The sequence below is a fragment of the Geotrypetes seraphini genome, chromosome 6, assembly GCF_902459505.1.
Source record: "Geotrypetes seraphini chromosome 6, aGeoSer1.1, whole genome shotgun sequence".
NCBI classification, from domain to species: domain Eukaryota; kingdom Metazoa; phylum Chordata; class Amphibia; order Gymnophiona; family Dermophiidae; genus Geotrypetes; species Geotrypetes seraphini.
Genome location: NC_047089.1, coordinates 25,663,857 through 25,735,945, shown reverse-complemented (window position 1 = coordinate 25,735,945; position 72,089 = coordinate 25,663,857).

The following is a 72,089-nucleotide window of genomic DNA, read 5'->3' as shown; positions in this document are numbered from 1 at the left end:
TGCATATTCATTGGGGGAAATCCCGAAACCCCGACTGGATTCCAGCCCTCGAGGACTGGAGTTCCCACCCCTGCTCTAGGGACTTGTCTAACTGTTTTTAAATCCAGACATGGCAGGGGTAGGGAACTCCGGTCCTAGAGACCCGTATTCCAGTCGGGTTTTCAGGATTTCCCCAATGAATATGCATGAGATCTATTTGCATGCACTGCTTTCAATGCATATTCATTGGGGGAAATCCCGAAACCCCGACTGGATTCCAGCCCTCGAGGACTGGAGTTCCCACCCCTGCTCTAGGGACTTGTCTAACTGTTTTTAAATCCAGACATGGCAGGGGTAGGGAACTCCGGTCCTAGAGACCCGTATTCCAGTCGGGTTTTCAGGATTTCCCCAATGAATATGCATGAGATCTATTTGCATGCACTGCTTTCAATGCATATTCATTGGGGAAATCCTGAAAACCCGACTGGATTGCGGCCCTCGAGGACCGACATTGGACACCCCTGCCATATGCCTTGCCATCTACTAACCCTTCCTCTCCTTTAGAGATCCAACATACTTGTCCCAAGCTTTCTTGAATTCACATTCACTTTTGGTCTCAACCACCTCCACCAGGAGGCCGTTCCAGGCATTCACCACCCTTTCTGTGACAAAGCATTTTCTGAGGTTACTTCTGAATAGAGAATGATACGGGAGAAATTTGCCTCCGTCCCCGCAGGAACTCAATTATCTCTGACCCATCCCCAGGAGCTTTGTCGCTGTCCCTGCCCCATTCCTTTAACCGCACAAGCCTTGAACACTTACGACTTTAAAGTGTTCGAGGCTTGTGCAGACGAGGACAGAGCTTGAAGGAATGGGGCAGGGACAGGAAAAGAACTCGCTGAGATGGGACGGGAAAATTGAGTCCCTGCGGGGAAGGGGAGACATTTGTCCCCATGTTGTTCTCTAATTCAGAGTCCTAGCCATAGCTTGATGGCTCTCCCTCCCCACTGACTTCCCTAATGCTGCAGTGAGATGCAGCTGTTCTGGCTTTCACTGCTTTTGCAAGCAGTAATTTCCAGCATTTGCCAAAGAAACCAGTTCTCTTAAGCTCATGAAACAGCTTCCTTTAGAGTCATTTTTTATTTGGAGTTTGGTACCAATCAGAAAATGTGCTTCCAATGCAAATTCTGTAGAACTGTAACACATCGACAATGAAAGCTTATCTCCTGCATCTCTCAGAAATCCTTGTTATTAAATTAACTGCGTGCAAATCACATTGATATTCACGTTTCTTGTCAACGAGGCAACCTCGTGGCAGTCTGGTGTGTCCTTAAGAATATGGGAAGTGTTTGCCATTTCCCAGTATTCTGTTGAGCTAATCAAAACTATAAAAGCTGATATTTACGCATCATCCTCCGGTAGCTTAATTCTGAGTGAATTTTTTTTTTTAAATGAGGCAGCTGGTTTGCCACATTTATAATGATTACTCATTAGCACTTGTCAAACACGCAGTCTTGAAGTTGATCAGGAAAGTCTCAACATACAGCTTTAATAATGACAAAAAAAAAACATCTCTTCATTTTTGATCCTTTTACACCACTCTATACGGTAATTTTTTTCTCTTCTGTTTCATTCAGTGTTCTCCATTAAAATTCCAGGGGTCGATATTCAGACCTCTGTGGTGAGCTTGGATAATCAGTGCCGGGCTGTTTCTGGTGTCTGGCATTGAATGTCCAGGTTTCTTTTTTTTTTTGGGGGGGGGGAGGAGGGGGGGTCGCTACTAACGTAGGGCCTCTTTTACTAGGGTTACCAGATTTTCCTTCAGGAAAATCCAGACCCCGTGGCCACGCCCCAGGACTGCCCAGTTCCGCCTCTTTCCTGTCCTGTTATGCCCCCCAGTCCCGCTCCCAGATGGCATCCACGCATGTGCGGCGTGACAGCGCATGTGCGGCGTGATGCCCCTTCCCGACGCAATTATGTCGGGAAGCTTTTTAAAACCCAGACAAAGTGCCGGGTTTTGAAAAGCCGTCGGGGAAATCCGGACATCTGGTAGCCCTATCTTTTACTAAGCTGCGGTAGAGGCTTCTAAATGGTCTGACACCGCGCCAGTGCTCATAGGAATGTCGGAACAATATCGGAGCATTTAGCTTTCCGGGCTGTGGTAGAACCCTCTACCGCGGAGTAGTATAAGGGGGAGAGGTGATTAACTAGCTAAGTCAATATTCAGCACGGGTCAGTTAATAGCAGCCAAAAAGAGTCCTGCTTTTATGCAGCCTGATTTGGCCATAAACTTAACTGGCCAACGAACTGACTGTCTCCCGCTGAATATATGCAGATAGCTGGCCAAACGCTATTTAACCAGCCAGGAGCCATTACTGACTAGTTAAATAGTACTGAATACCAGGTGAGGGGGTTTGCCCAGTTCTTTAGTTGACAGTGCTGTAAAAATATTATACCGCATCAGTTCCTGTAATTCTTCTATCTATGTAATAGCTTTTTTTTAAAAAAATAAAACAAAAAAAAAATAAAACAGGAGCTTACATGTAGTTATGTGTTCACAAGAAAAGACGGGAGAAATATTCAGCCAATGGCAGTAAGCAACTTGCAAGTCACATGATCGAGACATTCAAGTATCTCACGGGCCGCATCGAGGTGGAAGAAGATATCTTCTTTTTCAAGGGTCCCGCGGCAACAAGGGGGCATCCGTGGAAAATCAGGGGCGGGAAACTGCACGGGGACACCAGGAAATTCTTTTTCACTGAAAGGGTGGTTGATCGCTGGAATAGTCTTCCACTTCAGGTGATTGAGGCCAGTAGCGTGCCTGATTTTAAGGCCAAATGGGACAGACACGTGGGATCTATTCACAGAAAAAGGTAGGGGAGGGTCTTTGGGGTGGGCAGACTAGATGGGCCGTGGCCCTTATCTGCCGTCTATTTCTATGTTTCTATGGTCTGTGTCTGTATATGGCCGTTTGACGGAGGATGGGCTGGGGAGGGCTTCAATGGCTGGGAGGGTGTAGATAGGCTGGAGTAGGTTTTAACAGAGATTTCGGCAGTTGGAACCCAAGCACAATACAATGTAAAGTTTTGGATTCTTGCCCAGAAATAGCTAAGAAGAAAAAATAAAAAAAATTTAAATTGAATCAGGTTGGGCAGACTGGATGGACCATTCGGGTCTTTATCTGCCGTCATCTACTATGTTACTATGTTACTCCTAGCTGTGGGCTGCCCTAACCCCAGATATTAAATGAAATGGCATACATGGCTCCTGCCATTGACTATATAAGTATGTCTGCTGATCCAGAAGTTAACTAGGTACTGGAGGGAGGAGTGGCTAGTGGTTAGAGCTACAGCCTCAGCACCTGAGGTTATGGGTTTGAGCCCTTCTAACCCTGGGCAAATCACTTAACCCTCATTGGCCCAGGTATGTTAGATAGATTGTGAGCCTGCTTGGGGCAGATAAGGAAACATGCTTGAGTACCTGAATGTAAAAACCATTTAGAAAACCTCCATTGATAAGCAGTATATAAATAACTAATAAAGTTGGAAACTTCAGACAGGTGCCTAGTTAATTCACCACATAAGGTTAGGACAACTGTTTTGCTGTCTTAATTGTATGCAGTTACTTAGCTGGTTAGTAGACTGAACATCACAGTTAACCAGTCCACTCTAACTCCACCCCCTGGCCTGTCCCTAACCTAGTCAGTTAGTGACGGGAGATATTCAACAGTGCTAACCAATTAGGTGCACTGAATATAGGCAGCTGGCTTGCTCTCCTGCCCAATTTTGAATATTGATCCTCAGCTTTATATAGGATTGCTCCTTGATTTTGTGTGCTCTGAGAGGGTAATTTTATAACAGGGCAGGAAGGTATAGGATTACCATATAGCTCCAAAAAAAGGAGGATGAACTGAGACATCTGATTTTTCCTTCTATTGCTTATTCCTAGGATAAGCAATCTGTTTTACTACAGTACTAAGGCAAGGCAGATATTGGGTTGTATCAATAGAAGTTTCGTCAGCCGAAAGCCTGAAGTCATAATGCCGTCGTACAGGGCCATGGTGAGACCTCATCTGGAGTACTGTGTGCAATTCTGGAGGCCATATTACAGTAAAGATGTGCGCAGAATTGAATCGGTTCAGCGGACGGCCACCAGGATGATCTCGGGGCTCAAGGGTCTCTCGTACGAAGAGAGACTGAACAAATTGCAGCTCTACACTCTCGAGGAACGTAGGGAGAGGGGAGACATGATCGAAACATTTAAGTACCTCACGGGATGTGTCGAAGTGGAAGATGATATTTTCTTTCTCAAGGGACCCTCGATCACAAGAGGGCACCCGCTCAAACTCAGGGGCGGAAAATTTCATGGCGACACCAGAAAGTATTTCTTCACAGAGAGAGTGGTTGATCATTGGAACAAGCTTCCAGTGCAGGTGATCGAGGCAGACAGCGTGCCAGACTTTAAGAATAAATGGGATACCCATGTGAGATCCCTACGAGGGTCAAGATAAGGAAATTGGGTCATTAGGGCATAGACAGGGGGTGGGTAAGCAGAGTGGGAAGACTTGATGGGCTGTAGCCCTTTTCTGCCGTCATCTTCTATGTTTCTATGTTTCTACTTAGGATCTAGCTAGGTACTTGGGACCTGGATTGGCCACTGTTGGAAACAGGATTCTGGGCTTGATGTACCTTCGGTCTGTCCCAGTATGGCAATTCTTATGTTCTTATGTGAGCCAAGTAGAGGACAATCGTGGCATTGTGACATCACTGATGAGTTTGAATGAGGCATTATGGCATCACAATCTCAGCTCTGGAATGTTGCTACTCTTTGGGTTCCTGCCAGGTACTTGGGACCTGGGTTGACCACTGTTGAAAACAGGATACTTGGCTTGATAGACCTTTAGTCTGTCACAGTATGGAGTATAAAAAAGTTTTTAAAAAATATTTTTGTGTGTCTGAAGACTTAATAGTTATCTATTTGAGGTTAGTCCTGCCCTTAGCTAACAGCTGAAAAAGTCCACTTATTCAGTTATTCACTATCACATTTGCCGTATACATTGCAGCATTTATCATTTGAAAAAATAAATGGTCTCGATAGCGTAGTTATCTCTTTCACAAGAAAAGTTGATGAGTCAATCTTGTATTGAAGTAGGGAGAGCTAATATTTTGAGCCAAGCCAAGCAATGCCTGGCTACAGATATAGCAGATGCTCAAGAAGATACATTGAAAGTATTGTATGTTGCTCTGGCAAGATATTCCATGGTGGTAAGAATAGATGTGAAAGTTAATAGCTAAGAAACTGATATTAAAAATCTCAGAACTGAGTTACAGGACTTTAAAAATTCAACTGTAATACCCAAATAAATCACGGAAACCCTAGTAAGAGACAACATGAATTTGAGAAGGAAATTAGAATCTTTGGAAAATTTTTCACGCAACAATAATCTTAGATTGATTAATTTTCCTAGAGTAGTGACGATACCACCTAGAGATAAGTTAAAACGCTACATGATAGAAGTTCTGCAAATATCAGAGGATCTGTTACCACCATTTTCTCAAGTGTATTATCTACCTAGAAGAGAAGGACAATTAAAACCACAAGAGGATGATCAGCAATCACCCAATATTACATCGATTTTGAAACTCTCGGATAGGGAGGTGGCGACAGCGGCAACACTTCTCCTTACAGTAGCCTTAACACCAGATAAAAATTGGTTACTTAGACTTTTCTTTAAAAACAAACAAAAGGAATTTCTTGGATTCAAAATACAAATGTTCCCAGATCTGGCACGAGACACACAAAAACGTAGACGTGAATTTCTCATTATGAAACCGGGTGTTATTGCTCTTGGGGTGACCTTCTTTCTTCGTCACCCATGCAAATGTGTGATACAATAGCAAATGCAAAAATATGTCTTTTTTGACCCTAGCCAACTGACAACCTTCTTATCAGTGGCTCGACTGAAAACTGGGATAACATGAATGCTCATTGAAGTTTGATATACTTCCTCACTGATGGATTTTTCAGATTTCTTATCTTTTTTTTCTATTTGAGTTATTAATTTGCTCACTGATTCTATATCTTGGATCCTAAATTGAGGACTTGAGTTTAAAGTTAAATATCCAATTCCTAATATTTTGTCAGATCATTACTATTTGTAATGTATCTTTTTCTTATTTTTTTTTAACTTTATCTTTCTGTACAAGTGTATACTTGACATGTTAATGAAAATATGATTTAAAAAAAAGAATAGATGTTGATTGTAATGTTTAGCCTGGTCAGGTGGAAGATGCTGTTGAAAGCTTGATAACTGATGTAGAAGAGATTTCATATACAAAGTCGTGTAAAATTGGTAATTTATAACGCAATTAGTGAGCATAGAAGCTTGAAAAATACACTTGCCAAAATTATCTAATGTTTTGCCTTCTCTTCATGGAGATGTGTAAGCATATGTCCTGGAACTATGGGTACACTATAAGGCTGATTGTACCATTGATGACTGATATGGTAGCTGAGTGCCATGGAAACCAGGAGAAGACTGAACTTGATATAAAGATTCCAGTTTGGTAGGGGCAACAGGAACTGTTAATGGAGTCTCCCAGTTTTTAATCAGAGTGTCACTGAGGACATTATGGATTGGGAGTTTTAGGCATTCTTTAGAGCAGTCCTCATAATCTAGACATTCCATCATTTGTGACCTTGGTTCTTCCTCTGACTCCATGTTGTTGGAAAGATCGTAGCCTAGTTGGCGGATGAAGGTAGTGAAAGAAATATTTTCTGGAGGAGACTTCCTGTGCAGCATCAGAGGAGAAGGATTTGAAGCTACTGCCATATGACCCATCGGTAGAAAATTCTGAAATTTCTCTGCTGAAACATTGAGACTGGTGATCACAGATTCTTCTCAATGACCTGGAATGAGAGCAATGGGAAGAACATCGTGATGAGTGCCTGGAACGTATCAAGGAGCGACCTTGATGCTTGGGTGGAGGGTTAATGATGAGGTGACTTAGACCATCACCTTGTATGATGTTTAGGCACATTATAAGTTTGGGCCAAGGTCAAGGCCGGTATCGGGCCTGGTGCAGTTTATGTTTGAGTATATTTGTTACATAATCAAAATAGGGCATCCTGGTATAACATCTCAGTGTACTTTTTATTTGTAGAGTTTCTGCCATAATCAAAGTTTTTGATTATTTTCCAGCATAAAATTACCCACATCCACTTGTGATGTATGCCCTCCAATGTCCCTGTAATAAGCTGTATATAGGCAGGAGTAGTAGAAACATAGAAAAAAGCGGCAGAAAAAGGCTATAGCCCACCAAGTCTGCCCATTCCAAGTATCCCCCCCCCCTGAATTTACTCCCTTAAAGATCCCACGTGAGTATCCCATTTTTTCTTAAAATCCGTCACGCTGCTGGCCGTTATCACCTGGAGTGGGAGTCTGTTCCAATGATCCACCACTCTTTCGGTGAAGAAGTACTTCCTTGAGTCGCCATGAAACTTCCCTCCCCTGATTTTCAGCGGATGCCCTCTGGTGGTTGAGGGACCCATTAAAATTCAACTAGCTGAGCGTAAATCAAAAATTAACACTAGGAATGAAGAAACTCCTTTAGGCCTACATTGGCGCACTAAACAACATACAATCGCTGATATAAAATGGCATATTTTAGATGTTGTGGAAAGCGAGTGGATGGGAAGTGATATTCAGAAGAAACTATAGAGAACAATAAAGAAATAGAGTAGATGACATTGGTCTAAGCCTATGTTAGATTGGCTGAGATGCTCACATGCAGGCTCATAATCAAAACATTTAAACATCCAAAAACCAGCCTAAGTCAGTATTTAGACGTCCTAATAGACAGGACATTCAAGTACCAATAATCAAAACCAAATTTCTGGACATCCAGCAGGACTTCCAAGCTGCTGAATGTCCAGCGCTTAAAGGGGCGTGTTGGGAGGTGTGTTATGGGCTGGCATCGGACGGGCTTAAACCTAGACAACCTGCAGGAATAATCAAAGCTTTTCCTAGATGTACAAGGTGGAACTTACTTAGACCTGTTTTACATGCATCTAAGTGTTTTAAAGGTAACCAAACTGACAAGATGACCCTCCCCCCTTAGTCCCCCAGTGGTCATGGCCCACTCCCAGCACCCATGGAGTGAAAAATAAAAATCAGTAGGCTTACCATCAGCTGATTGCGGCAGGGGAATCCCCACCAGCTGAGCCAGTTTTGGGGATTCCTGCCGACTCAGCTAATAGGGATTTCCCCTGCCAGGATCAGCTGAACTTGCAGGAAGATTCCTCTCTCCCTTCCTCCCTCACAGTCACCAATCCCCCAGCCCCCTCCACAGAGCTCCCACACTACACCCCTCCCCTCCAACATCCCCCAACACTCCCCCAACATCCCAAACACTCTTAACATCCCCTCACACCCCCTGTTCTTTTGATACAAAAATTAGCAGGAGAGATGCCCATTCTTTCCTGCCGCCAGGCCCCATCAATCCCTGACACTCCACCCCAAAACGCGACACCTCTTGAACCCATGGCACCCTACCCCAACACCTCCTGAACCCAGGGTCTTTCTCAAAATGCCCTAACTCTGACTTAGATGGCCTATCAAAAATGCCCCTCATGGTCTCGACGTCAGTATGAATGAAAAGATGTCACCGCCATGATATGAATAGAAAAGTATGTTGGGAAGACACTAACATTGAAGATGAGAATGTTGTTTTAAAAAAAAATTTTCGATGCACTCAAAAGAACTTAAACTTATCCCTTCTTTTACAAAACTGTGCTAGCGGCTGCCACTGTGGTAACTGCCCCAAAGCTCTTAGAGATTTAAAGGGCTTTGGGGCTTTTAATGTGAGGCTTTGTAAAAGAGGGGGATAGTATTTATGTATATTTTTTGCTTATTCTATCCAGGGAGAATTGGCCTTGAAACATCTTTTCTGGTGAAACATGAATTTGCATCGGCATGTCGAAGTCCCTTGATGTGAATAAAGATATATGATATGAATTTCTGTAAGTTTTGCAACTAAGAAACCTATGATAAAGAGAGTTATGGGAAACATGAGATATATGAAATGGTTAAATGAGTGTAAAATATGTCACCGGCCAGTGGTAAAAGGCGTGTCCAAAAGAGAGAACTGTCAAACTGAAAATTGTGGAGAAAAAACCTCAACACTGGACATTTTGCACAGCCGTGTGGAGAGCTTCTGTTGGATAATAGCGGACCGACGTGGATGGAATATCAAGGTTATGCTAAAAGAAGTCCTTGTCGAGAGCATAATTCCACGTCGTACAGATAAGTAGAAGTACTTCCCCCTTTTTGCCCTGTGCACAGTGGTGGGCTGCTGCCTGATTTGAGGCATCCAACAATTCAAACTCTCCTTCCTACTAGAAAAGGAATTAAAGGAGTTAAGATCTTCAGTCAATCTCTGGCTTTCAAACTTTCTCAACTATGGAATGAATTCCCCTTAATTCTGTGGAGCCCCAGTTCTTTCCAATCTTTCAATAAATTTCTAAAAACTTTTCTGTCTGCCAAACATTTTGAAAACCAATCTCTTTGAAACTTCTGCTAATACTTTCTTTAATTTTTATTTAATCATTGTAAACTTTCTTTAGCTTTTATCTAATTGTAAACCGAGTCGAGCTTCCTTAGGTTGATGACCCGGTATATAAAGTTAAGCTTTAGTTTAGTTTAGTAACTTTCATTAATATGTGGAGTTTTTTTATGCCGATGAGAAGTAAAAGTTGACCAGCTTACAATCAGTTTTGATTGCTGTCAAAATGTCCAGTGTTGAGGTGTTTTCTCCACAATTTTCATTTTAACGGTTCTCTCTTTTCGACACGCCTTTTATCACTGGCTGTTGACATATTTTATACTCATTTAATTGTAATTTGTTACCATATATTACTATTTGGATATATGAAATGGCGAAATGACCATGAAAAAAAAGTTTTAGACACTTATGGCATTCCAAAGTTATTTGACGTTCTAATAGCTATTACTTTACAAATGATTTTATCACACTGGAAATCTGCCCAACTATTAAATACCTCTTTTTGGTGGGCTACGATCCTTATGATTCATAATTATGAATGCAAAGCTAATTCCCTCACTAATAAGAGCTTGAAAACTAATAAAATATGGTTACCAATAACAAATGTTTCTTCTCAGGCCTGAATTTTGGATCCATTTCAACTGGTTTATACCTTGGTACAATATTTAACTCTAATGTTTTTCATATCGTGAGATTAGTTATACCTTGATATCTTGGTCTCCATAGGAATTGTTGATATATGGCTTCATATTTATATTAATTTTAGTTTACATGGATGCTTGTTTATCTTTTATGCATCTGTGTTTGATATGTATGTATTATATGTACTGTAAAATTTCCTTTTTGTTATATTTATTTAATTAATGTTATTTCATATCTTAAAATTCCCCCCCAAAATTTTAAAAATGAAAAAAGTTACGATGAAGAAAGGGACTAATGAGTTTTGGTGAAATAATATTCTCATCGACAGTTGAGGCCAATAATGTGCTAGACTTCAAGGGACGATTGGATAAACATGTGGGTTCGCTCCGGGGAAATGCTTAGGGGGAGGGTTGTTTTAGAGGGAGGGTTCTTTGAGTGGGCAGACTTGTTGGGCCGACGGTCCTTTTCTGCCGTCATACTCTATGTTTCTATTGCTTTGAGAATCTCACCACTGATGATCCTATGAAATCTAGTGAAAGTTGTTTAGGATATGTAATTTAATGATTGAACATTTTTGATAAAATAATAATATACATTACTAGGCAGACTGCCATACCAGGCAAGCATACCAACATTTTTCTTCACCCTTGCTTATTTTCAGGATCGACTCATATTCCATTGAGTTAAGTGACTGCTCAGCTACTGACATAACAAGGCTGCTACTACTACTTATTATTTATATAGGAGTGAAAGGCATACGCAGCGCTGTACATTTTGACATTTATACTGTAGATGGTCCCTGCTCGGAAGAGCTTACAATCTAACTTGGACAGGCAGACATGACATATAGGGTTGGGGATGCAGAACCCAAGGTGAAAGGACTTAGGAGTTGAAATCACTCTGAAAGAGGTGGGCTTTTAACTGGGCCCTGAGCACTGCCAGAGACGGAGCCCGCCGTAGGGATTCGGGCAGCTTGTTCCAAGCATGCGGGCGCAGCAAGGCAGAAGGGACGGAGTCTGGAGTTGGCAGCCGAAGAGAAGGGCACAGAAAGATTTCTAGATTAATATTTTAGTTTATTGAAAATTCATTTTCTTAAATGACACCTGTAGTATGCAAGGCTCGTAGCCTCCAGTGGTTTCCACCCTGATAAATGATTTGATATATCTGGTCATGGTACACAACGCAGCTAATGTGGGCATAACCCTGCGTATTGGGAGCTGCCAGCGTTCTTTCCGCCTGTCACATGCTAGTGTGCAGCTGTCATTGCAGATCTCTCTGCCAGAACAAACGACACTACATTTTGTCTCTCTTTCCAAATGAGTATGAGCTAAATTCCGTAGGTTTATAGCCAGATTGATAGAATGTGCTTTGCTATTTAGAAGTCTTTTTTTTTCTTCTCTTTTTTGGAGCAGGCTGCACTGGCATTGCCTACTACATGTTGCCCATTTTTTTGTTAATTTTCAGCCCTTTTAATGTGCTATATTCATCTGCATGGAGTTTGTAGAACAACAGTGAGTTGATATTAGTCTGATTTATTTGAACAGAGAGCATTCTGGGATATCTGACAGCATCTGCCTGACCATGAATATTTAGATATACATGTGTTAGGAGAGGAGTTAATCTACCACAAACTCTTACTATTTTAGAAATGGTTCCATTTTATTAATTGAGACCTAGTTACTAATAACCTGGTTAACAGTAAAATACCGTATTGATAACTTTCTCCCTTACATGTCCTTATATTAAGATACACTAATGGGTTTAGAGCAGGGGTGTCAAAGTCCCTCCCCGAGGGCCGCAATCCAGTCAGGTTTTCAGGATTTCCCCAATGAATATGCATGAGATCTATTTGCATGCAATGCTTTCATTGTAGGCTAATAGATCTCATGCAAATTCATTGGGGAAATCCTGAAAACCCGACTGGATTGCGGCCCTCGAGGAGGGACTTTGACACCCCTGGTTAGAGTGTGCAAATGGTTAACATGTGCTAAATGCTGCACAGCCTATCATATCTATGGGCTATAAGGCACTGAGTACACACTATGTTAAATCCATTAGCGCGCCTTAGTAAAAGGACTTCTTAGTTTGCTATCCCATATCTGTGTAGCATAACATCGTGCTTATTATCCACGTAACCGTAACTTCAACGCGGTTTACAAAAGACTATAAACAATGAACAATATCATTAAGAACAGAATAAATTATTTAACCAAAATTTTAGAAAAAAGATGAGTTTTCAGCTGAGTTCAAAAATGTTTATAGGAATAAGCTGTGAGCAATAACGATCAAAATTCTTTGTCAGGGGAAGCTACCTGAAATGCCAAAGTATGATCAAGAATTTTCTTGCTTTTACAGCCCTGTACAGAGGGAAAATTAAACAAGGTGTGAGATTTTCTGCTATGTTTATACCATGCTATGGAAAAGGCATGCGTCAAATTGAAACAACTAAATAAATAAGTCATATTATGGAGTAGCCCTAATGATTGGTTTGGTGTCTGGGGAACTGGGTTCAACTACCACTGCAGCTCTTTGACTTTAGGCAAGTCAGTTAACCCGCTATTGCCCCAAATACAAAATAAGCACCTGTATGTAATATGTAAACTGCTTTAGTTGGAATGGCACGGTGACAGAATTCATCATCGTTCCTGTCCCCGTGGATAACCACGGAAAACAATCCTGTGTCATTCTTTAGTGTCTATTAGAGAATGATAAGGGGACAAATTTGCCACTCAATTTCCCTGTCCCGTCCAAAGAATGTTGTCACTGTCTCTCTCCCTGCCCCATTCCTGTAAGCTATGCCTTAACTGCACAAGCCTTGAACGCTTATGATATTTAAGTGTTTGAGGCTTGTGCAGATGAGGCTGGAGCTTGGAGGAATGGGGAAAAATTTGTCCCCATGACATTCTCTAGTGTCTATCACAACCTCAGTCCTTCTACACCAGCATTCTTCAAAGCAAGCCTTGAGGGTCAGTGGCTGAGCCCATTCATACTCTGATTCTTATGTGAGCCAAGTATAAGATAATGAAGCCATTGTGACATCACTGATAACCTTGGCTCTTATTGGTAGAATGAGGCATTATGACATCACAATATCTGCTCTGGATACCATAGACTGTCATTCTCTAGTGTCTATCACAACCTCAGTCCTTCTACACTAGCATTCTTCAATGCAAGGCTTGAGGGTCAGTGGCTGAACCCATTCATACTCTGATTCTTCTCTCTCTCCTTAAAGAATGACATAGAGATGGTTTCCCCGCAGTTATCTGCGGGGACGGTGATGATTTTTTGTCACCGTGTCATTCTCTACTGCTGAGTCCCTCTCTTTTGGTATGATATTGGGGATATTGAATCCCTCTTGTTTTTGTAGGATGGGAAGTACTGTGTAGGAGCTGCTAACTAGAAAATAACACGGTAACAAAATTCATCACCATTCCCGTCCCTGCGGATCACCATGGGAAATAATCCCGTGTCATTCTTTAGTGTCCATCTCAACCTCAGTCCTTCTACACCAGCATTCTTCAATGCAAGGCTTGAGGGTCAGTGGCTGAGCCCATTCATACTCTGATTCTTATGTGAGCCAAGTATAAGATAATGAAGCCATTGTGACATCACTGATAACCTTGGCTCTTATTGGTAGAATGAGGCATTATGACATCACAATATCTGCTCTGGATATCATAGACTGTTATTCTCTAGTGTCTATCACAACCTCAGTCCTTCTACACTAGCATTCTTCAATGCAAGGTTTGAGGGTCAGTGTCTGAACCCATTCATACTCTGATTCTTCCCTCTCTCCTTAAAGAATGGCATGGAGATGATTTCCGCGGGGATGGAAACGGTGACAAATTTTGCCACTGTGTCATTCTCTAGTTGTAACCACAGAAAGGCAGAATATCAAATGTCATCCCTATTATAAAATCTCAAGCAATCCTTTTCTTTCTTTTCTTGTTCTTCTTTCTTGAACAGTTTTTAAACTAGCTGAAGCCTTTCATGCCTTTTAATAGACCAATACTGTTTTCATCAGATATGGAAAACTGCATAGGCTTGTCATACTGCTTACAGCAGGGGTGGGCAACTCCGGTCCTCGAGGGCCGGAATCCAGTCGGGTTTTCAGGATTTCCTCAATGAATATGAATGAGATCTATTTGCATGCACTGCTTTCAATGTATATTCATTGGGGAAAACCTAAAAACCCGACTGGATTCCGGCCCCCGAGGACTGGAGTTGCCCACCCCTGGCTTACAGGGTCTATTTATTTACTTAAGATAAACTATTGCAGTAAATGCTTATTAGTAGAATTTTTTTAAAAAAATGTTCATAAGAGATAAAAAGCCCTGTACAAATATTTTCTAGGTAGATGGAAAGTGGCCGGCTTGTGGGAAGAAACAGCCATGCCATTCATACATGTTGCCTTGTATTAACATAGTGGCCAATTTCACAAAGCAATTAAGAACACCTTTGGAGCAGAGGTGGAGCAAGGTGGGGTACAAGGGGAGCAGATGTCTATTTATCTAGGAGGAGATGGTTGACCTATGATTACAACAAAACCCATTGAGTAGAACAGCTCGGGCTGCTCTAGTGTGAGTTGAGTTAAAAGAACCTGAGTTTTGGTTCTCACACTGCTGTTTGTACTTGCATTTTTGGTATGTGTGACGTTGATGTCCTTATTGCCCTTGTTATCTTGTTGTTCCCTTCCTACTAATAAAAATGATTTACAAAAAAAAAAAAAAAGAAAAGAACCTGAGGTCTTTCCACTCCCCAACATATTTATAATAAGATTTGAATATTTTTGTGATACAGATTGAGTCAATATATTTAAACAATCAAATGGAAGAATGAACTTTTGAGATGTTATGAAAGAGATATATACCTGCTCCACATTTTCGTAGCCTGTCTTCCTTGATAAAGAGCCTTTACAATACATGCTGCATCCTATGAACTCCAGAAGGATGCTCTGTACGACCCATGGCAGAAAGTAAGGTGAGCGTTCGCTTCAAATTGGAGAGAATGTGATTCTATTTGACCTGTCCCAAATTAGGACGGTGCTTCATAAGTATAGATTTTGAGCAGGGACTGTTTTCTTCTTCTTTGTGACTCTGTGCAGCGCTGCGTGCGTCTGGTAGCACTATAGAAATAATTAATAGTAGTAGTAGTTTATTACTTATATCCTGCCTTTATCCACCCAAACATACACCCAAACATATCCTGCCTTTATTACACCCAAACGTACACAATCCACTATAATAAAACCCTTAGCGCTCATGCGCACTTCAAGCTCTGCGCCTCCAAGATCCGTGCCTCTGTGCCCCCGCATGCGCAGTAGGAGCCTGTGGTAGTTTCGTTCTCATGTGCATACGCGGCTTCCCCTCTCCCACACCCCAGCCAGCCTGTGCCTCGATGAACGGCAAATGTCCAGACCTCTAGGGGTCAAGACATCGCTGTGGGGCGCACAGCCAGCATTTGGGAACATGACTGCAGCTCTTTGGAGCCGGAGATAAAAGGGAGGAGAACTTGCCTGAGAGAGACAGGGGGAGGTACAAGGGAGAAGGGTTACTGCTGGACAGGGGGAGCAGGGTAGGGGTGCTGCTGGACAGGAGGGAGAGACAGAAAGAAAGAAAGACAGACAGCGGACAGGGAGAGAGACAGAAAGAAAGAAAGAAACGCCTAAGTCTACACATCTATTCTAGCACCCGTTAATGTAACGGGCTAAAAAAACTAGTTAAAACATAATGCAAATTCAGATCAAAGCAATCACAGCATAAAGTGAAAGTGTTGCTTTCATTTGACAAAAAAACAAGATGCATCAAAAGTTTCTTAAATTGGCAGAAGTCCTTCTGATGTTGAAGAGGTACTGGGAGTTTGTGCCACTCTGTAGGGCCTGCACAAGCGAAAGTGCTCCTCCTTACTGTCTCCAAATGTGATTGTTTTTGAGGAAGGACAACCATCCCTGAGACAGCTGCAGAGTGCAAGGGCCTTGGCGGTCTTAAATACTCATGCAAGTGCTTTAGAGACTGCTGCATAAGACTCTGATAGACCATCAGTAACATAAGATATGAAGAGACATATGATATGGAGAGACATAAGACTCTGATAGGCCATCAGTAACATAAGATATGAAGAGACATATGATATGGAGAGACATAAGACTCTGATAGGCCATCAGTAACATAAGATATGGGGAGACATATGATATGGAGAGACATATGACATAAGATATGAAGAGACATATGATATGGAGAGACATAAGACTCTGATAGGCCATCAGTAACATAAGATATGAAGAGGCATATGATATGGAGAGACATAAGACTCTGATAGGCCATCAGTAACATAAGATATGGGGAGACATATGATATGGAGAGACATATGACATAAGATATGAAGAGACATATAATATGGAGAGACATAAGACTCTGATAGGCCATCAGTAACATAAGATATAGGGAGACATATGATATGGAGAGACATATGACATAAGATATGAAGAGACATATGATATGGAGAGACATAAGACTCTGATAGGCCATCAGTAACATAAGATATGAAGAGACATATGATATGGAGAGACATAAGACTCTGATAGGCCATCAGTAACATAAGATATGGGGAGACATATGATATGGAGAGACATATGACATAAGATATGAAGAGACATATGATATGGAGAGACATAAGACTCTGATAGGCCATCAGTAACATAAGATATGAAGAGACATATGATATGGAGAGACATAAGACTCTGATAGGCCATCAGTAACATAAGATATGGGGAGACATATGATATGGAGAGACATATGACATAAGATATGAAGAGACATATGATATGGAGAGACATAAGACTCTGATAGGCCATCAGTAACATAAGATATGGGGAGACATATGATATGGAGAGACATATGACATAAGATATGAAGAGACATATGATATGGAGAGACATAAGACTCTGATAGGCCATCAGTAACATAAGATATGAAGAGACATATGATATGGAGAGACATAAGACTCTGATAGGCCATCAGTAACATAAGATATGGGGAGACATATGATATGGAGAGACATATGACATAAGATATGAAGAGACATATGATATGGAGAGACATAAGACTCTGATAGGCCATCAGTAACATAAGATATGGGGAGACATATGATATGGAGAGACATAAGACTCTGATAGGCCATCAGTAACAAGATATGAAGAGACATATGATATGGAGAGACATAAGACTCTGATAGGCCATCAGTAACAAGATATGAAGAGACATATGATATGGAGAGACATATGACATAAGATATGAAGAGACATATGATATGGAGAGACATAAGACTCTGATAGACCATCAGTAACAACTTGTACTTCACATGATATTCCATGGATAACCAATACATCTAAATCAGATATTGAGAGACATGCTCAAATTTGGTAATCCTAGAGAGCAACCAAATGATTGGGTTCTGTGCCAATTGTAAGGCATGCAGACTGGAAGCTGGAAGCCCCCAAAACACAATATTGCAATAATCGAGCCTTGACAATACCAGGGACTGAACAACTTCTCTGAAATCATAGATTGACAAGTAAGGCTGAAGCTTGCTCCACATTAAAAACATAAGAGCATAAGAATAGCCTTATTGGGTCAGACCAATGGTCCATCAAGCCCAGTAGCCCGTTCTCATGGTGGCCAATCCAGGTCACTACTAGAGAATGACATGGTGGCAGTTATCCACAGTTAGCCGCGGGTAACCCGCCGAAACGGTGGGAGGAGGAGGGGGGAAGTGCTCACTGCAGGCATAGGTTGCATCAGAGGAGAAGCTTCTACCCACACACGCGCGACTACAGGCAGGCAGGCAGGCAGGCTTCGCTGGCTTCAGTAAGTTTCTTTACTAAAGCGCCGCAAAGGTAAGGGGGAGGGAGGGAGATTATCGGACCGCTGAAGGGCAGTGAGGTGGCGAGAGGGAAGGGTGGATGCTGTGGGGACGCAGACAGGGCAGTGAAGGGGATGGCAGGGACGGCGATGGGGTGGTGAAGGGGACTGCGGGGACGGGGACGGGGCAGTGAAGGGGACGGTGGTCTGGGGACGGGGCAGTGACGGGGACAGATTTTTTTCCCCATGTCATTTTCTAGTTACTCGTACCTGGTCAAACCGAAGGAGTAGCAAAATTCCATGCTATCAATCCAGGGCAAGCAGTGGCTTCCCCCATGTCTCTCAATAAGAGACTATGGACTTTTCCTCAAGGAATTTTCAAAACCTTTTTTTTAAACCAGCTACCTTAATTGCTCTTACTACATCCTCTACCAATGTGTTCCAGAGCTTAACTATTCTCTGAGTGAAAAATAAAAATTCCTCCTATTGGTTTTAAAAAGTATTTCCCACCCAAACTATGCCCCTCTATAGAGAGGTGCATAGGGTTGTTAAATATTACAATACGGGCATTAGCCTCAGGATTAAGCAAAATTTTTGTCTTCACAAGATTTAGTACCAACCTGTTAGTGGCCATCCAACTCTTAATTGCATCCAAAGTAATATTCAATCTGTTCACACTCTGTGCCAAAGAACCCTCAACCGGGAAAAATAACTGAATATCATCGGTATATAGCCGATATGATATGCCCAACCATTACATCAGTCTATATAAGGGAAGCAAATACATATTGAATAGCACTGTAGATAATGCAGAGCCTTGTGATACTCCTGTATTTACTGCCCTTCGCTTCAAAAGATGCCCTCCACACACTTCCTGTGTTCTTTCACTCAGATGTGATTGAAACCACTGTAGGATTGTGCCTCCAAGCTCACAGGCATAAAGCCTGATCAACAAGATACTATGGTCCAGCACAGGGCTGCCCAAGTCCGGTCCTCGTGATCTACTGGCAGGCCAGATTTTCAGGATATCCACAATGAATATGCATGAGAGAGATTTGCATGCACTGCCTTCTTGGTATGCAAATCTCTCTCTCATGCATATTCATTGTGGATATCCTGAAAACCTGGCCTGCCAGTAGATCTCGAGGACCGGACTTGGGCAGCCCTGGTCCAGCATATCAAAGATTGCCAAAGTGTCAAGAAAACATAGAATTTTATTTTCACAAATTGGCACTTAATGAAATAAGATAACACTTGCTTCAGTGGAAAAATAACGCTCAGAATTTTGGAAGTTGTCGGTTGAGCTGAGAACTTTTCCGCATCCCCCTTGCAATCTGCATTTGTCAGATGATGTATTTCTGGCTGCTGTGTGTTCTGCGGTCCACATTAATTATTGCAAATTGCAAATAGTTGCATCACCAAGGAAAGAGATGGAAGGGTTCTTTTACTAGTATTTTCTGTCATCAGATTTCCTCAGTTAGAGCTCTTTCTGCTCCTGAATCAATGACCGCTTCCGCCTATACATTTAAAGTTATCATAGATCTTAATTTCATATCTAAGCATTAATCCGGGAGTTGCTAAATGGTGTGTTGCTGTCTGGCAAACATTTCTGTCCTGGAGCTGACACTAACCTTCAAAGAAATAATAATGTTAAGTGAAGTTTGAGGAGTTCAGTCTTGCACTAAATAGAAAATGATTCTCGGGAATAATTGAAGGTTGAAAACCCTTGTCACTTTGCATGCATGTCAGACAATTTAGTGTCTATACAATGATCCCTTCTCTCCAATGGTAATTATACATGACCTGGCAGGATTGGAGAGAATTTTTCTAATGTATTTTCTCTGCATTAACAGCTATTTGCTCTTTTCATGTGACCACCAGCAAGATTTATTTAAGAAAAAAATGAGGCAAGCATCCCCTGCCAGCTCTGGCATTTTATATTGAAACTGTTCTGCCCGCCTTTTATATGGGCATTTGCTCAGTTAGTTGTATAAGAACAAGTATATGTGTTTAAGGCTGAGATGTATAAGTAAAGTGTGCTCTTTGGACTCAAATCCCCAGAAAGCTTTGCTTCTTCCAGAGAGCTAGGCTGCAACCACAGAGCTTAAGCCCTTCTTCAGCCTGAGAGACAACAGTTGCCATATTTGTAGGCTGTATGAGAACCTGAGTTTAGCATTGTTTTCACATCAGGTTTTCTGCCTTTATTTTTAACAATCTAATACAGCGTAGGTTGCAATATCTAAGTCTGGAACACAGTGTTATTTTCCACACACTCAGCTTTCCCTTGAATAGGATGGGCTGGTAGAGTGAGAAGATTTTGTGAAAGCTGAACTGCCTAGAAGATTGTTCAAGAACTAGAGTCTGGCTGAAATGATTACAGAGGCAAGGGTTAACTGAATAGGAGCCTCTTATAATTGCCAATATAACTCAGAGTGAGTTCAATAGTGCTTGCCATTCAGAGGAGTCCTTGTTTTTCAGTACAAAGCATGAGGAGATTTCAGTGAGGAAATCTATAAAGCCTGTTCAGGAAAGCTGTAAACTGTCCAGTAAAGCTATAGTCAGCACATAAACAAATTTTCAAAGTAGGTTATGGAATATTTCTATTCTTTCTGTTGCATGCCATGTATGGCTTCCAACTGCAACATACTCTAAATCAGTGTTTTTCAACCTTTTTTGGGCAAAGGCACACTTGTTTCATGAAAAAAATCACGAGGCACACCACCATTAGAAAATGTTAAAAAATTTAACTCTGTGCCTATATTGACTATATATAAAGTAATTCACTTGAGTGCCACCGCCGCCATCGGGAACAGGCCGGCGCCAAGTTCTCCCTGCTTCTCTTCCCCGCGGGGCCGACCAACTCTCGCCACCCGTCGTCAATTCTAACGTCGGAGAGGACGTTCTAGGCCAGCCAGGCAGCGATTGGCTGGCCCAGAACGTCCTCTCCGACGTCAGAATTGACGCGAGTGGTGAGAGTTGGCCGGCCCCACAGGGAAAAGCAGGGAGAACTTGGCGCTGGCCTGTTCCTGATGGCGGCGGTGGCACTCAAGTGGCTAAAGAGCCGCAGTTTGCCGGCCTAGGGACAACACTGGAGGGTGGCCAGCTGTGCACCCCCTTGGGACGTAAACCCGGGGTGGGGAAGACCGCCCCCCCCACCCTGGTATGCCACTATCTGTACCTCACTCCCTCCCTATGACCAAAAATTCTTTCTTCTTTTCCCCGTGTACACAACCATCTCTTTCCCTCCCTTCCTCTCTCCAAAGTCCATGCCTTCTGTGTCCAAACACTCATTCCCTCCCCCACCTCAGCATCTCTTTCCCTCCCTTCCTCTCTCCCAAGTCCATTTCTTCTGTGTCCAAAAACGCATTCCCTCCCCACCTCAGCATCTCTTTCCCTCCCTTCCTCTCTCCCAAGTCCATGCCTTCTGTGTCCAAAAACCCATTCCCTCCCCCACCTCAGCATCTCTTTCCCTCCCTTCCTCTCTCCCAAGTTCATGCCTTGTGTCCAAAACGCACTCCCTCCCCCCTTTTGTGTTCCGTGTTTGCCTCCCAGCCCATCTTTGCAACTTTCTCAGCAAAATGAAGCTCAAGCCACGAGGCTTGTCTTCTGCTTCCTGCCTGCCCTGCCGCGCACAAATAGCCGAACGGAAGTATTCTCCGACGTCAGCGCTGACATCGGGGAACGCTTGCGATCGGCTATATGTTAGCTGCAGGGCAGGCAGGAACAGAAGACGAGCCTTGCGGCTCGAGATGTATTGAACTCCGCGGGTCCCCCGTCCAGCTCTCTCCTGTCCATGTGGGGTGGACCGCCCCTCTCCCTAGACTGTGGCCTAGGACCCTGGGGGAGCCCGGGCCCCCTGTCAGCTCCGGGCCCCTGAATGCAGGACTGGTGGTACTGCCCTGATGGCGGCCCTGACCGTACGGCACACCAGGCAACATCTCGTGGCACACTAGTGTGCCGCGGAACAGCGGTTGAAAAACACTGCTCTAAATGGTGCATGGTAGCTCCAACAGAAGTATCAGGCATAAATTACGGTATTACCGTATTTTCACGCATATAACACGCATACGCGTATAACACGCATACGCGTATAGCATGCGGGTCCAAACCATTTGTGTAAAAAATTTGTTATATAGCACGCACACGCGTATATCGCGCATGCTGCTATATCCTCCTCCCACCACTCCCGCTTAGAGAGCGAGACCAGAAGGCTTTGAGCATGCGCAAATGCGCAAATGCTCAAAGCCCAGTCTAGCCCGGCACAGGGAAGAGGGAGGATCTCCCTCGCACCGCCCAGCACAGGACAGCCCAGCCCAGCCCAACGAGGGAGGATCTTCGGGCACTGGCACTGGCACGTCCTGTGCATTGGTGCCGGTGCCCAATTGGGTAAGCGACCGATGTCTTTGCGGTGCTGGGGGGATGTAGGATCGCAGGGGAGGGGGGTTGATGCGAGCGGGGGGGAGGATGCCGGTTCGCAGGGGGGATGCCGGATCGCACTGAAAAAAAAAATTTGTATAATGCGCTCACACATATAACGCGCATGGTTATACTCGGTTTGTAAAATCGTGTATAACGCGCGCGTTATATGCGTGAAAATACGGTACTATTGCATAGTGGACAACTCTGTAGACCAAGAAAGATGGATGACGTATAACTATCTAAAAATTATCTAAATACAAAATCATCTCCTTCACAAAAACTGCTCCTAAGCAAAATTATTTTTATGTGTGTTATTCAAATTGGAAGAAAAATCCATGACATTTTTCAAACTGTTGTCTAATTTATCAGTGTTGGTGTAAATATTCAGCAGTCAGGGCCTGATTCTATAAATGTTCCCTAGGTTAGGTGCTGCTAGGTGCCCCAGTTGGGGATGCCTAGCCAATTTTTGCGCAGAACTCAAAATTAAAATATTGAGTAAAAGCTCATTAAAATTTTTTTAAAAAACAGTTACCTAAAGAGTTAAGAACATAAGAATTGCCTTACTGGGACAGACCAAAGGTCCATCAAAACCAGTATTCTGTTTCCAACAGTGGCCAACCAAGGTCCCAAGTCCCTAGCTAGATCCCAGATTTTATGCTGCTTATCCTAGGAATAAGCAGTGAATTTCCCCAAGCCATTTCAGCAATGGCCTGTGAACTTCTCTTTTAGGAAAGTATCCAATCCTTTTTAAAACCCCGCTAAGCTAACTGATTTCATCACATTTTCCGGCAACAATTTTCAGAGTTTAATTACACGTTGTGTGAAGAAATATTTTCTCTGGTTTCTTTTAAGTCTACTACTTAGTAGCTTCATCGCAATCCCCCTAGTCCTAGTATTTTTGGAAAGAGTGAACAAGAAATTCATAATCTACTAGAGAATGGCATGTGGACAAATTTTCCCCCATCCCCACGGGAACTCATTTTCCCGTCCCAGCAAGCTTTTTCCCTGCCCCATTCCTGAAAGCTCTGTCCTCATCAGCACAAGCCTCAAACACTTTCAAATCATAAGTAACAACATTCTAGAGCTCAGATTGTGATGTCATAATGCCTCATTCCACCAATGCCTAAGCTCCATCCTCATCTACACAAGCCTCAAACACTTTCAAATCATAAGTAACAACATTCTAGAGCTCAGATTGTGATGTCATAATTCCTCATTCCACCAATGTCTAAGCTCCGTCCTCATCTGCACAAGCCTCAAACACTTTCAAATCATAAGTAACAACATTCTAGAGCTCAGATTGTGATGTCATAATTCCTCATTCCACCAATGTCTAAGCTCCGTCCTCATCTGCACAAGCCTCAAACACTTTAAATTCATAAGTGTTTGAGGCTTGTGTGGTTAAGGCAGAGCTTACAGGAATGGGGCAGGGACAGGGACAGCGACAAAACCCGCGGGCACAGAACGGGGAAATTGATTTCCTGTGGGGATGGGAGAAATATGTCCCCATGGCATTCTCTAATATCTACCCTCTCCACTCCACTCATTATTTTATAGACCTCTATCATATCACCCCTGAGCCGTCTCTCCTCCAAGCTGAAGAGCCCTAGCTGCTTTAGCCTTTCCTCATAGGGAAGTCGTCCCAAACCTTTTACCACGTTCATCACTCTTCTCTGTACCTTTTCTAATTCCGCTACTTTTTTTTTTTTAGATACGGCAACTGGAACTACACACAGTATTCAAGTTGCAGCCATACGTTAAAGCAATACAAGCTATGTATGGAACTCGGAGCATTGCCTACCGATGCCTTAGTTGAGGTACCTACCGGTGTCTAACGACATCTACCCGCAAAGTTGTCATGGTTAGAAGCAGAGAATTGGCATCGTATGATTTGGGCATGGGTAAAAATTAAGCCAGGAAAGCCCTGGCCTCTAATATACTGGCATTTAACATTAGGATGCCTAGTGATGCCTAAGTCAAGTTAGGCGCTGCTGGGCACGATTCTGCAAAGAGCTCCTAGCGGTTGATTGACAACCTCGCTGAGCAGCGCCTAGGCACCATTTATGTTTCAACAATTGTACTGATAACTTAGACATTTCAGTACAAGAACAATTACCGAAAGACAAAATACAGTCATTCATTTGATGACATAGAATATACAAAACCCCACCACCATCCTCCACAGTCTATCGTAGTCCCCAGGAGCCCGAGCTAATAAATTCCTATTAAAAGGAAAAAAAGGATCAAACTAAACTCAAAGAATATTATGAATAACGGTGCAGTCCCTACTTATCTAGTTAATAGTTTTATCCATAGCTACGTACAAACGCAGTAGAAAAACTCATGCTCTGTTCAATTTCCCTTCTGTAAAAGCAAGAAATTCCTAAATCACTCTTTAGCATCTCAGGCGGCTTCTCGTGAAAAAGAATTTCGATCATGGTTGCTCACAGCTGTTTCTTACAGACATTTTAGAAAACAGCTAAAAACCTATCTTTTCTCCAAATAACTGACTTGCTAACTCATTCAAATATACGATTATGTTTAATGCTTGTAGACCGCGTAGAACTTTTTTGGTAATGCGGTCTATAAGTATAATGTTATGTTATGTCAATAATAGCTCACCCCCCACAAAAACTGGTCGCTTGCATTATAGTGTGGCAGACCAGAAACTAAACTTCCCTGAGTTATTTCATCAACCTCTTGCGAATTTTAGGCAACGTATATAACACTAGAATGATAGGAAACCTAGGATTTTAAAAATCTAAATTCTCGTAAAAGTAAAAAAACCTTGTTTTAACGTCATCTTCGGTGACTTTCAAAGTATGTCATATGTCATAGATATACAGTATATGACAGTTGGAGGGAGAGGGGATTTGTAAATTACCACTGGTTTGAATGAAGAAACACAACTGATAAAAGATCGCTAAATTGGCACAAGACAAAGGGCTCCTTTTATCAAGCCGCGCTAGCGGGGTTAACGCGCGTGACTTTTCATCACGCGCTAACCCCCCCTCACTGGCCTAAAAACTACCGCCTGCTCAAGAGGAGGCGGTAGCGGCTAGTGCGGCCGGCGGTTTAACGTGCGCTATTACGCGCGTTAAACCGCTAGGGCGGCTTGATAAAAGGAGCCCAAATTGTAATGTGGGACGATCCCCCTGTTTTACTAAGGTGCGCTAAGCATTTTAGCGCGCACTGAATCTACACACAAACTAACCGCTAATGCGTCCATAAACTAACACGCACGTGTTAGCATTTAGCGTGTGGTTAGCACACGCTATAAATCATAGCGCACCTTAATAAAAGGAGCCCTATATGGATATAAATAAACCAATAGACAGTCAAACCGCAAAACATTCTCGCAAAACGTGTCTCGCAAACCGAGTGTTGACTCGATTTGCGAGCACCCCCCGATAACCGGCATCGCTCCCCCCCCCCCCCCCCGTGAGAACAGGAACCCCCCGCCCAACCAACTTTAGCTTAACCCCCCTTTGGCACCGGCACGCAGCCCACAAGTGCCGGTGCCGCTTGAAGATCTTCTTCCTTGTCTCTGCCGGCTTTGAGCATGCATCTGCGCATGCTCAAGCCCTTCTAATTCCCCCTCTTGCCGAGAATTACAAAAGATTAGACTGGACATTTTCCAGTGAAGATCACATTACAGAAGATTTGACTGGACATTTCCAGTGAAGATACAAATTTTTTTTTTTTTTAGGGGAGTAGCTGGATAGAATTCTAGGGGAACTTGCGGGTTGGATAGTAAACTGACAGTGCCGAACTGTGTGATATTAGCAAGTGGAATACAGTTAAAGTAGGTAAGATTACAATCTATTTTAGGGGTCTGTTTACTTGGAAGGTGTTGAGGTGGGATATTTGGGGGAGAATTATCTGGAGGTAGGTGAATTCTCTGGAGGTAGGTGAATTATTTGGAGGTAGGTGAATTAACTGGAGGTAGGTGAAGAGGGGTTAAGATATTTGGATGAATTTTTTGAAAAGCAGGGTTTTGATTTCTTTTCAGAATATTTTGAAGTCGTCCGATGTTGTCAGCAGATTGGAGATGGAATGGTTGAGTTTTGCTGCTTGGGTTGCCAGAAGGTTGTCAAACATTTTCTTGCGTTGTGTGCCTTTGAGTGGGGGGAAGGCAAAAGGGTTCGGGGTTCTTCTGTGTCTTGAGGTGGAGATCTGGTTTAAGCGGTTGTTTAGGTAGGAGGGGGAAGAGCCGTGTAACGCTTTGAATAATAGGCAGTGGAATTTGAATTGAATTCGTGCTTGTATGGGTAGCCAGTGAGAGCCTAAGAAGGCAGTTGTTATGTGATCATATTTTCTAAGGGAGTAGATCAGTCTGAGGGCAAAGAGGCAAATCTGTGCTCATGCAACAGGGAGAATATAAAGTGCCTTTGGTGCCAAAGTTCTAAAGAACAGGGCCAGCGGGACACACACAAAAAAATGGATCATATTCAGAATCTACTGATCAGGACAGCAGAAAGTGTAATAATGAACAAAAGCAAGACAAATAAACAATGATGAACAGTCAATAAAAATGTCTCAGGCTAAGGAAAACAGAGGAGGGGAAAGAAAAGGGATGGAAAGAGAAAGGAGAGGAATTGTGAAGCAAAACCAAATGAAAAACAAAACAAAACAGAAAGGGGAAGAAGAAAGAGGGAAAAGAAGAAAAAGAGAGGAAAGGAAGAGGGGAAATGTGACAGGGGAGGAAAGAGAGGGAAAGGGGAGTAGGAGAAGGCTGAAAGAGGGGAAGGGGGGAAAGAAGTACATCTTACAAGTAGTCATGCGCAAAGAATCACAGCTGGATTATATAGGACAGGAATTATTGGCATATTGGACGGGTCCATTTAAACTTTTTCAGCCATTATCTACTGTACGTTGTTAAGGAGTCAGAATATAGATGTTATTTCTCATTATTGGAAGAGATGGAAGAATAGTTTGCTATATTAATAAATAATGCTGATGACATTTTAGAAGAGCACTGGGTTTCTCTCTATGTAGGAGTCAACTGGGGCTGGTTTTATCATAATCTTTATTTGCCCCATCATCAATTAGAGGCAGCTGAAACATTAGTGGTGAAAACTAAATCTGAGTAAGCCAGTCTCATGGCGCATATTATCAGCAACAAATAATCAAAAACTAGACAAAGTACCTGAATAAGAAATGGGCTGCTTCGGAAAAGAGTTTGCAGAATTTGTTCAGGCTGCTTAAGGCTTCACCAGTGAGAATAGTTTGCCAATGATTAATGGCCCTGCTTTGACCTGTGCACAGTTTGTGGAGTATTTTGAGAATAAAATATCTTAGTTAAAAGTTGCAAAGAAGATAAATATGGTTTAGCATTTGGGGACATGAAAATTTGTTCAAAAGCTGATGAGCATCATCTTACCAGCGGTAATGGTTCCACTAATGGGGAACATGTTCACATTTTACTAACATGGGACTGCTAAGAAAGCAAATAGAATGTTAGGAATGATCAGGAAAGGAATGGAAAACAAAGATGAAAATGTTATAATGCCCTTGTATCGCTCTATGGTACAGCCAAGCCTCGAATACTGTGTGCAGTTCTGGTCACCATATCTCAAAAAAGAAATAGAGGAATTAGAAAAAGTACAGAGAAGGGTAACAAAAATGATAAAACGGATGGGATGACTTCCCTATGAAGAAAGTCTAAAGTGGCTAGGGCCTCTTCAGCTTGGAGAAGAGATGGTCAGGGGTGGTATGATAGAGGTCTATAAAATACTGAGTGGAGTAGAAAGGGTAGATGTGACATGCTTGTTCACTCTTTCCAAAAATACTAGAAAATATTTCTTCACACGTGTAATTAAACTCTGGAATTCGTTGCTGGAGAATGTGGTGAAATCAGTTAGCTTAATAGGGTTTAAAAAAGGTTTGGATAATTTCCTAAAAGAGAAATCCATAGGCTATTATTGAGATGGCTTGGGGAAATCCACTGCTTATTCCTAGGATAAGCAGCAGAAAATCTGTTTGACTACTTGGGATCTAGCTAGGTACTTGGGAACTTGGTTGGCCACTTTTGGAAACAGGATCCTGGACTTGATGGACCTTTGGTCTGTCCCAGTATGACACTTCTTATGTTCTTATTTTATAGCATCTTTAAGTACAAAAGCTTTTATGGGCACATGCCCAATTTGGGAATTCAAAACCCTTATAGACAAAATGAGTTGGCAGGTGATACTGCAAGTACGCGTGGGAAACTGATTTGTGACTCATCAAGCCCTGTTACCAGCTTGGAAGCAGAAAATATATTGAAACCAATTAAACCCTCTGCCATTTGTTTGATCATATTTAATGCTTTCCTAAGTTTGGCAAGCTACTTGCATCTTTTTTTTGCACACTTAATACAGTTATCACTTCAAGAGCAGATATTACTTCTAATTTTAAGAAAGGGAAGAAAGAGGGCAATCATTTTGATGATTGAGAATATCAACAATATCGTAACATAGAAACTGTCTTGCTGGTCACTGTGGATGGCATTAAACTCAGGGCAGATCAGGGTTATCATTCCCTTTGGGTTCAATTAGACTTGACTGTGACAATGTGCAACGTGAATCCTTATTCAGGCAATTACAGAACATAGGTTGAAATTCCAGTGGTTTACTGTTATATTTTTTCCCTATTTGTCTGACAGAACACATGGGGTCTACTTGAATTATTCATGGTCTAGTATTAAAGTTTTAGAAAGAGATGTTTCGCAAGGTTCCCTTTTGTTACTTATTTTGTTTAGCTTTATTTTCCCGTTATCTGCCTTGATTTGCCATAATGCCTGTTATGCTACTGCTCTGATCTTGGATTTCATATTTTCACAGATGACATCCAACTGGTTGTCTTCATGAAGGACAACCCAACATTGAAGACGATAGAGAAATGGCTATCTCCACGCAATTTAATTTTAATTGCAGAGAAGTCAGATGTTATGTGGATCTCCAGGAAGCAAAATCCATTTTTTATTTGCTCTCCCTTGCAAGATAATCCAATGTGAATTCGAGAGGAAGTCATGATTGTAGTCATCCAGTATATTAAGTATTTAATACTGTTTTTCTTTTTTTTTTGGATTAATGTGGTTGTGTGCTCTTATTGTAATCAAATTTGACGATTTGCTAGTTGAGACCATTTTTCACTCTTCTCAGTTTGATTAAAGTGGCACATGTGGCTATAACAAGCCACCAAGATTTGCTGGGCTTCACTAGCTTCTGATTCCTACAATAATTTCTTTCAACATACTCTGCTTAATAAATAAGGCCCTGTATTTATCAGATTGATGAAGCATGCCCCTTCATGATAATGTGGCTCTTCTCAACATCTTCTACTTCAGTTACCTGTGCTGACTGAGGTTTACGGTAGTTGTCAACAATTATAAGTAGAGTGTTCTGTTACATCCTTCATATATGTCCTGCTAGAATAGTCTCCGCTGGAACGCAGCTGAGGAAGATGTCCTGGAAGCATGCTGTGCATACTGGCATCTCTAAGAGGGACCTTGAAATAAACCACAAAGGAAGCCAGTACCAGAGCTACTACAACTGACTCAGGTCAGCCTATCCATTTAGATACAATACGAGATCAGCTCACTGTGCTGCAATGAGTAGGGTCACCATATTTTTCTCTGGGAAACCTCAGAAACATGACCGTGTCCCGCCCCTACCTCTAACCCCTCCCTGTTCTATCCCAGCCCCGCCCCACAAAGCCTTCTCTCTGTTTCTGGATGAGCTCCAGCCACATCTGGAGGGCCTGGAGCATGCGTGGGTGTGTGTGATGTCATCCCCGCAGGCAAAGAGGCCCTCCAGGCATGGCCGGAGCTCATTGGGGCTTTCCAAAACCTGTACAAATGCCAGATCTTCTGTTCTCCAGTCCTGTGGCACCTCTCTAGTCTCCAAGGCTATATTAAATAATCTTTATGAAGACCTGCCTGAACCTCTTCGAGCTCCCTCAATATTCAAATTTGCATGTATCTGCTATACATTGTTATTTGGATTAGCTCTATCCTATCTTTTCTTTCACTTTGAATTTTATAGGCCTACTAAGGGCCTGTTTTACAAAGCTGCGTGTAACGGCCCCGAAGCCCATAGAGATTTGAAGGGCTTCGGGGCTGTTGCCACATGGCAGCCGCTAGCGCGGCTTTGTAAAACAGGCCCTAAGTCTACTGGGCTTACTGGTTTATTCACTTTCCCTAATCCCAAAAATTGTCGTTATAAAAAAGTTTTTGGAATGATCTTTGGCCTATCAAGCAGGTAAAGTTCAAGATGGTTAGACGATCTGATCTGACAGACTTCATCTTATTGCACTTTGAGAAAATCAGTTAAGACCCATTTGTTCAAAAAATTTGTTACTTGATTGAAGACTATGTCGTAGTTTTTATATTGTAGTTTGATAAATGGAATATTGTATGGTGCCTTCTTGAATGCTTGGTATTATCACTGAAATGTGTTCCTCTTACTTTGTGAACCACCTAGAACATTTTGGGTGTTGGCGGTATAGAAAAATAAAGATGTTATTATTATTATATCTCATCTAGCCATGGCTTAGCCTACTTTTTGTTTTTCAGGTTGCCTATAAACCACTTTCTTCCAAAAATGAAACATAGAAACATAGAAGATGACGGCAGAAAAGGGCTACAGCCCATCAAGTCTGCCCACTCTGCTTACCCACCCCCTGTCTATGCCCTAATGACCCAATTTCCTTATCTTGACCCTCGTAGGGATCCCACATGGGTATCCCATTTATTCTTAAAGTCTGGCACGTTGTCTGCCTCGATCACCTGCACTGGAAGCTTGTTCCAATGATCAACCACTCTCTCTGTGAAGAAATACTTTCTGGTGTCGCCATGAAATTTTCCGCCCCAGGAATGGGAATCCCTCCTGCCTGGCTTACTTCATGGATGGGAGTTCAGGGGTTCTGACGGGAGGGAGTGGGCATTTCTGCTGACCAACTTTGGGTGGGGGGGATCCCTTCCACAGCCACAGCCACAGCCACTCTGCTAATTTGGGCAGGGAGATTTACTTATTAAGACTAATCACTGGTTTATTTTACTGTTTGTATATGTTTTTAAAGATACTTGTGCAATTAATCAAATAATTTTTTTTAAACCATGTGTGTAAATTTATATAAATTTATAATATTTCATATGTGTTCAGTGCCTGCATTGGAGCCATAGCGAGATTATTTTGAGTCCATCATAACACTTATGGGTCCCTTTAGCTGATATTAATTATTTTTCAGTTTCAACCTTATTCATTATCATCACAGCTGGATCTACTTTCCTCTATTCTTTATAATGCTATAATGACACTTATCATGTCCTCTCCAGCTTAGGTGGTCTTATGTTGTGGCTCCGCAGGGTTCCTCCATGATCAGCTCTGTGGCCACATCTGTTTGAAATGTCGGCCAGCATTTTGCTGGCCTATATTTAAGATGTCTGTTGTGGCTCTAAGGAGACGCCTAGGGCTGCTTAAAACTCGCCCAAGGTCACTTCTGAGCAAAGCCACGCCCAGCCTTGGACAAGCATAGGTATCCCTACGTGTCTCCCCAAACCTCGCAATATTACCTACAGTGTAGGCTGCCTGCCTCGGGTAGGTTTTTTCTAAAAATGTGCATCCCGATCGACTTCCAGATAGCGAGCGGTAGGACGCCTACCGCTGCCTACAATCAGGATGCCTGTTTATAGAATCAGCGCCTTAGTGCTTTTTTTTTTTTTTAGTGCCAGTTTTTCAGTGTCATATACAGAATTTGATTCTCTTTATAAAAAAAGAATCCCTCCTGAAAAAAACAAAAATGTCAGAGCTGCCTTTCAACTTCGTGCAAGGAGGTAAGCGTTTTGCCTATGTCTGTTTTCTGAATTTATTGCAGTGTAGAGATTGACATGGGGATGGGGGACCTGTGGTTATCCACAGGGCAGGGACGAGGACAGACCTCACGGGACAGGGACTGAGACAGAGCCTGTGGGAAAGGGGTAAGGATGGGGACAGGAACAGGGTCTGCAAGGACAGACACAAACTTTGTCCCTGTGTCATTCTCTATGTGAAAACTCTAACACATCTTAGACAATTAGCAACTGAATTCAATGATTAAACTCCCCCCAAAAAAAAACACCCTGTAGAAGTTGGATTTAAATGAACTACTGTTAAAATGACATAATTTGTGTCAACAAATTATACAAGGACGCACAACATATAATATGTTCATATAATGAGTCAAATTGTTGTGTGATCGTAGCACCGATATACCCCCCCTTCAAACCCAGCATGCACCCAAAAAGAGGGAGAGAAAGCCTCAGACTAATGTAGCAGTATAGAACCAAAAGGTACCAATCAAAACTGATTTTGATACTTTCACTGGCAAAAAAAACTCCCTCACAGAACAGCTCGGGTTTAGAAAAGGGCAAAGTCACCCGGAGGCACGTTCAAGGACTTAGCTGACAAAAGATGACTTGAGCTCCAACGCTGTCACGTCTTCTCCAATCTTCCCAACAAGTGACTTGTTTCTCCCTCTTTTTGGGTGCATGCTGAGTTTGAAGAGGGGGGGTGGGGGTACCTCGGTGCCACGATCACACAACATTTTGACTCATAATTTGTGTCTTGTCTGCCTTTGATGTGGCAACAAGAGCCTTGTCAGCTGATCAGACTCCTACCATCCACAACGTGCTTCCATTGCGTGCCCAGCTGTTCAAGCATCTTACTGTTAATGCAACAGATTCATCCATCATTGCTAGCATCAAGAAGCATTTCCAACATTTAATAGACACTTATTTTCCTGTCCATCCACTACACAGTTTAAGTTCTCTTCTATTCCCATGTCTGAATATCAATCCAAATACCCTCCCAGATGATGTGAAAACATAGGCAACTGAATCTTTGGGGAGGCTGTACCAAAACCAGATTGAAATGGAAGGCTCTATTGGTGATTTTTAAACTGTTGTACAAAATATTGTCCCTTTTTATACTTTAACCCTTTAATTGGCAGATGGTGAAATGGCTACGGTACTTTACATAACACGATGTTGAACGAGAGCCCCTGTGCCAAGTAACAAGCTTTTGGAGATGCAGATCTCTCATAAGAGACATAGAAGACAAATGTTGCTTCTGAGCAACAATGCCAAATAAAGGGTTAATAAAAAGATTTAAATATTCCTCTGCCTGGAATAAATTACCCGAGTTTGTCCACCAAGCCCCTTCCCTTCCCTTGTTTAAAAGCAGACAGAAAACCCACCTTTTTGATATAGTCCTCAATCCATAACCCTATTCCCCACTGCCCACCAACCCAACCAGCAGATTAACTGTTCCCCTTAACTGTATCCATGACATCCTGATTGTTCATCTTGTCTGTTTAGATCAGTGGTCTCAAACTTGCGGCCCGGGAACCACATGCGGCCCACCAGGTACTATTTTGAGGCCCTCGGTATGTTTATCATAATCACAAAAGTAAAATAAAAGTTTCTTGATCATACGTCTCTTTAGCTATAAATTACATTATTATTAAGACTTAGCCACAGGAAAGATTTATAAACTATAAAGAGTTTTACCTCATGCAAAATTGTCATTTCTTTAATAAGTCATTAACTATGTTTTTCTGAGGTCCTCCAAGTACCTACAAATCCAAAATGTGGCCCCACAAAAGATTGGAGTTTGAGACCACTGGTTTAGATAGTCCCTGTTCGAAAGAGCTTATGATCTTCTTTGTGACTCTGTACAGTGCTACGTACATCTGGTAGCGCTATAGAAATAATTAATAGTAGCAGTGTTCAAGGCTTGTGCAAATGAGGACAGCGTCTGGGGGGATGGGGACAGAGCTCGTGGGGACAGGGCGGGGATGGTGACAAGCTTTGTCTCTGTGTCATTTTCTATTACATTGCGTTGTCATATTTGTTAATTTCTGCTTCTATTATTTGTCATTAGTGCTGCAGATATATAGTACTCCCCCGCGAATTCGCGGTTCAGCGTTCGCAACCTCAGTCATTTACGGGGAGGGGGGTTTCTTCTTCCTCCTGCCGCTTTCGAAAAGGGCCGGCGCTCAGGTGAAGGACCCATGAAGAGAAGCAGCAGCTTGCGTCCATGTGGGAGGCGACTCGGAGGACATGGTTCCCAGCGCCCGATGCTGATGCTCATCTGCCCCCACCCACACCACCCCTCGCACCGTGGAATCTGGCCCGCCAGCTGCTGCAGCGGCACCTACTACTTCCAGCGCGGCCTCTGTGAGGGAGATTGGGGAGGGGGGGAGAGAGAGAGAGAGGAGATTGGCGTCAGTTGCAGCGGTAGAGCGCGCATGCGCGATGGAACCTTCCAGCTGATAGTGACCAATGGCAGCAGCCAAAAACTGAGCGGGGAGGGCATTTTTGTACTACATCCATTTTTCGTGTTTTTTCACTTTTTGCGGTCATTCTGAGACTCTAACCCCCGTGAATTTCGGGGGAGTACTGTAACAGAATGGGGCTATCATATGCACGAATACAGGATGTCTGGTGCTATACTTGGAGAGAACCCCCAGGAAAAAGACTTGGGAGACAAGTACTTGTAGACAAGTCAATGAAATCGTCTGTGCAGTGCGCGGCGGTGGCGAAAAAGGCCAACAGAATGCTAGCAATGATTAAGAAGGGGATCACAAACAGATCTGAGAAGGTTATCATGACGCTGTACCGAGCCATGGTTCACCTCCACCTGGAATACTGCGTCCAACACTGGTCGCCGTACATGGAAAAGAACATAGTACTACTTGAAAGGGTCCAGAGACGAGCGACAAAAATGGTTAAGGGACTGGAGGAGTTGCCATACAATGAGAGGCTAGAGAAACTGAGCCTCTTCTCCCTTGAAAAGAGGAGACCGAGAGGGGACATGATCGAAACATTCAAGATTTTGAAGAGAATTGACTTAGTAGAGAAAGAGAGATTGTTCACCCTCTCCAAGGTGAAGAGAATGAGTTAAAAGGGGGTAGATTCCGTACAAACGTGAGGAAGTTCTTCTTCACCCATAGAGTGGTAGAAATCTGGAACGCTCTTCCAGAGGCTGTTATAGGGGAAAACACCCTCCAGGGATTCAAGAAAAGGTTAGATAAGTTCCTGCTGGACCAGAACATACGCAGGTAAGGCTAGACTCTAGTAGGGCACTGGTTTTTGACCTAAGGGCCGCTGCTGGAGCAGAGTGCTGGGCACGATGGACCACTGGTCTAACCCAGCAGTGACAATTCTTATGCTATTATCAGAAATCCAGAGGTTGCCTTAAATTTCCCTTCTTGCCCTGGCCCGTGGCATAGAAAATAACGTTGAAATTGAGAAAGCAACAATGCTTGAACGTGTGCTAAACCTATAATACAACAAAACTGCAAAAGATGAGGAATGGCTTTTATATACCTTCTTATACATTGCATGGCATATTTAATAACTTCACCACCGTCTGTTAAAAAAAATCAATCTGTTGCTTCAGACTAGAACACGGGCCTGGCGCTGTCCATCTGGCAGTGAGTTTAAATCAAAAGATCAAAAAAAAAAGAAAAGAAAAGGGAATTCTGGCCAAGCACCGTACGTGAGGGCAAACAAGAGAGCTACTGGCATGTTCAGTGCAGCTAGCTTTTGAAATGCAAATTTCCCCTGTCAAATTCTAATTAAAAAGTAGCAATCAGCACTATTTAAAAGGTGGAAGGGAACTAAGTGGTAGGTTGTTGAGAAAGTTGCTTTTCTAAATGTAGTAGGTAGGGTGACAGGTATGTAATTTGCATCGCATCAAGCCAGGGAGAAGATGCATGCTGCAAAACGGTGAGGGGGCGGAGCTTCAGCCGTTTTCATTGCCAGAAAGTGCTAGAATTAAATTATAACCTCTGTTTTGAGAAAGAAAGAAAGAGAGCAAAGGAGAATCAGCCTAACTTTCCTGCTGAATCTGCTGGACCACTAAAAAGTCTGGACTTTTACAGACTTAGGGCTCCTTTTACAAAGGCGCGCTAGCGGTTTTAGCACGCGTTAAGCGCACGCTAAAATGTCCTGCGCGCTAGCCCCTACTGCCTCCTCTTGAGCAGGTGGTAGTTTTTCGGGTAGCACGCGCGCACGCTAAAAACGCTAGTGCACCTTTGTAAAAGGAGCCCTTAAAGCTATTCTGGTAGTTAGCTAGCCTACATTTTGGGGTCCTTTTGCTGAGGCGCGCTAGCCGTCTTAGCGCGCACTAAATGCTAATGCATCCATCTAATATAATAAAGCCCTAAGCGCGCATGCGCACTCCCACCTGCGTGCTCCCGTTTTCCATGCGCTGTAGGGCACCGCAGGTAGGAGTGCGCATGCGCGAGAATCCCCCGAGGCGGATGTCGGCCATGGCAGCTGTCGGAGGTTGCAGGCTGCAGCGGCGGCTGTCGGCGGCTGAAGGCCGCGGTGGCTGTCGGTGGCTGAAGGACGCAGCGGAGACGGAGGAGGCAGGTAATAGGATAGACAACTATTGAGGAGGATAAAAAAAGAAGTGGAGAGGGAAATACCGCTGCTGCTGCACAGGGAAGTGGAGGGGGAGGGAATGCTGCTGCTGCACAGGGAAGTGGGGGGGGGGAGGGAAATGCTGCTGCTGCACAGGGAGCAGAGAGAGAGAGACAGAAAGACAGACAGCGGGAGGGAGAGAGAAAGAAAGATAGACAGCGGGAGGGAGACAGACAGAAAGAAAGGAAGAAAGACACAGGGGCATGAAGAGAGACGGAAAGACAGACAGACAAAGAGGGACAGGGAGAGAGACAGACAGAAAGAAAGACAGACAGACAGCAAGGAAGAAAGAGACAGGAGCAGGGAGAGAGACAGAAAGAAAGACAGATAGACATATATTCCAGCACCCATTAATGTAACGGGCTTAAAGACTAGTAGAATATAATGGACGTGTTAGCATTTAGCTCACGCTAAATGTTAGCATGCGCTGAAAGGGCTAGCGTGCCTTAGTAAAAGGACCCTTTGGGGATTTTGCTCACACCTTTTTTCACTGGTAGCTCACAGTAAATTATATCAACTTAATGCTTGTACCTGAGGCAATTAAGGGTTAAGTGACTTGCTTAAGATCATAAGGAGCAGCAGTGGTTTAGCGAGGGTGAGAGTCGCTTGGGGCGGTGATGCCCCTCTCCCTCCCTCATCTCCCCCCTTCTTCCCCCAAACCCCCTGCCGCACATGCACCCCCTCCCTTCCCCGTATCTCTAATTGTTCACCGCCGCAACGAGAAACTTTGATGCGCTCCTCGCGACCCTGTCGTCTTTCCTGCTGATGCCATTTCCTATGCGCGGCACCCGGAAGTGACATCAGCGGGAGGGATGACGCGGTCGCGAGGAGCACGTTCAAGTTGTCGCCCGCAGCAACGAACGAGAGGAACAGAGGGTGCATGTGTGGCAAGGGGAGGAGTGGGAAGGGTTCATAGACAAAATCAACGAACACAAAGGCGCATGCCAACAACTGGGCGCAAGACGGAAGCGCGTGCTGAAGAAAAAGAGTGTTTTAGGGGCTCCAATGGGGGGTTTTGTTGGGGAACCCCCCCACTTTACTTAATACAGATCGCAGCGGCGTTGTGGGGGGTTTGGGGGGTTGTAACCGCCCTCATTATACGGGAAACATCAGTTTTTCCCTGTTTTTTTAGGGAAAAAGTAAAGTTTTCAGCAAAATATGGCGGGTTACAACCCCCAAACCTCCCACAATGCCCCCACAACGCGGCACAATCTGTATAAAGTAAAGTGGGGGGGTTCCCCCCCCGTCGGAGCCCTTTAAAACAGTCATTTTCTTTGGCGCGCGCCTCTGCGTTGCGCTCAGTTGTCTGCGCGTGCCTTTGTCCCAGCGCGCTTTTGACCTGACACCGTGGGAAGAGACGGGGCGGAGAGGAGGAGGGGTGCCAGCGCCCCCCCACCAACACGGTGGCCGGGGCGGGCCGTCTCCTCCTTACTACGCCAATGAGGAGCAGTAGTGGGATTTGAACCAGGTACCCTTGGATGTCAAGCCTAGTGCTTTAACTGCTAGGCCACGCCTCCATTCCTTAGCTGTTGTTTCGGGGGTTTCATTTGCGTTTCTTATCTGCCATTAGGGGGGCTTTCATAGGAATTACTCAAAAGGAAATGAGACGCCTTCAAATAATTCAAACGCTGCCATCAAACTTATAACAAAAGCAAAAAAATTTGATCACGTGACCTCCCCCGCTACATAATGCGCATTGGTTACCAGTGAAACACAGGATCGTTTATATAATCTCGCTCATAACCTTCAAAACAAAGTAAACTAATTCACCCCAATTCATCGACAAATATCTGATCCCTTATGAGCCATCCCGCCTCCATAGATCATCTGACCGTAGATTACTCTTGGTTCCCTCACTCCATATAATCGGTACTAACCGAAACAATATTTTGTCTGCAGTTGCCCCTCAACTTTGGAACACCCTTCCAGCCCAAGTAAGAGAGGAAAACAAGCTAAGCAAATTCAAAGGGCTACTCAAGACTCGTCTATTTAAAGAAGCCTTCAACATTTGAATTCCTCTTTCAAACTCTCTTCAGTCAATCTTTCCTACAGAAACAAAATACAGTATTCCCCCCATCCTTTTGTGTTCCCCTTAACTGTCTCCTATCCTATACAAATTGTATTTCTTTTCCACCTTCCTTTTGTCTCGTGTAATTCTAGTCTAATTTGTTGTCAATATTCATGCCAGTTACCTTAGTTGTTTAATGCTCCTTTTTATTAATTGATTTGTTATTGGTGTTTTTATTTATTTATTTTTATTGTTCTCCCCCTATATTTTAGTATGTATCTCGCTTAGAATTTGGATAAGCGACAAAGTTAAATTTTAATAAAAGCTTGAAACTTGCTTTCCCCATATAAAACATGTAAAAAAACCCACACATGCAACAAAAAATGACTAAAAATGAAATAGGGGTGGGTGGTTATACAGTACAAGCTTCATCTAAGGCTAGACAAATCATAGGGTGTATACGTAGGAGTTTCGTCAGCCGTAAGCCTGAAGTCATTATGCCATTGTATAGATCCATGGTGAGGCCCCACCTGGAATACTGTGTGCAATTCTGGAGGCCGCATTACCGTAAGGATGTGCTGAGACTTGAGTCGGTCCAGCGAATGGCCACCCGGATGGTCTCGGGACTCAAGGATCTACCGTACGAGGAATGGCTGGATAAATTGCGGCTATACTCACTCGAAGAACGTAGAGAGAAGGGAGACATGATCGAGACGTTCAAATATCTCACGGGCCGTATCGAGGTAGAAGAAGATATCTTCTTTCTCAAAGGTCCAACGACAACAAGAGGGCATCCGTGGAAAATCAGGGGCGGGAAACTGCACGGTGACACCAGGAAATACTTTTTCACCGAAAGAGTGGTTGATCGCTGGAATAGTCTTCCACTTCAGGTGATCGAGGCAAGCAGCGTGCCTGATTTCAAGACGAAATGGGATCGTTACGTGGGATCTCTTCACGGAGAAAAGTAGGGGAGGGTCATTAGGGTGGGCAGACTGGATGGGCCGTGGCCCTTATCTGCCGTCTATTTCTATGTTTCTATATCCCTGAAGTTCACGGTGGTTGTGTTTCAGGAGCACCCGCAAACTTTGAAAAACCGCGAGTATTGGATACGGGATCGGAGGCGGGAGAGGGCTGCAGGGATGGTGGCGGTGGTGGCTGCTGTGAATGCTGACCTGGGTCAGGCAGAGTGGATCGGGGGGCGGGCAAGGGGGCGGAGGATGTGTACAGTGGGGTTCTGGGTTGCAGAAGAGGCGAGTTCGCAGGGGAGTACTGTATTCACTGCAAGTGACACTACCAGAAGACATATCACCAATCAGCCTGAAGAAGAGGCAGATACTGCAAACAGTGGACGGAAAAAACCCCGCAAATGACTGGGGCCGCAAACTCTGAACCATGAGTTTGCGGGGGAGTACTATACACATATGTAAGTCTGCCTGGTGACATGAGCATGTATGCTTTTAAGCAATCAGAAAATAGACAGTCCTGGGAGTACAGTTGGGTAGAGTTAAGAACATAAGAACATAAGAAGTTGCCTCCACTGGGTCAGACCGAGGTCCATCTCGCCCAGCGGTCCGCTCCCATTCTATCTGTACCCCTCTATCCCTTTATCCTCCAGGAACCTATCCAAACCCTTCTTGAATCCCTGTACAGAGTTCTGGCCTATCACTTCCTCCGGAAGCGCGTTCCATGTGTCTACCACCCTCTGTGTAAAAAAGAATTTTCTAGCATTTGTTCTAAACCTGTCCCCTTTCAATTTCTCTGAGTGACCCCTAGTGCTTGTGGCTCCTCTCAGTTTGAAGAATCTGTCCTTATTTACTCTCTCTATGCCCTTAAGGATTTTGAAGGTTTCTATCATGTCCCCTCTAAGTCTCCTCTTCTCCAGGGAGAACAGCCCCAGCATTTTTAACCTGTCAGCGTATGGAAAATTTTCCATACCTTTTATCAGCTTAGTCGCCCTCCTCTGCACTCCCTCGAGTACCGCCATGTCCTTCTTGAGGTACGGCGACCAGTATTGAACACAGTACTCCAGGTGCGGGCGCACCATTGCGCGATACAGCGGCATGATGACTTCCTTCGTCCGGGTTGTGATACCCTTTTTGATGATGCCCAGCATTCTGTTTGCTTTCTTTGAGGCTGTCGCACATTGCACCGATGGTTTCAGTGATGAGTCGACCATCACCCCCAGGTCCCTTTCCAGGTTACTCACCCCTAGCAGTGTTCCCCCCCATTTTGTAGTTGAACATCGGGTTCTTTTTCCCTACATGCATGACCTTGCATTTCTCTACGTTAAAACTCATTTGCCACTTTTTTGCCAGTCTTCCAGTCTCGTTAGGTCCCTTTGTAGGTCTTCGCAGTCTTCCGTGTTTCTAACCCTGCTGCAGAGTTTGGTGTCATCAGCAAATTTGATAACCTCACATTTTGTCCCCGTCTCCAGATCGTTAATAAATATATTGAATAGTAGAGGTCCCAGCACCGACCCCTGCGGAACTCCGCTCGTGACCCATTGCCAATCTGAGTATTGGCCCTTGACTCCAACCCTCTGTTTCCTGCCCGCTAGCCAGTGTTTGATCCATCGGTAGATATCCCCTTGCACCCCGTGGTTCCACAGTTTTTTAAGTAGCCGTTCGTGAGGTACCTTGTCGAAGGCTTTTTGGAAGTCAAGGTAAATGATGTCTATGGATTCACCCTTATCCATCTGACTGTTTATTCCCTCAAAGAAGTACAGCAAGTTCGTGAGGCACGACCTTCCCTTGCAGAAGCCATGCTGGCTTGCCTTCAGTTGTCCATTGTTTTCTATGTGTTCGCAGATTGTGTCCTTTACCATTGCTTCCATCATCTTTCCAGGAACCGAGGTCAAGCTCACAGGCCTGTAGTTTCCCGGGTCACCCCTTGATCCCTTCTTAAAGATGGGCGTGACATTTGCTATTTTCCAGTCCTCTGGGATCTCCCCAGTTTTTAGGGAGAGGTTACATATTTGGCGAAGTGTCTCTGCTATTTCGTTTCTCAGTTCTTTTAGTACCCTTGGGTGGATGCCGTCCGGGCCTGGTGATTCGGGCCTGGTGGTCCGGGCCTGTCTATCTGTCTGTGGACATCCTCTATGCTTACCTCTAGTTGTACCAGCCTTTCGTTGTGTTCTCCGTTTATAATCACCTCGGGTTCTGGGATATTGGATGTGTCCTCTCTGGTGAAGACCGACGAGAAGAATTTGTTTAACCTTTCAGCTATCTCTTTTTCCTCCTTTATCGCTCCTTTCCTGTCTCCGTCGTCCAGTGGTCCCACTTCCAGATTGCGCCGGCGTTGTGGGGGGGTTGGGGGAATGTAACCCCCCTCATTATATGGGAAACTTCAGTTTTTCCCTGTTTTTAGGGAAAAAGTGAAGTTTTCAGTATAATGGGGGGGGGGGGGGTTACAACCCCCCAAACTCCCCACAACACCGTTGCGATCTGTATTCAGTAAAATGGGAGGTTCCCTCCACCCCACTCCCGTCAGAGCCCCTTAAAACACTGTTTTTCTTCGGCGCGGGCTTCCACCTTGCGCTCAGTTGTCTCGGCGCGCCTTTGTCAGCGCATGCTTTTGACCTGTCACCCATCCGGATTTCCCCGGACATGTCCTCCTATTCTTAGAATTTCTTAGACCAGAGGCCAACAACCCGCGGCTCATGAGACACATAAGGCTCTTTGACCACATGGCTGTGATGCTTTTCTTGTGGGGATCCCGCGATGTGTACCTGTCTCCTGGCAGCCTCCTCCTTCCTTTCAGGCAGCCGCACGTGTTTCTTCACAGAGCCGCGCACAGTGGTTCCAACATGCTGCCTGCAGCTGACCCAGAAGGCTTCCCTCTGACTGTTAGCTATTCGGGGGCCAACATCAGAGGGATGCCTTCTGGGTCAGCCACATGCATGTTGAAATCATGGCCTGTGGCTTTGTGAAGAAACTTGTGCGGCTGCCTGAAAGGAAAGAGGAGGAGGAGGCTGCTGGAAGAGGGGCACAAAGTTGGGACACAAGGGAGTGAAGGCAAACTTGGGGCACAGAAGGGAGAGAGGGAGGGCGAATGTGGGACAAAGAATGGAGGAAGGGGCATGAACTTGGGATATAGAGGAAGGACAGAAGAAGGGAGGGAAAGAGATGCTGAGGTGGGGGAGGAAATAGAAAGGGAGACTTGTTGGACCTGAATGTCTGAATGAGAAGGAAAGATATATGCACATGGTGAAAAGAAGAAAGAGGAGAATTTTGGGGCATAGGGAGGAAGAGAGAATTATTGGACATGACAGTGGGAGAGGAGTGAGGTAGAGAAGCATAGGGAAGAGAGAGATGAGAGGGAGAAATTTTGGATGTGGTGTTGGAGAGGGAATAATGGGACAGATGGAAATGGATGCAAAAGGGAGGAATGTTGGACAGAGTGGTGGAGGGAATGGAGGGAGAGATGCAGCATGGTGCTGGAGAGGGGTGGTAGAAGGAGACATGTTGGGCATGGGGCTGATGGGCTGGGGTGAAAGATGCTGCACAGGGCCCCGGGGATGAGAGAGGGAGAAAAGTTGGGCGTGAATCACACAGTGTCAAAAGTCTCATTAAATTGTTTTTCTTTATTTTCTAAAAGTACCTGAAGTTTTGCTTTTATGTTAAATGCATATATACACATATCGCATTAAAAAATTGTATCTCACACCCCCTTCTCTACCCATTGTGGCTTTTTGTAAATTTTGGAATCAAACATTTATGATAAAATGGCTTTTTGCTTTGAAAAGGTTGCAGACCCCTGTCCTAGACCATCAGGCTTGGCAATGGCAAATGTAGGCCGAGGGGAAGGAGGGAGCTAAAGGAGGGTGGATGGTGGGGGCCATGGGCTGAATATTGACCGGATATTTTTCTCTTTAGCGAAAACATTTATGTCAGAACATTTGCTACCTTAAGATAGAGAAGTTTTCCCTTTTTTTCATGTAGAGAAAATATAACAGATGTATTCTGATTGAAAAAAAAAGCGTATATACATTAATTCTGTCAATTTATGATTTCCTTTCCTATGATAGAACTGGGAGTTATGTTCCTTTTACACTTATAATATTGAACAGATGGAAAAGTTTCATTTAAAGCAGCAGTGCGGTTAGTTTTTTTTAAATTATCTGGTTCACGGAGAAAACAAATTAATTTTGGGTTTAAATAAATATTCATGCACTGTGTTGAAATATAAAATGATAGAAAGAGAGAATGTGACAGCAGGTAAACATCATAAGGCTTATTTGATGTATGCAATTTTGTCCCAGTTGATGTGTTTCCCCCCCCACCCCCCTGTTCATTATAACTGGGGATCTTCTTGGGTCCATATTAAACCAATGCGCTCATATCATTATGGAGGAACCTGTGGAGTTTGCAGATCATAGAAAATTCCACCAGATTCCTCCAATGAAAAGTATAAAAGAGAAGTTGTTGATCTCACCGGCTGCCATGCAGAAAGTTACACACAAGTGAGCAGTAAGATTATGCCAGTAAATAGAGGAAATGGGAGTCCCAGCCCCTAATTGGGGAAAGTTAGAAAGCTAGGAGGAGTTTCAGTTCTAGAGGGAAGTTAGAGTGAAATCATCAAGTTTGCAGACGACATAAAGCTATGCCGGGCAATCAGATCGCAGAAGGACAGCGAGGAACTCCAGAGTGACTTGAATCAATTGGAGAAGTGGGCAGATAAATGGCAAATGAATTTTAATGTGGAAAAATGCAAAGTGATGCATTTAGGCAGAAAAAAATAAAGATCACAAGTATAGTATGTCAGGTGTAACTCTGGGAAAGACCGAACAGGAAAAGGACCTGGGTATACTGATAGATAGGACTCTGAAACTGTCGGCGCAATGTGCGGCAGCAGCGAAGAAAGCAAATAGAATGCTAGGCATGATAAAGAAGGGAATTATGAGTAGATCAGAGAAAGTTATAATACCGCTCTACAGAGCCATGCTCAGACCGCACCTGGAATACTGCGTCCAGCATTGGTCTCCATACCTAAAGAAGGATATCAAATTGCTAGAGAGGGTGCAGAGACGAGCAACGAAGCTAGTGAAATGTACGGAGAACCTGGACTACGAGGAACGACTTAGGAGACTGGGGTTGTTCTCCCTTGAGAAGAGGAGATTGCGAGGGGATCTGATTGAGACTTTCAAAATACTGAAAGGATTCGACAAAATGGAGCAGGGAAATCAGTTATTTACAATGTCCAGTGTGACACGGACAAGAGGACATAGACTGAAGTTGAGGTGGGACAGATCCAGAACGAATATCAGGAAGTTCTGTTTCATGCAGCGAGTGGTGGACACCTGGAATGTTCTCCCAGAGGAAGTAATTGCAGAATCCACAGTTCTAGGATTTAAGGGTAAACTAGATGCACATCTCCTTAAGAGTGGCATAGAGTAATACGGGTAAGGGTAAATTAGATGCACATCTCCCTTGAGAAGCATACAGTGATATGGGGACTAAAACTATGCCAGGGTATACTTGGCGGGGCCTCTGCGTGTGCGGATCACCGGACTTGATGGACCCAGGGTCTGATCCAGAGATGGCAATTCTTATGTTCTTATGTTCATATAAGCTTTCAATTTTGTCTCTCGGCTTCAGCCTCTGAGCCCTGACCGTTGTAACAGGGAGAGTCCGCCAGCAAGATGCCTCCAGACTTTTAGACCCAGAAGACATGCCAGCAGCAATGTTGATCTAACCCAGTCAAACAAAACAACGATAGTCCACCACAAATCTTTTCCACGTAAAATTCCCAGCATGCAACAATAGAAAGTCTACCAGGCAAATTATCTTATCCATCCAATGGCCAGCACTCATTTTGGTGCCTCAAATGTTAGACCTGTTTCTGGGTGTATTTGACCTGCTGATTAAAAAAATGGCACCATTTTTCTCCTATCAGCTCTAGCTTTTGAGATACAGAACATGTGCCATATACCACTCTTCTCTCGCTCACCCATTAAAAAATTAGGATATTTTAATGTAGTATTTAAATTAATATATTTTAAGCATGAAGGAGACATTAAAAATTAAAAGATAAGTATAAAACATGAAAATCTACTTATTTCATACCAAGAGCACAAGTTTAGGATGCAAACTTTCCAGTCATTCAACACACAAGAAGCTCCTTTTGCAAGACTTCCAAGAGCGAACTGCCAGGACAATCCCACATAAGATTCCAACAATAGTCTGCCATCATGTGTGCATCCTATCTTCCTTGGTACCTGGCTTCCATTGTTTTTATGTCTTGGTGAAATATTTCACCTTGCTCTTTGCTTAAGTCATCAAGCGATCACCAAGTCTGGTAAGCGATCTAACGTAATGTGCAGATAATGGACTTTGACACTCATGTTACAGCTGAGCTTGTTGAAATGAAAGAGCATATCCTCTACTAATTGTGTGTAGTTGTCTGCCTTCTTGTCGCCAAGAAAGTTTTTCAGAACAAGAACAAATGAAGACCAGGCACATGATTCAATTTCATTCTTTGATGCTATGAAATGTGGGCCATTTCTAAGTTGTCTAATCTGTGGGCCATCAAAAATTCCTGCCTTCAGTTTTTCCATAGTAACATGTCCAGGTAACATATGTGCTATATATTCAATGCATGAACCATCTTTATTCAAAGCCTTTGCAAATTGTTTCATCAGGCCTAGCTTTATATGTAGTGGTGGCATTATGATTCTATCTCTTGCTACCAAAGATTCATTGGTTACATTTTGTCCGCCAGCCCCCATTCTGTGTATTCCCTCAGAAGCCAATCTTTTTTTTGCCCATATTTGGCTCTACTATCCCAAAGGCATAAAAAGCAAGGATACTTTGTGTAGACACAAATCACCCATTGATATTCTCTCCAAGACTAAAGAGATGGCCTTGTAGTCTTCTTTCATCCTGGTGGAGTGACCAATTAGAATAGAACCATATTTGTTGCTGTTATTTAAAAGAACACATTTCAAACTATATTTTGAACTGTCGATGAAAAGACGCCACTCACTTGGCTTATATTCTGAAGACCCATTTTCTTCAGGTTTCTGATGTCATTGCAGAATACTAAGGCCCTCTTATACTAAGGTGCGCTAATTGATTTAGCGAACGCTAAATGCTAACACGTGCATGTTAGTCTATGGACGTGTTAGTGTATAGCTCACGCTAATTCGATTAACGCACGCTAATTGGTTAGCGCATTTTTGTAAAAGAGGGGGTAAGTTGTTGTCTTCGGTAAAGAATGACAGCAAGTCCTTTTCTTTCGATATAATGTCATTTTCGTTCCAGGCTGAACTACATTCTTTTCCTTTAGTCTGGAGGCAAGCAACTCAGAAGACTCTTTGGAAAGATTTAAGGGCTCCTTTCACTAAGGTTTTTAGCGCACGCGGGAAATTACCACACGCTACGCTTCTAGAACTAATGCCAGCTCAACGCTGGTGTTAAGGTCTAGCGCGCACGGCAATTTAACACGCGCTATTCCAGGCGTTAAAGCCCTAGCGGACCTTAGTAAAAGGAGCTCTAAGTCTCTAATCAGATCACTCAATTCATTCTGGTCAAAAGGTTCACCATGTGAAGCTGTTTGGACATCACTGTCACTGCCCCCGCTTTCTTTATCTTTTGCGATATCAGACATGCAAGACTCATCTTCTGAGAGCTGTAGTAGTTCACGGGAAGGTGGAACGGGTTCAAGATCTGAGTGTGGAACAGGTCTCCTGGCTTAAGGTAGATCAGAGTAAGACCACTTGTTACGATTATTTTGACTGATGCCTATAATATTAACAATACCCTCTGTATTCGCGGTTTCCGTATCTATGGATTCACTTATTAGCCATTTTAAACCAAAAATTCCTTTTTCTTTTTACGGACTATTTTAAGCTCTGTAAGCCCCCCCCTCTTAAGCCTTACCTGGTGGTCTAGCGGGTTTTTGGGGCAAGAGCGAGCTTCCCACGCTCCTGCCCCGTGCAGATCGCTCACAGGAATGGCTCAAGAGACTACGGGAGCTCAAGGCAGCCATATGATCAAGAAATTCTTTTATTTTACTTTTGTGATTATGATAAACATACCGAGGGCCTCATGTAGCTCCCGGGCCACGAGTTTGAGACCACTGTTTTAAACAGATCAGGTTGAGAAACCTCTGAAATACAAATTTATGTAGTCTAAGGAAACCATGTTTACCATCTAAATTTTTTGCACATAATTATCTATAATAATAATACCTTAGCGCATGCCCCCTACCATTGAAACTCCATGCCTCCGTGCCACATTAAAACGCATGCGCAATACAATAGAACCGCTGAGCAGGGAAGCGTCTCAGCGCACGATATGTTGTCAGTATTCCAGAGTGAATGGGAACTGATTTCATTGGACCAGGGTCCAAGCCACACTTCAGAGGCATAAGGTGGTCAAATAGGAGAAGGGAACTAGGGCAGAGGTGTCAAAGTCCCTCCTCGAGGGCCGCAATCCAGTCGGGTTTTCAGGTTTTCCCCAATGAATATGCATGAGATCTATTAGCATACAATGAAAGCAGTGCATGCAAATAGATCTCATGCATATTCATTGGGGAAATCCTGAAAACCCGCCTGGATTGCGGCCCTCGTGGAGGGACTTTGACATCCCTGAACTAGGGGCTGAAAAAAAAGGGGTAGGTGTGAGAAGGGGGCTGGAGCTGGGGGTCGGTATTGTAAAAAGGGAATATGTTAGAGAAAGGAGCTAGGAGCTGACAATGGGGATGTGTAAGAGAAGGAGGCTGGGGACATAAAAGGGGATATGTGTAAGAAAGAGGCTGCAAAAGGGACATGTGAGAAAAGGGGGCTGGGGCTGGAGGCTGAAAGGGAAAAGATTGGAGAAGGGGGCTGGGAGGGCTAAAAAGGGGTTTGGAGCTGGGGCTGAAAAAAAGGGACATGTGAGGGAAGGATGCTTTCAAGGGGGGTTATTGGGAAAAGAGACCTGGTGTAGGAGGCTGTTAAAAGAAGACAGCTCAGGGAAGAGAGCTGGAGCTTGGGACTTCAAAGGGTGAGTTGTGAGAGAAGGGGTCTGGATTTGGGGGCTGAAAAGGAAAACAGGTATGATAAGGAGATTGGGGCTAGAATTGAGGGCTGGAAGAGCAGGTATGAGAAGGGGGTTGAGGTTGGGGGCTACAAAAGGGGACATGTGAGAGAAAGGGGCTGAAGATAGGAGCTGGAAGAATAAGATGCAGAAGCAAAGGTTGATGGGGGAAGGAGGAATGAAGAGGGAGTTCTATGGAGATGAAGGACAGAAAAAGGGGACAGATTTTTAAGTTGGTGGAAATAGGGAAGGTAAAAGGGGAAATGGGAGCCTGAATATGGGGGTAAGACATAAGAAGAATAGCCATACTGGATCAGATTAATCTATTCTAGCACCCGTTAATGTAACAGGCTTAAACACTAGTGTAATATAACAGAACAAAGGCAATTTTGTCATTTGAGCTTTACATTTTTGTGCCAGTGTACATTAAAGGAAAGGAAGTAGACGGATAGTTGTGAAAACAAAGGTCATTATACACACAAAAAAGTGGATAATTTAAATATATAAATTTCCATTTCAAAAAAGAAAGCTTGTTATGACATCCCGTTTCTGCAGAAGAGATCTATTAAATAGTGGTAAAAAAAAATAAAATTAATAAATTCAACCATATCTAAGAAACTAGAGCTGATGCGGTCTATCCAATGCAATTTTGTGGATCAGCGTCCCAAATAACCCCAGGAACAGGTCCAAAAACCCAAGGCACCAAGACATTTTTTTGTTGTTGTTGGCCTGTAATATATTGGAACCAACTACCACTTGCACGGCAAACTTGTGATCAAAAGCTCAGGTTCAGAAAACTTTCAAAAGCTTTTCTGTACTAAGACAGAGAGCCAACCGGGAAGTAACTGAGATGGTAATTGTAGAACCCATTTGTAAACGGTCCAATGCAACTCCTTGGACATAACGATGAGCCAACGATGACCTACTTGAATTTCTAGCTATGTACTTGTAACTATGTACTGAGCTACCTCTACTAGCAATTCTATTGAATGTCCATGTCAAACTGGGTAACTGCCCCAACCTCATGAAATATAATCTGACTTTGGGCTAGATTCACTAACCTACCCGATCGTGACCGATCCGTGTCCGATCCGGGCAGGTCCGATGGATTCTGCAACCAAGAATATTCTAATGGGGGCGATCGGAGGCACACCCCCAACCGCCCGCAGGAATCGGTCTGTAGCGATACGAATGCATGCGCAGACCATCTGTAGATGGTCTAAGAGCCACGACTTTTTCTTTAATAAAAACTTTTTACTAGCTCAGCGAGCCCTTGGTTTTAACCTGCTTTAAACCCACGAGTTAAAACCATGGGCTTGCACTGGGGGAAAGCCAGGGCAAGGAGCAGGAGAGCAGAGTCGGAGCAAGGAGTAGGAGAGCAGATTCGGGGAGTCGGGGCAGAGCAGGGCGGCAGGAGAAAATCGCAGCAGAGTTGGGGCAGAGGGAGCAGGAGAGTCGGGGGGCAGAGAGCTGGAAAGACAGCAGGCAGAGCAGGAGATGGCAGTCAGAAAGCTGTGAACGGCTGGTCCCCAGCAATCACTTGTTTGTGATTGGCCAGCCCAGTCGGTGTTGCAGGGTTTTTGTTTGTGAATCGTTGCCTGCCATCATTTCAATGCCGTTCCCCCCTCATTTGCGTGCGTGGATCAGAGGATGATCGGGACAGAGGTTAGTGAATCAGGCCATAGGGAAATCGGTTTGGAAAGGGGTCGCAAACCAATCGGTACATGATCGGTTTGCTTAGTGAATCTAGCCCTTTGGACTGAATAGGACAGAAAACCTGATTAACATAACATAACATCTTGGGCAGCTCACTTAATCCTTCATTGCCTCAGGTACAAAATTAGATTGTGAGCTCGCTAAGTACAGGGAAATACTTAGGGGTCCTTTCACTAAGGCGCGCTAACCGATTTAGTACGCGCTAACTGATTTAGTGCACGCTAATCGATGGAGCGCATGCTAAATGTTAAGGCGCCCATAGAATTAGCGTGCGCTAAATCGGTTAGCGCGCCTTAGTAAAAGGACCCCTTAGGGCTCCTTTTAGTACATTAGAACATAAGCAATGCCTCTGCTGGGTCAGACCTGAGGTTCATCGTGCCCAGCAGTCCGCTCCCGCTGTGGCCCAACAGGTCCAGGACCTCTATCTATACCCCTCTATCCCCTTTTCCAGCAGGAAATTGTCCAGTCCTTTCTTGAACCCCAGTATCGTACTCTGCCCTATTACGTCCTCTGGAAGCGCATTCCAGGTGTCCACCACACGTTGGGTAAAGAAGAACTTCCTAGCATTCGTTTTGAATCTGTCCCCTTTCAACTTTTCCGAGTGCCCTCTTGTTCTTTTATTATTTGAAAGTTTGAAGAATCTGTCCCTCTCTACTCTCTCTATGCCCTTCATGATCTGTAAGTCTCTATCATATCCCCTCTAAGTCTCCTCTTCTCCAGGGAAAAGAGACCTAGCTTCTCCAATCTCTCAACGTATGACAGGTTTTCCATCCCTTTTATCAGACGTGTCGCTCTCCTCTGAACCCTCTCAAGTAACGCCATATCCTTCTTAAGGTATGGCGACCAATATTGGACTCAGTACTCCAGATGCGGGCGCACCATCGCCCGATACAACGGCAGGATAACTTCTTTCGTTCTGGTTGTAATACCCTTCCTGATTATACCTAGCATTCTATTCGCTCTCTTAGCGGCTGTTGCGCACTGTGCCATCGGCTTCATTGTCATGTCCACCATTACCCCCAAGTCCCTTTCTTGGGTACTCTCATTCAATAATATCCCTCCCATCGTGTAGCTGTACCTTGAGTTTCTGCTTCCCACATGTAATACTTTACATTTCTCAACGTTGAACTTCATCTGCCATCTCGTTGCCCATTCCCCTAGTTTGTTCAAGTCCCTTTGCAATTCTTCGCAGTCCTCTTTAGTCCGAGCTCCACTAAATAGTTTGGTGTCGTCCGCAAATTTTATTATCTCACACTTTGTCCCTGTTTCTAGATCATTTATGAATCTATTAAATAGCAGCGGCCTGAGCACCGAGCCCTGTGGGACACCAATTGTGACCCTCCTCCAGTCCGAGTAGTAGCCCTTCACTCCTACCTTCTGTTTCCTACCCTCCAACCAGTTTCTGATCCATCTATGTACGTCTCCTTCCACCCCATGGTTCTTCAGTTTCCGGAGTAGACGTTCATGGGGCACCTTGTCAAAGGCTTTTTGGAAATCTAGTTATATGATGTCTATGGGGTCTCCTTTGTCCATCCGTTTGTTAATTCCTTCAAAGAAGTGTAATAAGTTTGTTAGGCACGATCTCCTCTTGTGCTAGACCTTAACGCCAGCATTGAGCTGGCGTTATTCTAGAAGCGTAGCGTGCGGTAATTTTGTGCATGCGCCAGAAACGCTAGCGCACCTTAGTAAAAGGAGCCCTTAGTGTATCTTGAATGCAACTCAGCTTGAGCTACTGCTGAAAATGGCGTGAACAAAATAAGCGAGAAAAGCAAAGCACGTTAGAAGCTTGGATGGTACAAGGCAAGTGGCAAGAAGTATAAAGGTGACCAGATGATCTAACAGCGATGGGGAAAGCATATGGGAAAGGCTTTACCGTGGAGACTGCAAAAATGTTTTCAATGGATATGGAAACTGAAACAAGGAAAGGCAACAGAAAACCCATCGCGTTAAACAAAGTTTTAGACAGCATTTCACGGTTTCAAATTAAAATCCATAAAAAATGTCCCAGTTGCATTGCTAGGCATGGAGGAGAAAGCTATGAATAACAGAAATTAAAATGATAAATAATACATAGAGGAAGTTGCAGCCAACATTTCATTATCTCACATAAATATTCATGAGGAAAAAGTATCTTTCAACTGTCAGAGAACAATGGTAAGAAAAGGAGAAAATGAGAGAAGGAGCAGGAACTCTATTCCACCTACACAGCACAATTCTTGCTTGACGAGACACTGGCCTTTCCTCATCCAGAATTTTAGCTGTATATTGTACTGCACTGTATAATTACATGATATGATTTTTTTTTTTTTTTGTCATTGGAATCTTTTACATTTTTTCTCCCCTGTTTATTTTCCTGTTAGGAAAGTAAATGAAATTATTTCTCTTTTGTTCTTTTTTGTGCATTTCCCATCCTGATAGAATATCCGTCTAGACCTCTCCCACTTAAACGAAGTTGGCTCTTCCGAAGCCCTGTGCTGCGACTTGTGTACTTTCCTGTCGCCTTTATATTTCAGCCTTGCTGCTTGATGATGACTGGAGCTCAGTCAACCACCTACCTGAACAGAAAAGAAACACTTTTCAAGTGTCAGGTCCAGTAAAGCTCCCCTCTTTGTGGGTTCTGATAATATTTGCCTGAGGGGTGCCTATTCAAGAGAGACCGAGAAAGTCCTATGACTAAGAAGTGATGTCAGAAGGAGCTGAGGCTGGCATGAGCAGGAGGTGGAAGATGCACTGGGAGTGGCCTAAGACTCCAGTTGGCCAGATCCCTAAGGCCCCTCCCATGGGGCGTGTTCTATAAAGTGCTGTATGCCAGGGTCCACTGCAAAGACAAAAAAGCCTAACACTACACTGGATACAGTACTATCATGGTATTTTTCCCTGCCTATCATTTCTAGCACATATATTCCATTTTATACAAGAGTTTTAATCTGATCTTTCCATACTATTGTGAAAGGACAGCGTAAAACAGTCGACCTTGCAAGTATTCAAAGTTGTGATATTTTATGAATGATCTAGAAATGCAAGACCTAAGCCAAATTAGTGAGCCGTGGCTAGTATTTCCAGTAATTACCTTCCCTCGGACGCTTACCAACTCATGTTAATCCAACCACCTTTAGTGATTAATCTTTCAGCAGCAGCACCGTTCTATATCACTGCAAGAGCAGATTTTGGCAGAGATTTTGACAGTCTACTTATAAAATAACAAAAAGAAGGAAAAAAAAAAGTACCTCTAATGAACTAAACATTCATTTGTACACTCGTACCATACCTATTCCAAAATATTTTCATAGTGTAAGGTAGCATGTGTAACGAGTAGGTGTACAGAGAATAACACAATTGAAAAGAGTTACAGAGACATGAGTTAATTTAACTGCCATTAGCTGGAATGTGAGAAAATATGGCATAAATCCAAATGACCGTTCAGCATAAGTGCTTCTTTTGATGCCATATGTTGTCTGTCTGTAGGCACTCAAGTGCTTTAAGAGCAGATGAAGGCCGTACTGTAGTGAAGTAATCTGCAGTCTTCGACTGAGTTGAGGGTGAGATGTTGAAACAACTGGTGATGTGAAAAAGTTTTAGAATACACTACATATCAGCCTGCTTGAGTTTGTAGAAACGAGACTACGTATGCTGTTCAATTAGGCTTCTGAAATGAAACAATGAGGGGCATTTTCGATAGGACGTCTAAGTCTGAGTTTGGACGTTTTGGGAAAGGCGTCCAGAAATCCAGTTGAGAAAATGTCCATTCTCAAAACAGCAAGACGGCTATCTTTTTTTTTCTTTGAATGACCTACCTGGACATTTTGGTCCTTAGTATGCCTATCTTTTTTGGCCATTCTCTAATATAAAGACATCCACATGAAAAACACACAAAAGCCAGTTTACAGACGTATTAGCAGCCAGCAGTCTTAGCAAACTGTTCACAGGGACCTGAACATAGCAGGGGGGGCACTCTAGGGTGTACTGCAGCGAATGTCACATTTCAAAGTCCCAGGAACACATCCGCTATAATAATACCCTTAACGCGCATGCGCACTTCAAACTTGGTGGGTCCGTGATCCGTGGTGCCGTGCCCGCACATGCACAGTGCTTGCCTCATCGCTGACTTCTGACTACGCTGTGCTTGCCAGCTTCCCGACCCTGTTCCTCCGAAACAGGAAGTTAAGCTAGGGTGGCATTGGTACCCAAAAGAGTGAGATGAAAACGGTATCTGGATAAATTGACACAAATTTATTTTTTAAAAGTGATAGTAGCGGTCCAATGGTACGCAAGTGCAGATGATGTAAGCTGATGCAAGTATGATCCAACATGGCCCATGTTTCGGCAATATATGCCTTTCTCAGAAGGCCAGCTTTCCAAAGGTGACAGCTACATATGAATCAATGTTTCGGTAAGTAAAATGTCACTAAACTAAACTAAACCTTAAGTTTATATACCGCATCCTCTCCACGGAAGTGGAGCTCGGCACAGTTTACAAGAACTTAAAATATAAGAAGAGAAAGGAAAAGGTTTACATGAGCTTATATATAGAATGGAAGAGTAAAGGGGAAAATAGAATTACATGTTGGAGAAGAGCCAAGTTTTCAGTTGCTTGCGGAATAGTTGGAGAGAGCCCAGGTTCCGCATTGGGATAGTAAGGTCGTTCCAGAGACCTGTGATTTTGAAGAGAAGAGATTTTCCCAGTTTACCTGCTTAGAGAATACCGCGTAGAGAGGGGAAGGATAGTTTATATCTTTGGGCGGAGTCACCAATTCATATACCGGATAGCCGGAACAAATTTGCAGCATTGAAGATGGCGCTAATCTCATATATTGCTGAAACGCGGACCATGTCGGGTCCTACTTCCATCAGTTCACACCATCTGCATTTGCGTACCATTGGGCTGCTACTATCGAGTTTTTGAAATGAATTTGTGTGAATTCATCCAGATACCGTTTTCATCGCACTTTATTTTAGTTTTCTTCTGCTTTCAGTGTGGGTAAATTCTTTTGGGCAGCACAAAAACAGAATCAGGGAACCTTCAATCCATTATGGAATACTAGTACAAACCTGCATTGGCATGTCCAAAAGGAAGGCATACCCATTTCCAAGTCAATGGTAGGCATAAGTGAGAACACCTAAATGCATCAGCCGACGCACACATCTGAAAGTATTCTATAGGAGTCTGAAGTCGTAGAAAGGAGAACCAGAGCATAAGCCATAAAGCACCAACCCATCATTTATCAAGCTGCGCTGGAGGTTTTTAGCGTAGGCCGGGGAGGTAAGCGCTCCGACACTGATAGGAATTCTATGAGCTTCGGAGCATTTACCGCACCGGCTCGCGCTAAAAACCTCTAGCGCAGCTTGATCAAAGGGGCCCCAAGAGACTTCAGAGCCGGGATGGACCAAGGGATTTTTCAAAGAGAAGCAGCAGAGGACGTAATCCATAAAGCTTTAAAGAAATCAAAGTATATCATAAAAACAAAAGCCCAGCAAATGGTACTAAACAGGGTGCAAGGCTGAGGCCCAAATGAGATCACAGTGTCCACCAGATGATAACAAATTGAACCCAAAGACCTGACACGGATCTGCATAAGCACCTGCTTCAGGGGGTCACAATGTCTTTCCACAAGCCAAGCCCGTTCCTCTTTCCCCCGTGCTATGCCAAGGCAGCACTAGAAGCCACTTCAGGTCTTGTTCTCTACTTAGGCTTGGCAGAATTCTTCGCAAATAATTTTTTATTTATTTATTTTTATTTAATTATACCAGTACATAATACATACAGTATTCTAAAGCAATTAAAGTCCACATCACGGAAGAGAGAGGAACAATATTTAAATACAGTGGTACCTTGGATTACGAGCATAATCCGTTCCAGGAGCATGCTCGTAACCAAAATGCTCATTTATCAAAGCAAAGTTCCCCATAGAAAATAGTGGCAACAGCAACAATTCGTTCTAGAACCTAGGGTCTATACCTGTCGGGTGCCGGGTGCTGCAGCACCGTCTCCTCCGTCCACCTCCTCCTTCCGTCATCTGATGAAGAACCCCACAGTGCCGCTTCGGGGGGGGATGCCTCTAATGTCCGCCAGCCGCCGGAGAACCCCGCAGTGCCGCTTCAGAGAGATGCCTCCTCCATCCGCCGGCCAGCCCTCCACGTCAGATGCCCCTCATATGCTGGAGAGCCCCCACCCGAGACCACGCAGCCGAGCGCCACCCCACCCACACGCTGCGCACGCCGACGATGATTGACGCTGTGCGCATCACACGCAACACACAGGCGGGACGGCACCCGGCCGCGCAGGCCCAGACAGAGGTCCTCCAACCTGCAGTAGACACCTGACGTGGAAGGCTTGGCCGGAAGACGGAAGAGGAATCCCCTGAAGCGGCACTTCCTGGGCTGTAAGTGCTCGTTTATCGGGGCAGTGCTCGGTTTGCGAGTCAAAAGTTTGCTGAGTGTTTTGCTCATCTTGCAAAACACGCGCAAACCGGGTTACTCGCAAACTGAGATTCCACGGTATATTCACATCATATAAGAAATATTGCCTGTAATACAAAAAGTTTAGGTCAGGGGTGTCCAATGTCGGTCCTCGAGGGCCGCAATCCAGTCGGGTTTTCAGGATTTCCCCAATGAATATGCATTGAAAGCAGTGCATGCAAATAGATCTCATGCATATTCATTGGGGAAATCCTGAAAACCCGACTGGATTGCGGCCCTCGAGGACCGACATTGGACACCCCTGGTTTAGGTCATAGTTTGAACATCCGCCTCGTTATCTAACAGGACTCTTTCTAACTGATCAGGTTCGAAAAAAGCAAGCAAAATATTTAAATACATAATCAGACACTTGGCCAGAAATTTTAGAGAAAAGGTTGCACCCAATGACAAAACTCGAGATTTATATTGAAGAAATTGTTTCTGCCTATGTTGGGTGACTCTACAAACATCAGGAAACATTTGCAATTTCTTTTTTTTTTTAATACTTTATTGATTTTTGTTCCTAAAAGATAACAAAATACAGGAAAATAAACAATGTCGTACATTAAAATAAATCTGATCAGGAAAAAATAGAACATTTGCAATTTCTGACTCCAAAACAAGAAATCTTTTTTAAGGAAATCTTTTTCCAAAACAATGCTTTTATCATTCTCCGAAGAGAAAGTGACCAGGAGAGTAGCTTTTCGCACATAATTTTACTGAACACTGGTTTCGGGGACCTTCAGACCTAGGAATATCTAACCAGTGCTTTGCTTCAGGCTCTGCATCTACTTCAGGGACCCTCTTGCCATGAGTTGGGTAACCTGTACATTCCGGCTGACTTGAAATGCAGATCTGTGTTGGGTCTTTGGGTTCGATTTGTTATCATCTCGTGGACATTGTGATCTCATTTGGGCCTTAGCCTTGCACATTGTTTAGCTAGCAATAAAGCAGCAAAGATATACAAACACAGATTAGACAAATTTCATTGCTGGGCCCCCCAGACCCTATGTGGAGATGCTTTAAAAAAAATGGTCTCCATGAAAGTTACTAGACCTGAGTTTTCAAAGGGAAAATCCGTGGGGGTGTTTCCCTATGAAAATTAGCTTGGAGGCTCGCAGGTATCATGTATCTACGGCAGGGGTGTCAAAGTCCCTCCTCGAGGGCCGGAATCCAGTCGGGTTTTCTGGATTTCCCCAATGAATATGCATTGAAAGCAGTGCATGCAAATAGATCTCATGCAGATTCATTGGGGAAATCCTGAAAACCCGACTGGATTCTGGCCCTCGAGGACCGACTTTGACACCTGTGATCTACGGCCTAGCAAACTATTCAGGGAGTCTCAAAATTGTCCTTTACGATTTAACACAGTACAAATATACGAGAGGTTAGGACAGGGGTGGGCAGCTCCGGTCCTCGAGGACCGGAATCCAGTCGGATTTTCAAGATTTCCCCAATGAATATTTATTTATTCAATTTTCTATACCGTTCTCCCAGGGGAACTCAGAACGGTTTACATTAATTTATTCAGGTACTCAAGCATTTTTCCATGTCTGTCCCGGCGGGCTCACAATCTACGTAATGTACCTGGGGCAATGGGGGGATTAAGTGACTTGCCCAGGGTCACAAGTAGCAGCGTGGGTTTGAACCTACAACCCCAGGGTACTGAGGATGTAGCTTTAACCACTGCGCCACACACCTGAGATCTATTTGTATGCACTGCTTTCAATGCATATTCAATGGGGAAATCCTGAACACCCGACTGGATTCCGGCCTTCGAGGACAGGAGTTTCCCACCCCTGGGTTAGATTGACATTTTGAGGAGCTGTTAAGATGCTTCTGTGACTGAATAATTCCCACTTTAGAAAGACTCATGTAGAGTTTTACCCTCTGTTAAAGTCAGAGTTGTCCACTCCTGATTTCTTTTCGCTGTTGTCAGCAGAAAAAAAAAAAAATGTTATGCCAGTAAAAGGTTGCATATGAAGAGCTCCCTTCCTTTGCATGAAGTAGCTGTCCTCCTTTTCCTGTTCTTAGAAGTTTTAATCTCTTCGTTAAGGCTAAATCTCTCCTGGTCTTTACAAGGGAAATGGCCTGATGGCCAGAGTTCAAAAACATGAATAATGTATTTCTACTTTCTTGCCTTGACTTGAAAGTGTTTATTGATTTCTGTTAGGAACATTCTACAATGTATGTGAAGTGGCCAGTAGCCATCATTTGGTGTTGATGCATCCTAAAGAAAACGGATGATAGGAAATACTCTTCTTAAATTATGTAGCAAAAGATATTGTTTCAAGTTTCAAGTTTAATAATTTTTTTGATTAATCGCTTAATCATACTTCAAAGCGCTGTACAGTTTAAAATTACATTTGGTGGGTGACAATACAATAAATATGAATACTTAAAAAAAAAAAAACAAAAAAAAAAAACAATACAGAATTACAATCAATTTTAACATACTCATAACATTGGGTAAAGAGGAATGAAATACAAATCTATAAAGTAAAGAGAAAACATTAAGGGAAAAATACAGAAGGTAAACAAAATAACAAAATATAATAAGATAAAATTTAGTAGGGTTATCGGATATTAAAATTAGTTTTCAAAGGCATCCTTGAAAAGAAATGTTTTTAAATTACTTTTATATTGGTTTTTTTTCTAACATTATTGAAAGGAAAAGCAACATATTAAACCAGGGGTGTCAAAGTCCCTCCTCGAGGGCCGCAAGCCAGTCGGGTTTTCAGGATTTCCCCAATGAATATGCATCAGGTCTATAAGCATACAATGAAAGCAGCGCGTGCAAATAGATCTCATGCATAGTCATTGGGGAAATCCTGAAAACCCGACTGGATTGCGGCCCTCGAGGAGGGACTTTGACACCCCTGTATTAAACCATCCTACAGTAAAATTCTTGAATTTCTCATGGCACACAAGGAATCTCTTCAGAGCATGCCTCTGTGCCAGTGGCGGGCACTGGGGTCTGCCCCGGAAGCTTTTTTTCACCTGTCCAATTGGGACTTAAGCAGCAGTGGGGGAGGGCAAGCCTTCTTTGATATGTCCCCTCTTTTACTACGATATTTGTCCGATGAAACGGCAGCTTCAGCATGGTAAGTGCTTGCCAGCGATTAAACGGCTGAAGTGAAATGGCCGTGCTGAACAGGGCATGATGAAATGATCACGTTGCATTGTCCTAGACCCGCCAATGCTTGCCCTGGGATTGGTAGCATGGAATGTTGCTACTCTTTGGGATTCTGTATGGAATCTTTGGGGTTCTAGAATGTTGCTACTCTTTAGGATTCTGTATGGAATCTTTGGGGTTCTAGAATGTTGCTACTCTTTAGGATTCTGTATGGAATCTTGGGGTTCTAGAATGTTGCTACTCTTTAGGATTCCGTATGGAATCTTGATATTCTTTGGGGTTCCGGAATGTTGCTACTTTTGGATTTTTGCCAGGTACCTGTGACCTGGATTGGCCACTGTGAAAACAAGATACTGGGCTATATGGTCTGACCCAATATGGCTGTTCTTATGTTCTTTGGTTATGACAGATAGGACTGCTGGCACCTGTATAAATTCTAGGTCTGCCGAACATCTGTTATCAGTGACTGCACATGGCCTGGCATTGAACATCTGGGTGTAATTCAACCCACAGCTGTCGGCGGCTTTAAAAGCCCTGACTGCTATGGGGTGAATAGCACCTCCTGAATTTGTTAATAAATAATTAGACAGTAGTCAAGAAGGAACTCAGTTTACTTGCTATATTGCCATTTCTCAAAAAAGTATAAGCTGCCTTGGAGTAAATTTGAGTTTAAGAAGACATCTTCTTGAAAAGAAGAAAGCTGGTGATAAGAAGGCATTTATGTAACTAGATAAAATATTTGTGTACTGATAAGCTTTGTTCTTATGACTTTATAGGCATTAAGAAATCTCTATACCAGAGCAACTCATTATGCAAACTTAATTATGTATTATAATATATATGAGGGATGGTAACAGCAGCAAACTCCAAATGCTATTGACAGATCTGGCAAACAGCCTTCTAGAATACTAATCTTGATTGCTTTCCAACATGACAGCAAATAAAAAGGCAATCTATTTTTTTTTTTTTTTGCTAGAACATTGAACTGGAAGCTTTCCAGATCTGTGAGATTAAAAAAAAAACAACAAACCCAAAACAAAAAAAAAACCCAAACACCACCTTGCAGACACATCTTTGCTCTACACCAGCGGTCTCAAACACGCGGCCCGCGGGCCATATGTGGCTCTCCAGATTTTATTTGCGGCCCGCGGTCTAGACTGGATCATTATCTTCCTTTTGGAGCAGCAGCGTGTCTGGCCGGCTCGTTCCGTTCAAAGCGGCGGGTTGGCGGCTCCTTGCGCTATCCACGGAAGAGCCGGCCAGACACGCTGCTGCTCCAGTGGCATATCAAGGGGGGGGGGTGGTCCACTGTTCTCCCTAGAGTGCGGCTCGTCTAGAGCAGTGGTGCCCAACCTGCTTCCCTTCCCTTCTCAGGCCGGCACCGTGTTATTTGATCTCCCTGCTTCTCTTCGGGGCCGACCAACTCTCGCCGCCCGACGTCAATTCTGACGTCGAGAGGACGTTCTGGCTAGCCAATCACTGCCTGGCTGCCCGGAACGTCCTTTCCGACATTAGAATTGACGTCGGGCAGCGAGAGTTGGTTGGCCCCGTGGAGAAGAGAAAGAGGGAGATCTCGGCCTGTTCCCGATGGCGGCAGCGGCAGCAGCCTATTCCCCGGCGGCGGTGGCGTGGGGGAGGGCGGGAAGGAAGGAAGAAAGAAAGAAAGAAGGGGGGGGGGACAGGGAGCCAGAAACAAAACAAAAAATGGGACACGGAATCAAAGAAAGACAGACATAGAGAAAGAAAGAAAAAGTTGGAGGAGGGAATGAGGTCTGGAGGAGAGGAAGCATACAGGAGGCTGAAAGAAGAGAAGAAATATTGGATGCATAGTCAGAGACTGATGAAATTACCAAACAAAGGTAGGGAAATGATTTTATTTTCAATTTAGTGATTGAAATGTGCCAGTTTTGAGAAAGAAAAGATATTAAACTTTAAATGTGAGGGCTGCAGAAAAAATAGAGCACTTGGAGGGCCGTAGAAAAAATAGTTAATGTCTTATTAAAGAAATGACAATTTTGCATGAGGTAAAACTCTTTATAGTTTATATATTTTTCCTTTTAACTGTTAAAGGAAAGTTTTATAAACTATAGAGTTTAACCTCATGCAAAATTGTCATTTCTTTAATAAGACATTAACTATTTTTTCTGTGGCCCTCCAAGTACCTACAAGTCCAAAATGTGGCCCCGCAAAGGGTTTGAGTTTGAGACCACTGCTCCACACGGTCTTAGGTGTCAATATTTTATGGGCCTTTATTCAGTTGAGGTTATCCAGGCCAAGTTATCCAGATAACTTTACAACATATTCATAAACTTTTATTAGTTATGACAGGGGTTGCCATTCAACATATTACCAATAATTGGAAAAATCACAAGAATCTTAATTACACATTCTGGTGGAATTCGTTATGCCATATTTTTTAAGATGGAAAGAGCAATAGCAGTACAAAAAGGGACATATAATAACTTTGTAAAGATATGGGGCCATTGGAAAAGTATTGTGATGAATAGAAATCATTTCTTTTCTGTTCCTTTTCTTTTTCATTCTTAGTTTTATCTAGCACACTCAAGGGGGAGGGTGGATTTGGGATGTAATTTAATACAATATGTTGTATAATATAGTATATTCCATTTTAGCTGAGAATGTGATGAAGGGTGGGTGGATGGGCATTTTACACTATTAGATTTATGTGTTAGATAGTATAGCGGTATATGGAAATTACTTTTATGATATATTTTTGTGCACTTATTGTTTGATTTGAAAATGAATAAAGATTTTAAAAATTTTTTAAAAAACCAACATATTCATGACCTTTGACTAAAAAATCAGTTGAAATTATGTTGGCGGTTTGACTTACCCAGTTAAGTTAGCCAGATGGCTTCAAAATTTAAGTCTAGCTGGCTAAATTAAAGTTGTGCTCTCATAATTCCTCACACCGCCTCAAGATAACCTAATAAATTTTGTCAGGCCTATTTGCGGGTCAGTTAAGCATTAGTTCCTCTGTGTGGCGGGCACTTTGAAGTCACCTGCAGGCAATTCAAAGCTAGATAAATAGCATTTTAGCACCTAACCACGAATATCGGAGATATCCAGCTGAATATTCGAAGTTAGCGGCTAGCCACTAAGGGCCAGATTCTATAAATGCCGCCTGTAAAAACAGCACCTAGTGCATGTCATTCAAAATGAGGCGTTGTTTGTAGAATCAGTGCCTAACTCAATCCATGCCCAAGCTCCAACCCTAACCATGTCTACTTAATAAGTAGGTGCCAGTAGGCACCCCTGTATAAATGCCTACTGCGAGGTGGTAGGTGTCTACTGGCTAATTAAATATTTTTAAATTGTTTTTTAGTCGGTTTTTAATGGCACTTTCAATTAATCAGCAAAACAACAAAAGATTGTGGAACAGACGAACGGTTGTTTGTTTGATTTATTTCCCCCCCCCCCTGCCCTTATCCATGGCGAGTTACGTATGAACATACAAAATAAGACATTAACATTCAATGTACAAATCAATACAATACAAAAACACACTGTACCAATTACAGACTTACATATAAAATCAAATTGCATATTACATACACGTCGCATCAACGATGAATATAATTTAAGACAAAAACTGGCGAAACCCTGACATACATCAAGATATAAAATTACATAAGGCATGCAAGATGCCTCGATGGCAGACATCATTATGCCAGATAAAACAAGCCAGACCATCGAACACCTCTGTGAGCAGCACTCAGCACTCAACAGTCATCACTCCTTCTCCCTCAATCTAACTCAGACCCTATATTTCATCTTACAGAACAGGTGTCTCCTCAGCATTTTCCTAAAGTAGATTTTGCTGTTGGTGAATGTATCCAGGAAGGTTGTTCCACTCCCTGTGGCCAATGCAGTGAAAGACACTGGATGTACCAGTTTGTAGTTTAATAAGCGTCCAAATAACGTAAAAACAATCCACAAAGTGTGTATACGGTCACAAGTGACCCGCGAGATAAAAATCAAATAATGTATAAAATACAAATGACCCAACATGAGCCATGTTTCGGCAAAATAAAAATGCCTTCCTCAGGAGTCTTAGAAGGTCCTTGGCTGTCTTAAATATAAAAACATACAAGTCACAAGACAATCTAAGTAATTAAGAGGCTACAAATAAACAACAAGCCTCCAATGTTTGCCGGTGTTAATTAACTGCCAATTAAGCCAATAAAAAAAAATTAAGTTAGATGCCTAATTTCAGGTGTCATTTATAGAATAAGGGCCTAAGGAAATGATTATGCATGACTCTGATCTTGGTGGTCGCTTAAGAAGCAAATGAGAATCGTGTACAGGCATCCTAAACAGAATTGCGTCCTTCCCCCATGAATCTCTAAGCTGCGCCTATGTCACCGGCACCGGTTAGAGAATCGCACCTTAGCCTGATGGATCTTGTGCCATCAGCTGATTCTGGCAAGGGAATCCCTGATCAGCTGAGTCGGCAGGACTCCCTGAAGCTGTGGCTTCCTAGAGTCCTGTCGGCTCATCTGATCAGAGGGAAATACCTCTGTCACTATCTGAGCTGACTGATGCAGAGGCACCCCCAACAAGTACCCACAAAATTGGCAGGAAGGATGCCTACTCCTTCCTGCTGCTGGCCACCCTGAAGCTCTTATAGCCTCCATCATGAATGTCAAAAGGGATGCCCACTCCCTCGTGCCATCGGTGCCCCAAAGCCCTGACACTCCCATGACGATTAGCAGGAGGGATGCCCACTTCCTCCTGCCATCTTCAATCCTCTGAATCCCCCCAGCCACCGACACCCCACCAAACCTCAAGACCCCACCCTAGCACCCCCGAAACCTCAAGACTCAACATAGCACTCCTAAGCACCCCCTCCCCCCACACACACACCTCCCTGTACCTTTGTGAAGAAAGGCCAGCTGGAAGGATTTATTTAATTTTTAATTTTAATATAGAATTTATATACCGCTGAATTATCATGAAGACTACGAAGTGGTTTACAAACAATTAAACAAAATAATTAGGTACAAAGTAATTAGGTACTTTAAAAATCCCTTTCTGTCCCAACGGGCTCACAATCTTCAAAATGGTGGGCCTCCCTCTTCCCAGTGGATCCTGGGATGCACTGGGGAGGGGCCTAAGACCCTGATTGGCTCAGATGCCTAAGGTCCTTCCTATAGTAGGGGCCTTAGGCACCTGGACTAACCAGGACATTAGGCCTCCTTCCCAGTGCATCTTGGGATTCAATGGGCATGGCCTAAGATTCCTGCCATTCATAATGGGAGGTGTCGGAGCTTCAGGGGGGTTGGTGGCAGGTGAGAGTGGGCATCCTTCCTGCCTGTTTCAGGAATACGTGCCAGGAGACCCTCTACCACAATCAGCCAGGGGTAATTTTTTAGGATTACCAGACTTTCCTTTGGGAAAATCTGGATCCATTGTCATGCCCCCAGGACCACCCAGTTCTACCTCTTCCCCGCTCTGTTCTGCCCCCAGCCCCACCCCAGATGGCATCCGTGCATGTGCAGACATGACGCAATGACATCACACGCATCTGGCTAGTGCTGAATATTACTAACAATTTGTTGAGGCACAAACGTGAAACTAATAATAAATATATTAAAAATACGTGTTGTGAAATCCAGTTATGAGCAGGGATTCATCCAAACCATGTATACCAAAGATACAGCTGACATACTAGAAATCAAAAAGATGAAACGGAGAAAAATAAACCTCAATTGAGGGATGTTGGGACTACACAAGTACCCAACCCTCCACTCATCATCACGGGTTTATAAAAAACTCCAAAACATGTATAAATAATCAATTCTCACGTTTTTCATTCATACAAAATCTTCTTTTTGTTATTTTCTCAAAGTCTTTTTTATAAATTCAATGTAAATGTCAAGCAGTAGAAGGCCCGAATCCCAAACTTAACCACATTAATTAGCGAGGACTACAGCTGGATGCAATAAGTGTAAGCAGTTCTTAGAGATATGAAGCATACAAATGGAACCGTGAAAAAATACACTCATCTGAAATCGAGGGTTTTCACCAAAGGCTTCCAACTCAAAATCCCGACAGAAAAGGCTTTCTGTTTCGCCCGGCGAGGGCTACTTCAGGGGAAAAGTGCCAACTCGAATATCTCTCTGCTTCTTACTGTCTTCTGGTAGTAAAGGACAGTAAGAAGCAGAGAGATATTCGAGTTGGCACTTTTCCCCTGAAGTAGCCCTCGCCGGGCGAAACAGAAAGCCTTTTCTGTCGGGATTTTGAGTTGGAAGCCTTTGGTGAAAACCCTCGATTTCAGATGAGTGTATTTTTTCACGGTTCCATTTGTATGCTTCATATCTCTAAGAACTGCTTACACTTATTGCATCCAGCTGTAGTCCTCGCTAATTAATGTGGTTAAGTTTGGGATTCGGGCCTTCTACTGCTTGACATTTACATTGAATTTATAAAAAAGACTTTGAGAAAATAACAAAAAGAAGATTTTGTATGAATGAAAAACGTGAGAATTGATTATTTATACATGTTTTGGAGTTTTTTATAAACCCGTGATGATGAGTGGAGGGTTGGGTACTTGTGTAGTCCCAACATCCCTCAATTGAGGTTTATTTTTCTCCGTTTCATCTTTTTGATTTCTAGTATGTCAGCTGTATCTTTGGTATACATGGTTTGGATGAATCCCTGCTCATAACTGGATTTCACAACACGTATTTTTAATATATTTATTATTAGTGCTGAATATTGCCATAACTGACTGAGTTGTCGTGGTCAAAAATGAAACTGGATATTCAATGTTGGCTGCTGGAAAAGGCCCAGCGTTGAACATCCAGGCTTAATACCAGCAGCAGATAGCAAAATTGCTGCCCTCTGCCAGCTGAATATCGAGCCCAATTTGGAATATTCATAAAGTTACTTGGACACAACATTGGGATAATGACCTCATACAGTATAATGTGTGTAAAAGGTACAAATGAGATACAGTCTGGACTAATGTTTATGATACAAAGCAATAGTCTTTTTAAATAAGCTGAAAAGAAGGTGCCAGGATGATCCATGCTTTGCTCAAATTTTATAAAGACTGTTTCACGTGGAATGACCTTCACAAAATATTGGCTTAGTGTGCATTTCAGACCTCACGTTGGGTGCCTATCGTAGGCTGGTGTATGAGGGGCTGCTGAAAGGTTCTCGGCCCAACCAACAAACTCGGGGCAGTCTCCATCGAGGGCTATATACGTAGTCCAGTGAGTTTCCATTGTTTTCTTTCCATATTTTTCAGACAGAATGAAAAAAGTGGAACGCCACTAGGACTAAAGGAAATATTCTCTAAAGTTCTTAGTAAAATCTGACAGGCCTCTTATTGTAACGATTTGAAAAAGACGAGTCGTAAAAAAAAAAAATTGCGCACGCAAATGAGGTTTGCAGAGTTTCATGAAGAGTCGATAAATATATGTGTGATGAGTTGCTGGTGATAGCGATCAGCACATGCGGAGGATACGCCATGAAAGGAGGCTTAAAAGTGCGCATGTGCTTGGAAAAGCGACATCATCATCATGTTCGGGTCTCATCACATATCTTCTCATCGGGCCAACATGGAAAGCGCAAGGATAAGAACCACCACCCGTAATGCTATTGTAGCACAAAACACACGTGGCTCACAAACGCCTATAATTCACGGGCTTCTGAATTATGGAATTTTTTTTAGGTCAAATTTTATCATCATGAGCCACAGCCAGAAGCACATGAGACAAGCCTACAATAAGCAAGCTAAAAATACCAAACCCTACTATTCGTGTGAATCTTCTTATATTTTAGTTTTAATGCCAATTTTTTTTTTTCATGAGCCACAGCCAGAAACACATGCCTGAGATGCAATTTTCACAGTGCCGGCACCTCCAGAGCAGTTGGTGATTTTTGTGGTCGCAAAAAGCCAGCACTATGCTTGGGGAATCGCACAGCGATGATAGAGAATCGCTTGGAGTGCTCCTTTGAATATGGATGAGCTCATTTTACTACCATTTCAATATTAATGACCTTGTTGCACTCTATTTGCACGGCAGAGTCGGAGATTGCTAGAAAGCTCGGAAAAGATTGCGGCAAGCCGATTTGATAATCAGCCGCTAAAATACATGCAAATTAAACGGCTGAAACAGGATTAGCGACCATCGTTAAGGGCAAAGTAAGGTTGTTTTTTTAAAAAAATCTTTATTGATTTTCAAACTAAAACAGTGCAATACAAACAAAAGAACAATAAGTACTACACATATATTAATCAAATCCTCCCATCCTTCTTTCCTTTATTAATAACATAACATATATAGGACATATATAATGATATGTTATTAATAACATATAACATAATAGGACATATATAATGATAGAATTAAATTACCCAAGTGTAACCATCAAAATTTATTTCCCTCCCCCCAACCCCCTACCCTGGATGTGTAAAGATAAATAAGAAGGAGAAAAGAAAAGATAAATAAACATTATTATAAATTCACAAATTTAGTCAATGGGCTCCACACTTTATTAAATGAATTACTAAATACCCCACAATCCGTGTTCATTCTTTCATATCTGTATGTAGTAACTTAGTCTGTCATGGTTTTTCCAATTACTTGTGATCAATTGGATAGCTATACCTAGTTTTGAGAATCTGCCTCTAAGTGTATAGCCCTGAATGCAGACTGCCCAGCTGTTGAGTTGTTGGTTAGGTTGTTGGTTAGGTTGTTGGTTGGGTTATTGGCTGGGCTGAGAACTTTTCAGCAGCCCCTTGTAAATGTCTGCACCCAACATCCAGCATTTAGTTTCAGTCTCCCCACTGGGTTCTCTCCATAGTGTTTTTTTGCTACTTCAGCTTGTCTGTGGTGTTCTTTGCTCACATGTTTAAAGCCAATAAACTGTTTTCAGTCCAATTCTTTATATGTGAGTTTGCAAACCATTGGACCCCTGAGGAAGGTGTGTTCGCCAAAACATGGACCGTGTAGGGTCTGGTTGGATTTTTACCACTGTATTTTTTATCATTGTACTTTTTTCATTGAATTTTCATGTTTTTATATGTCAGTGTATAATAAATTATCTCCAGAACATCTGTATCCACAGTTTTTTGTTTTTGTTTTCATCGGTGGATTGTTTTCACTGGGGATTATTGGGTCTCCCCATTTTTCTTTGTTGGGCAGACTAGATGAGCCATTTGGCCTTTATCTGCCATCATGTTTCTATGTTTCTATAACCATAAAGTTCTATGACATCACAATGCAGGTGTAAAGAGCCTTAGCTTATAGGAAGAGGAGATGCAAATATAAAGAGCCTTAGCCAATAGGGAGAGAGATAATGGTTACTGCAGATGGGCATTTTTTTTGCTACTTCAGCTTGTCTGCGGTGTTCTTTGCTCACATGTTTAAAGACAATAGACTGTTTTCAGTCCAATTCTTTATATGTGAGTTTGCAAACCACTGGACCCCTGAGGAAGGCGTGTTCGCCGAAACAAGGACCGTGTAGGATTTTTACCACTGTATTTTTTATCATTGTACTTTTTTCATTGAATTTTCATGGTTTTATATGTCAGTGTATAATAAATTATCTCCAGAACATCTGTAGCCACAGTTTTTTTTGTTTTTGTTTGCATCGTTGGATTGTTTTCACTGTGGGTCATTGGGTCTCCCCATTTTTCTTTGTTGTGCTGCACCCATCTAGTAATCACGGTATACAAAAATACAGGTATTCTACAAATGGCCACACCCCGTACAGAATTACACATTATGAAAATTAGATATGCATGTTGTAGATTAGGCCGTAAAGCAGATCTGTCTTTAACTCCTAGTGGATGCCAACGAAGGACTTTTAAATGCCAATCATTGATTGTAAACACCGATTAAGCCAATTACTTTTTGATCCGCATGCAAAGTTGCATACATAACGTTGGGTGACCTATATAAGATCCCCTTCTAACTGTATATCCGCTGTTTCTTGTGTTTCTTTTGTACTAAGGGCAGCTGGACTGTATTTTGAGTGGGGTTTTTTTTTTTTGGGGGGGGGGTTTGCCTTTTTGCAAAAGCCACAATCAGACCTCACTTCTATAATGTATCAATTACTGAAGCAAGGTGATTGTGCTTTGCCTAATTGGCATAATGGTGTTAGCATTTACATGGTCACAAGAAAGCTCTGAAGATAACCAGGCATTAACATGTAAGCAAATTCACACCTCTGGTTGGGCTACAGGGCAGGAAAGATGTCAGTACATTGCTTTTCATACTGCCATGAAGATAATTCTATTTTTTTTCTCTACTATAATGAAATAATAGACTCTGGGAAGCATAATGGCCTCAAAGACCTTATCGTTCTCTTTGTGAAATCTGTGGATCTTGGGTAAGCTACAGACTTCAAAGGTTTCCCCCATTGCACTTTTAATTTCACTGTAAGAGAAGAAGCCGCATTCCCACTAGAAACTGAACCCCCATGTTGCCCTTAATAAAAGAGAAGAGATAAAAAGAAGTCTTTTGCTAACTTGTCTGCCTGTTCTTGTTGGAGCTGACAAAAAAAGCCGCCTGAGAGAAATGCAAAACAGACGGCTTTTTCACGTCTCATCATGAAAAGTCCACTTGCTTCTGAAAATCAATGACGGAGCAGCTCACGCCACTCTTCCTGCAGCTGTAATAATTCTTCTCTGTCTCCTGGTCCTTCCCATACAATGCATTCAAAGGCTTCTTCACACACCCTTGATTTTAATTGGATTACAATTAAAAATAAAATATAAGAAATACCCTTTTGTGTCCCTTCTCAGGATGAACACTAGAAGAGGCTAGGGGCTTTATAAGTATGCCCCCCCCCCAAAAAAAAAAAGAAGCCTTTTCTTTGCAGTTGCTCAAGAATCAAAGTCCTGAGTGGCTTTTATGAAACAGATTAGAAGGAATGGGAGAGTGGGGGGGAAAAAAAGACAGTGTAATTCATGAAATCAGTGGGAAAAAGTGCATGGCAATACGCCGCTTGACCTCGGGTGACCTGACGTATGATTCATGTGAAAAAAAGAATCGACATACTCAGTGGCGTAGTAAGGGTGAGAGGCACCCGTGGCAGTGGTGCCCCTCCCCTACCCTCTTCCTGCCCCCCCACCCCTCACGCGCTCCCTTCCCTTTCTCTGTACCTTTTTCACTTCTCCGGCGCGAGCAGCATGTCCACGCCGGTGTCAGCTCGCCCTTTGACGTCACTTCCAAGGTGCTTTAGAAATAATAAATAGTAGTAGTACCTGCTCTGACTTTGCTAAACTAAACTAAACTAAACTAAACCTTAAGTTTATATACCGCATCATCTCCACGGAAGTAGAGCTCGGCACGGTTTACAAGAACTTAAAAATGAGAAAGGGTAGGAAAAGGTTTACATAAGTTTATAGATCGAGTGGTAAAGTAAGGGAAAAAAGAAATTACATGTTAGAGAAGAGCCAGGTTTTTAGTTGCTTGCGGAATAAGTGGAGGGAGCTCAGGTTCCGCAGCGGGATAGTAAGGTCATTCCAGAGACCTGTGATTTTGAATAGAAGTGATTTTCCCAGTTTACCTGCGTGGAGAATACCATGTAGGGAGGGGAAGGATAGTTTTAATTTATGGGCGGTCCTGGTGCTAGAGACCGCGGGGTAGGGGTGGGGGTGGGGGAAAGGGAGGGAAAGAATTGAAATTCTGCTTCAAAAACGGAGGGATTCGTGGATTTGTGGTATTTGCGAGGGGGGGCTGCACGCCTAACTCCTGCGAACATGGAGGGAGACCTATACTGGGAACGCCCCTTCTTCACGCAGCATTAGTTTTGACTTTGCATGTGTTAAAATTCTGCTTTACAGTGTGTTAAGCCCA